General features: G+C 41.5%; 3 protein-coding genes and 1 pseudogene across 3 annotated transcripts in view; all 4 read right to left on the reverse strand.

Annotated features, from left to right (window-relative positions):
* LOC116334534 (NACHT, LRR and PYD domains-containing protein 3-like) overlaps window positions 1–3,876 on the reverse strand; it is a 4,891-nt gene extending 1,015 nt beyond the window's left edge. Inside the window, exons 1-3 of the mRNA XM_039604136.1 lie at window positions 3,853–3,876; window positions 3,024–3,084; window positions 2,507–2,888 (exon numbers count right to left, since the gene is read on the reverse strand). Of these exons, the coding sequence (XP_039460070.1) occupies window positions 2,507–2,888; window positions 3,024–3,084; window positions 3,853–3,876 (467 nt within the window). The remainder of the gene's footprint in view (window positions 1–2,506; window positions 2,889–3,023; window positions 3,085–3,852) is intronic.
* Window positions 3,877–36,301: 32,425 nt separating this feature from the next.
* Window positions 36,302–52,984, reverse strand: LOC120435144. The gene is made up of 4 exons (XM_039604144.1): window positions 52,547–52,984; window positions 44,473–44,685; window positions 39,311–39,658; window positions 36,302–37,141 (listed from the first exon to the last, which is right to left on the reverse strand). The coding sequence occupies exons 1-4, from the start codon at window positions 52,680–52,682 to the stop codon at window positions 37,071–37,073; spliced, it is 768 nt and encodes a 255-aa protein (XP_039460078.1). The 5' UTR covers window positions 52,683–52,984; the 3' UTR covers window positions 36,302–37,070.
* LOC120435147 (butyrophilin-like protein 1) lies at window positions 52,783–59,137 on the reverse strand. The gene is made up of 6 exons (XM_039604148.1): window positions 59,107–59,137; window positions 54,614–54,964; window positions 53,740–54,072; window positions 53,562–53,657; window positions 52,834–52,864; window positions 52,783–52,789 (listed from the first exon to the last, which is right to left on the reverse strand). Exons 1-6 carry the CDS (start codon window positions 59,135–59,137, stop codon window positions 52,783–52,785), a joined length of 849 nt encoding a protein of 282 aa, XP_039460082.1.
* A 5,186-nt stretch (window positions 59,138–64,323) lies between these two features.
* Window positions 64,324–65,144, reverse strand: LOC120437947 (annotated as a pseudogene).
* Window positions 65,145–69,434: the final 4,290 nt, after the last annotated feature.

The following is a 69,434-nucleotide window of genomic DNA, read 5'->3' on the forward strand; positions in this document are numbered from 1 at the left end:
GACTCATACTCATAATATAAGTCAGACCTGTATTAAAAAGAAAAAAAAAAAGTTCTGTTTGCAAAATTGGAGTTCAAGGTATTTTTACTTCCAGTAGTGTTAACATACTACACAGGTCATGAACAAGATTTTTTTTTACATTTTCATTGTAAGTGGGCTAAAGCAGTTAACTAAAAGTAGTCTAACATAAATGTAAATGCTGTAATTTGATTCTTTTAATAAACATGTAACTTGGATGGATTTGATGCTGGCGTGACCACAGTGCACAAGTCTGCTGTTGCTCACAGTGGTCCAAGGGATCACTCAGGGAGTTTGTGCGTTCACTCAAACACATGAAAAATTAGAGGGAACATTGGTCACCAGCCTCATTTCTGGCAAGGATGGGGTCAGAAGATAGGGAGTCGGTAACCGCAGCTACCCAGGCTTAACCTGTTTTCCCTGCCCACTTGGTTACCATTCCCAAGGGAAAGCAATGGTGATGCTAGACACTTGGTGCCTCAAGCGGAGTCACAGACATCACCTAATTGAGATTGTTTACTAGTACCACCTTTGATTCTAGATCTGAACTCTATGAGGAAACGTTGTGTTACGCAGTCTGACTATGATATATTTAGTGGTTCCAAGTCTGTTAGCTTCAGTGTTAAAGTTTCCATTTCTGACTCAAATGAAGAATCTGTCCAGCATGTCTGGAGAGCCTGCCCAGCAGCTCCTTGTGTCAGCTGGAGCCTCAGGAGAGCCCATCCAACATCCTGCTTTGCCAGCTGTAGGCTTTGCAAAAACTAAAATTTGTCTATTGGAATAACAATTATTACTAATTAATAATCATCCGTATTATTATTGTTATTGTTGTTGTTGTTGTTGTCATTACAGTAATAATCAGAGTGAGATTACAGTTTTTTAGATTTTGACCTTCTCTAACTTTGTATTTCTATGCATTTACATTGCTTATTTTACTACTTATATTTTGTATTTTTCTGCTTTAAAACCTTACAACAGCAACTTGTCTTTGTAAATCATCTTATTTACATGAAAAAGTAATTTGCTTATGCAAAAAAGAAATAAAAAGCATGACAACATATTTACTTACATGACTTTGTTGGAGGCTTTGACCACTGGCAGCAGCCTCAGAAGAGCCTCCTCTGAAGCAGAGTATTTCTGCAGGTCAAACTCATCCAGATCTTTTTCTGATGACAGTAAGATGAAGACCAGAGCGGACCACTGAGCAGGAGACAGTTTATCTGTGGAGAGACTTCCTGATCTCAGGGACTGTTGGATCTCCTCCACTAGAGAACGATCATTCAGTTCATTCAGACAGTGGAACAGATTGATGTTTTTCTCTGCAGACAGATTCTCACTGAGCTTCTCCTTGATGTACTGGACTGTTTTCTGATTGGTCTGTGAGCTACTTCCTGTCTGTGTGTGCAGACCTCGTAGGAGAGTCTGATTGGTCTGCAGTGAAAGACCCAGGAAGAAGCGGAGGAACAAGTCCAGGTGTCCATTTGGACTCTGTAAGGCCTTGTTCACAGCACTTTGTTGGAGAGATTGTAGTTTTGGTTTGTTAAATAGTTTAGACCATGTGGAGGTGGTTTGTTGTTCTTCCAGCAGATTGAGTCCAGAGTTGATGAAGGTCAGATGGACATGAAGAGCAGCCAGAAACTCCTGAACACTCAGATGGATGAAGCAGAACACCTTGTCCTGGTACAGTCCTCTCTCCTCTTTAAAGATCTGTGTGAACACTCCCGAGTACACTGAGGCTGCTCTGATATCGATGCCACACTCTGTCAGGTCTGATTCATAGAAGATCAGGTTTCCTTTCTGCAGCTGATCAAAAGCCAGTTTTCCCAGAGACTCCATCATCTTCCTGCTCTCTGGACTCCAGTGTGGATCTGTCTCAGCTCCTCCATCATACTTGACCTTCTTCACTTTGGCCTGAACCACCAGGAAGTGGATGTACATCTCAGTCAGGGTCTTGGGCAGCTGTCCTCCCTCTCTGGTTTCCAGCACATCCTCCAGAACTGTAGCAGTGATCCAGCAGAAGACTGGGATGTGGCACATGATGTGGAGGCTTCGTGATGTCTTGATGTGGGAGATGATCCTGCTGGCCTGCTCCTCATCTCTGAATCTCTTCCTGAAGTACTCCTCCTTCTGTCGGTCAGTGAACCCTCTGAGCTCTATCACCATGCCAACACAGTTAGGAGGGATCTGATTGGCTGCTGCAGGTCGTGTGGTTATCCAGAGGCGAGCAGAGGGAAGCAGTTTCCCCCTGATGAGGTTTATCAGCAGCACATCCACTGAGGTGGACTTTCTAGGGTCAGTTAGGATTGTAGTTTTGTGGAAGTCCAGAGGAAGTCGACACTCATCCAGACCATCAAAGATGAACACAACCTGGAAGTCTTCAAAGCTGCAGATTCCTGCTTCTTTGGTTTCAGTAAAGAAGTGATGAACAAGTTCCACCAAGCTGAACTTTTCCTCTTTCAGCACATTCAGCTCTCTGAAAGTGAATGGAAATATGAACTGGATGTCCTGGTTGGCTTTGTCTTCAGCCCAGTCCAGGGTGTATTTCTGTGTTAAGACTGTTTTCCCAATGCCAGCCACTCCCTTTGTCAGCACTGTTCTGATTGGTTCATCTCTTCTAGGTGAGCCTTTAAAGATGTTTTCTTGTCTGATGGTTGTTTCTGGTCTGTCTGGTTTCCTGGATGCTGTTTCAATCTGTCTGACCTCATGTTCATCATTGACCTCTGCAGTCCCTCCCTCTGTGATGTAGAGCTCTGTGTAGATCTGATTCAGAAGGGTTGGGTTTCCTGCTTTAGCGATGCCCTCAAACACACACTCGAACTTCTTCTTCAGAGCAGATTTAAGTTTAGGCTGACACACAGCAGCAAAAAGTTCTGGAAAAGAATGGAAAACATTACGACTCATCTCCGTAAGGGATGGATATTTGGCTACAGGTTTTTCCACCTTTTAAGGAATTAGTAAGTGTCTAATTTATCCAGCAGCCTAAATCTTTATAGAAATCCTCTTACTGCTCTGCAGACGGTCAGCCAGCTCCTCATGCTTCATCCTCCTCAGGAAGTCCACTGCGATCTTAACAAATGCCTCTCTGCTGTGTCTCCTCTGCTCATCATCCTCCCTCTGACTCTCTAAGCATTGTGGGTAATCTGGACTCAGAGCCTTCTGGATCTTCTTCAGCTCGTTCTTCACAAAAGTGATGATGTTGTCCTCCAGCAGCTGGAACAGAAAACTTTACAAATGAGCCAATCAGACTGAAATCATGGAGCCACACATCAGATCCATGTTGGACACACTGACAATCCACTGGTCTACAAAGAGCAGCATGGAGATGACTGTGAACAGAATAGATGTAAAAGTAGTTGTTGTACATGTACAGACCATAAATATGGAGTCCAGCTGTGTTTGATGCTGCTGGGCAGACTGACCACTGGGAACCTCTGAGCTCTGCTGGTCCACTCTGTGGAGGAACCATGAGGAATTAGATGAAGCACAGGATAAAGATCCAATAGTTTCCAGATTCATAATAATTTCATCAGATTCAAGTCTGTCAAACTTTAAACCTTAAATCAGATTCTGAAAACTTTGGGCATTCTCGGTCTGTTGTTTTTGAACTGTCTGTCATTGGTGATGGAAATTTGAGACTTCATTAGTCTGGAAAAAAAATCACTCAACTATATGAATAATTATCCTGAGTGTGTGCGTTAGTGTTGGACTTTGAGCTGTGTGCTGTTCCTGCTCTTCACTCTTTCTCTCAGCTTCTGTCCTGTAAAGGTTTGTCAGCTGCAGTGAATCTACGATGACAGCAGATGTTTTTGGAGTTTAAACACTCCCAGATCCGACTTTGGGACTGACGTCAAATAACATGTTGTCATAGTGATAGTCTACACATTCATTGGCTCACAGTGAGTGTAATTATGTGTGTGCAGAGTAAGAAGATGCTTCAGACAGATGTTCCTACACACACAGCAGTAAAACATCAGCCTGTGTGGACAGATGGATGTTTGAGGCTTCCAAACATTTACGTGGAAAAGCTTCAAATGTCTGTTTGTGTCAACAGTTCAGTGAGCAGAAGATGAACTGATCTCCAGAAGGCACAAAGTGTTTTCCATCTATAAGATACTAATGTGAAACTTTTCCTACAAAATCTGGAGCAACTATGAACATGTGTGTAACTGCTGATCAATCCTACATCACTGAGTGAATCTGAGATCAGTCCTTCACACAGAGCAGCTTCAGCTCTGGGTGTTGGTGGATTTTCATTTCAGGCACTTCAACCATGTTTCTGCTGGATTAGGATCCAGAGTTTGAGTTCGTTTGGTGCTTCTAAAACATATTATTATTATTATTATTATTATTCGACTGTCCTTTGGAAGAACGACTTGTTTGCTTTGTGTCACAGTGTGACTTTCTCCTGAGACTCAGTGATGCTACAAGAGGAGCAGCAAGAGGAGGATTTAGAGCTGAGTTAATAATGCTAAATAAAATATGAGGTCTGTGACAGTGACAGTGTTGCGCCCTTAACTGACTGAACAAGATTAAAAGAGTCTATAAGATTTACAAAGTCATTAGTCAGTGGTGTATTTGTCATGGTCCCAGGTCAGTGACCCAGTGTTTAGTAGCTGTTTCATTTGTGTATCTTGATTATTTGTTATTTATTTATTTATTCACTGATAATATTTTTGGTTCTGTTCTAGTAATTCTTGTTCTCGGGTTTTGTATTTTGAGCTCCTTCTGTTCTGTGTGACTGATCCCACCTCTCTGTGTTTTCTCTCTGTTCCCATGTCTGATGTCTTGTGTTAAGCTCGTGTCTGTGCATACCTGTTGTATTATGTCATGTATTTAATATATATTCTTAGTGCTTATTTGCTGATTATATTGTCTTATGTATGTTAATAAGACCGGCCTTTATAAACGAGACAAGAACTAGGTTGAAGGTGACAAGTTGCCCTGGCAACAGACCTTAGAAAGGGGAAGTAAGGAAAAGGGGAAGTTTAGGACAGAGCTGCACCGGAAATCTGACACAAAGAAAAAGGAACTGAGTGAACTGAGGGTGTGTGTGTGACGTAGCCAAACAAGACACATACAGAGTCACCTTGTGATTGTTTTTCAGAGTTGAGGGTGCTTGAGAGCGCCTCACAGCTCCCTATTCCCGGGAATGTAAAATAAAGATCATTTTTTGACTTAGACCACTTTGAGCCGGGAGTCTTTCTTATTGAGGTGAAAAGGAACACAGTTTGTCCTGGAATTCAGCTACAATGAAAAAGACACAAAGCTGGAGTTATTCTGTGTCTTTGCACTGCAGCTGCATCTTCTCTCATTCTCCCCTCTCTCTCTCCTGTTCCTACTTCAATCATGAAACTGATCAATGATCAGCTGATCGGCTTTTCTCTCTTGTTTGTTTATCGCCCACTTTGCGCCAGAAAGAGGAAACCAGCGGATGTCGCGTTAAACAACAGCAGCACGTTTAAGCTTGATCAGCTGTTGTTAGAATTTATCTAATATTAATTTCTAGATATCAGTTTGGTTATCTGGTGAGAGGGAAACATGCAGATGAAACCAGGAGATGTCCTGACTGAACCATCAGAGCTGAACAGGTGATGGAGAAACAGGTTTACCTTTTAGGTCACATGAATGAGTTGAAGTTATGAACTGTTTCTTTTTTCTTTTCTTTTTTTTTGCCTGTCCTGTTTGGTTCTTTTGCCATCAGAATTATTGTCTAAAGGCGAAGAAAGATGCCCAACGGATTTACTTTACCAAATGGACCATCCCAGCCTTGCCGTAATGGTCTATTTGATTCACCTTTTATTGTTTATTTTATTTTCACTTGCTGAATACGGGACAGACTTGACTGGTGGAAAGAAAGGGGAGAAAGAAAGAGGGAAAGAAAAACAGCTGAGAAGAGGGACGGGGAAAAAGGGCCAAAAAAACAACAACAACAACAAAATAAGCAGACAAAAAATACATATATCGATCACCTGGATCACCTGTTGAGAGAGAAAAAGAGAAAACAAGCAGAAAAAAAAGAGCAACATAATAAACAACATCACGATGATCTATGCGAATGTAACAGTAAAAACTAAATATTAAAAATTATTGTGCAGCACGTAAGATCGACAGCACACAGTGTGCTTTGAGGTAGGAGCCAAAAAGGGTGTAGTTTGTGTGTGTGAGCACCCGTGTGTACACCTGTGAGCATGAGCGCACTTGTTTTTAAAAGGTTCCTTCATGTAATGATCTGCTAGAGCAGGGGTGGGCAATCTCAGTCCACGAGGGCCAGTGTCCCTGCAGGTTTTAGATCGCACCTTGGGTCAACACACCTGAATCACATGATTAGTTTGTTACCAAGCCTCTGGAGAACTTCAGGACATGTTGAGGAGCTAATTTAGCCATTTAAATCAGCTGTGTTGGTTCGAGGACACATCTAAAACCCGCAGGGAAACCGGCCCTCGTGGACTGAAATTGCCCACCCCTGTGCTAGAGGGTGTGGGGGAGCCACAGCCCCATCCACCGGGGCATGAAGCAGGTATGGAGGAGATCAAGACTCCAGACATCCAGAGGCCCTCAGAGCAAAAGAGACCAAGGAAGACCAACAGAGGGGCAGCTGCGTCACTATCCCAGAAAGAGCTGAGGAGAGCCCCAGATGAGGGGTCACTCAGCAGCCGCAGAGCAGAAGCCAGGGGGGGTTGCAGTGACATGCCAGTGAGCTCCGCTGGCAGCCAGCTGTGCCTGGTGACCGAGCCCCGGCCGCCGAGGCCGAGGCACCCGCCTCCGAAGTGGCCCGAGCGAGCCCCAGGCTCCTGGCCCCGATAAGCAGCCACCAAGGAGTGAGCCGGTGTGTACCTGGGCGCCCATCCCCAGACACAGAGAACCACCAACGCACCGATGTCTGAGGGCGTCCACCACCGGCAGGGGAAGTGGTGGGGGGAGATGGGCCTCCAAACCTTGGAGGGCCTGAGATGTCCCCAGAGAGGTGGCGTCTGATACCCAACCTGACATATAGACACAGACATACAGGCACACACAGATACAAACATCCATTCCCACCCTCATGCTCTCATAAGCAATTACTCAACACTCACCCAACGTGGAGACAGACATAAAGAGGCACTGTACACACAATCACACTCCCCAAGCGTACTCTAAGAACCGGGTCTAGATACCTTTGCCCCTGGAGGGGGAAACTGCGCCCAGACCCAGGTGGTGTTACCCTTTTCCCTGCGGTGGGGAGAAGCAGACCGCCCCGACTCCGCAGCAGCAGGGAGGCCCCACATTCCAGACCCCAGTCGGACGGGCAACTCCTCCTCCCAGCCCCCCCGCTCCAGCAGGCCGCAGAGAACGGGGGGGTGTGAAGACTCCAAACCTCCCTCCACCCGCTCATATGTAGTGTTGGTGTATGTGTGTTCTAAGGTGCATTTAAAACCCAGGAGGGCATGGAGCTACCTGCCATAGCAGCAGGTAAGCGCATAGCCCCTCCTGCTAGCCCTCAATGTCTACGTGTATTTAAAATTGAGAGGTGGGCAGCGACGCCAGGGGTGAGGTGTACACCCTGATGGTAATTTGGATTCCGTGTGGCGTGCCCACCCCCAAGATCCTATATGTATGTGTAATGAGAGTGTGAGTAATGTGAATGTCTAAGTTGTGAGATAAAATTGAGGCAGAGGCAGCCAGAAGGGGACAGAGGGGGGGGGGGATGCCTCCCCTGCACCCTGGTGACACACCTTTACCCCAAGGCCCTGCATGTGTGGGTGATTGTGGTGGAGCGGGAAGAGGGAGGCAGCTGGAGATGGGGAGGGAAGGTTATGAACTGTTTCTGAGAGACAAATAACACCAGGATCCTTTTCTGTGTAGCTGACAGCTGGTAACTGTGCAGGGGCGGGTCTAGGAAAGATTTTACCAGGGGGCCAGGTAGGGCATTAACAGGGAAAGGGGGACACAAAGAAATACTTTTCTTTCTTATTCTCATTTAAAATATCTAGCTTTTAAAAAATAATTATCTGAATTTCACAACAAACGATTGCACATCAAAACAGTGTACATCACTGTCACAACAGCGTTTGTTTACATTCAAAGGCCTTACGATTTTTCCTATAATGGCGGGCCGGTCTCTAGTCAAAACGCCCAGTCCAGCCCTGTATGCAGCTCCTCTGCAGTCTGGTGTTACCTACATCTTCCTATTTGGAAGGCAGAATTTCCAAGTTCTGAGTACAATCGAAAGCACCACGACTGCAGTTTTTCTGTTGGATGTAAAAAGCGCACATGACGCTGTGACGTAGGCTAGAATCATGGCAGCGGTCAACGATGGTCCAGGCGTGGGATTTCTCTCGTGGAAATATGCACATTATCTTTTCCTTTCTATTGGTAGGGGGCACAGTGCACTTGTGGCAAGTAAGCAAGATAGAAGACTGGCAATCTTGCTGGGTATCCAGTTACGGAAGCAACACATTAACAAGAGAATTCTGAGTAAAACCAAAGTTACTTTCCCTAGTAACTAGTTACCTTGAAAGTAATGAGTAACTTGAAGTAACTGAGTTAGAAGTAACTAGTAATTTAACTAAGTTACTAATTTAAAGTAACTTACCGAACACTGCCTGTCAGTAACAGTCCTCTTAGGCTACGTTCACTCTGCAGGTCTTAATGCTCAATTCCGATTTTTTGATCAAATCCGATTTTTTTGTCTGCTTGTTCACACTACAAATAAAATGACGACAGCAACGCGCTCTAGTGTGAGCGCTCAAAGCGGCCCACATGCGCAAAAGAAGATGTCACACACAACGCGCTCTGTTTAGACCCAGAGCAAATTGTTTGACTGATGGCCCTTAATATAAAGACTTCGGACTTTACGTTTCACAATTTTTGCTTTAAGTTATTTTGTTATTTACATAATAATGTACATAACCTAATAATTATCCTTATTGCTGTTTTAGAGGAGCGGTGCTTCAAAGGATAGTCGCAGATTTCTGTCAGAATCTGCAGAAAATACAGTAAAAATAAAATGTTCACGTTGTCTTCCCAACAGTTTCACTGACATCTACACTGGCCAGGAAGCGTTCGCGATGTCTTCTCCGGCGCTGATAATTGGTGTCTGTCTCGTGTCAGTGACGTAAAAGACGGATTTAATGCGACATGACCGTTCACACAGCAGTCGCTTTCTAAAACATCGGATATGTATCGGATTCAGGACCACATACGAAAGTGACCAGATCGGATTTGAAAATATCGGATCTGTGCCGTTCACACTGTCATACCATGATCGGATACGGGTCGCATAGGGTCAAAAAAAAAATCGGATTTGATGCGCTTTCGCCTGCAGTGTGAACGTAGCCATAGATTAGAGTTCAGCTTTTTACAGGAAAACTGGACAAAACTGATTTTTGTTACAAATTCATTTTCATGTCCTCTCAGCTCACAAACACAGTCAGAAAATCAACCAGAATCAACACTGATTATAATGTCAGTGCAGAATTATTTCTGTAACTCAGTGAGTTCAGCTCTCTGACCTCGTTGGTCCAGGTTCACCACTGAAGTATGGAGGGTGATCTTTGGACCGGTCACTGATCACAGACGGACAGCTGGATCCTGCAGACTCTGCTCTGTCCTCCTCTTCCTCCATCATCATCTTCTTGTGGACTTCAGTCAGTCTGAGAGTTAAACCACAAACACTCACTGAGTTCACATTAACAGGAGTGACTGAGTTACAGTCACTGACCTTTGACCTGTCATGTAACCTAGAAACCAGGTCACATGATCCACATCAGGGATAAGAGAAACCTGATCTCACCTGCTGACTCTGAAATTTAAGACCTTCCAATAGCAAAACAAAAAAACAGAAAGAAATTGACAGAACATTAGGAACAGCTCTGAGTATGATGCATTCAGTTCACTGTAAACTCCGACCTCAGTATGAAACTATGTTAAAGCTCTTTTATGACACTTTAGGATCACATAACGTTCACACATGATATCTGTGACTATCCTAGTTTAACATGTAATATTCATGTTGATGCAGATCTCAGCTCCACATCAGCTCAGCAGAATAATCTGAAGTTTCTCTGACATCAGGAATCAGACGCTGTTGTGGCCATTTTTGTTGAATGTTTATAAAACGCAATTTGTATTCATTTTTGTTTTTTCTTTAAAGTTGTAAGAATATGCTGACCTTGTTTTGTTATGTAAATTCGTAATTAATTTTATTTTTGGAAAAGTTTTTGGAAAGTGATTGATTTATTAGCTTATGGACCCTCCCATTAATCAATGGATTAAGAGCACCCTGGAAGGGTGTGGTAGAGATGTTTTTTGTTTACCAAATGTCAGATGGGACAATGGGAGGGTTTAAAAATGATTTTTTTGACCACTTTTGAAGTTGTGCAAGCAAATTAAGTTAACTTTCGTTTAATTTTAAGTTGTAAGAAGTTATTTGATTGATTTTTGTTTATAATTTTCCACGAAATAAACGGCATATGATTTTTAAACAATGGAGTCAGAAGTGCGTTCTAAAACAAACCTCCCGTTGCCACCCACGGCCTTTTCTTGGACTTTTTTGGTTTTGGAACATAAAAGGCCGTGACAGAGACGCTGTCATGAACACACCTCCATTTTTCTGTTTCTCTGACACACTGAATTCAAAGAGTCTGAGGAAACAATGATGAACTTAAAGCTCCTCCAGGCTTTGAGTTTATTCCTGGAGATGCATGAATGCATGAATAACATGTTTAATGCACATTTTTGTCTCATCAGTTTGAACTGAAGTAATTTAATCATGAGTGAAACTAAAACATCAGCTCATAGCTGTCATTCACAGTCTGCAGCTCAAACTCTTCTTTGTTGAATTAGAGAACTTTGTTTCTTTGACTGTGTGAAACTCTGATCCACAGCACGAGTTCACTTGCACTGATGTCCACATGAAGTGGATCCACAGTGAAACTTCTAAGTGTAGAAAGACTTTGGAGACCTCATCATTGTTTCCTTGCTGTCCTGACTAAGATAATTTTCTTGTTGCATAGTTTTAGACATTTGTGGACACAGGAAGGTTTTTGATAGAGAAAATTGAGAGCAACTTAAACTCTCAAAAGTTACACATAAATCACTGTGTAACCTATTTCTGCTTCACCCTGCTGTAACAGGCCGGCCCAAATAAACTCTCCACTCTGCGTTGTGTTGTATTTTTTTAAGAAGACAAAGAGTCTCTTGTTGAGATTGCAGATTTATGCAGATTTATTTCCTAAATGGAAACGTAACAGTGTCGGGTCAGTGCAAATGGCTCACCACACACCACTCTGCACAGCATCCTACAGCAGAACACCAGGTTAATACAGTGTTTTACACAATATTCATAAACGAAAGTGCATAAAACTGGTGTCAGGCACTCTGTGTCCTTCAGTTGAGCGAACAAGTTTTATGCATCTCTACTTAACTATATTATGTGCAGAACAACACAACTCACCTCTCGTATGACTTCAGCAGACTGGCAGTGATTACTGCAGCCAGCCTCACCTAATCGGACAGGGGCGCTGTTTCCCCATCGCACTGACATTTGTGGCAAGTGGAATGATGATGATGACTTAAACACTGTTACAACTGCCACATGTTTAAATCTTGGTTTGTAACAGCACATGCAGTCATCACACTTTTGAGGCAAATTTCTCTCCATAAAAAAATCACACAAAATGCTATCAAATGTTCATTTAAATTTTTCTTTTTAAACCAAGCTCGATTTTTCCAATCTGACCAATCAGATCCCTGCATTTGGCAACACACGCACTCATAGCTCAAATTAAACACCTGTATTAGATATACAATGGCATGGTAATAGTAAAAAATGCTGTTTTACCTCAGACACACAGCTAGAGCTGCTCTAATTGTGGTCATAAATATTTCGTACTTGTAAATCAGGATTTTTATGTGTAAAAAGAATTTGTGTGTGTGTGTAAAAAAGAAACACACAATGCATCTCTGTTGTCCTGTCATCTTGGTGAGCTATGGGTTGATTATATCATTCTTTTTAAAAACACGCAAATTCTTTTTATACATACAAATCCTGATTTACAAGTACAAAATATTTATGATCACAATTTGAGCCCATATTGCTCCAGCTCACTCAGGAGTCTGAAAGGATACCTCTGCCTCCTCAGATGTGATCGAACCGAACAAACATCTGGGACAAAGCCTCAAACACTGAGCTTAACAGACAACTTTTTTTCTCTTTTAAAATCAAAGCGACAGCAGATCAGATGAAGAAACATCTTTACTAGTGATGTGCAAAGCAATCAGTATTTGTATCTCTATTTGTATTCAGGTAAAAATCCAGTTTTTTACATTACACTTCTAATTAATGTTATAGTGTAAGTATTCTTTAATTATATCCATTATAATAATTATGGATAAGCAATATTAGTTTACCTTTTTCCAAAAAAGCCCAGCAATGAACATGTAACAAGGAACGTCTCTGAAAACGAAATAACATGACAGATGTTTGATATCTCTGTCTCTGCTGATCTGACTTTTGCACACATAACATATCACTTTGGTTTCATCTGCAGCACTGACTGTAAAATGCTTCCTCACAGAACTTGAACAAGTTTTTTTGGTGATGGAGGACCAAGAGATTGATCAGCAGCAGCAACACTCTTTTCTTTGACCAAATCCATGTGGCGAGTTTCAGCTAAGTTAATGAGTGACGGGACGCGGGGCAACAGGGGATTCTCTGGCTGGCTGAAACAGCATCTAATAACCAGCTGGCAAAATAAAACAAAAAATCCCAACAAACAGAAAAAACTGAAGACATTGTTATGGAAAAATTCTAGTTAACCCTCACATTTATATTTAGGTGGTGTGATGGCATGCCACACATGGTAAGCTCCACACCTCACCACCAGTTGATTCACTTTAGTTTAATTTACAGTCACTACTTTAAAATATTCTATTTATTCTTCAATATTGTTTCTTTATTAAATGTATTTATTTTACCATCACACCTTCCAATGTTTATATGGCGTGCACACATATTAACCTTGCAAGGTCAAAGTTCTGTTTTATGTTATATTAATACATCTTTCTTTGAGTTACCTGGGGTTTGGCTTCTCCTTCTGTCTGGCAAAGGGCTGGGAGAGCTGAAATACCACTGACAGCCTAATTGGACAGAACCACATGCTTCATTGCCTGGGGGGAGTTTCATGTTTGTTTAATTGTTTTGTATTAGTTGGTTATATGGCAGCCATTTTGTTTTCCCCCGTGTGTGTCATTTGGTTTAGCTAAACCAGTATTTAAGTTCCCCCCGTGTGTCATTTCAACAGGTCAGTTTATCTTATGTTTGTTTGAGGTTTTGTTAACTATTATCTTGAGTTTAGTCTATTGAGTTGACCTCTTTTATTGGTCTGCCTGTTTAAGTTTTGGCTTTGTTAAATATATTTTCATATTTTTGGGTCAATAAAACCCCCTTTTTGAATTAAAACACCTGTGTCCTTTATGCTTTACTGCTTGGTCCCTGACAGGTGGTTAGAACTTCACTGTATGATTTTGTATAACCTTTGCATGCTTAGATGAAGTATATGTATGTGTCAGTATGACCTCGTAGTCATACAGTTTGCACCGATGTCTTTTCTAAATTCTATCACACACATATACGTAAAAAGTGAGCGCAAGGGCCCTCTGTGTGCCTGCTACTGCTGTGCTGAAGCTTCACACACACAATCTGTGAAAAGGGGAGGGGGTGGGCTGCTTAAAATACATTTCATTCATAATGTTGTCAATTCAAGCTCATTATGTATTAATTATTTTTCCCAAGTTGTGTGAAATCCCAGAAAAAAACCCTAAACAAACCAAATCTGAGCACTAAGGTGTTGGTCTTTTAGTTTATGTTGTGGGGATGGGTGTTGATACTGGAGTGCAAATTAACACCAATGGAAGATGGACAAGAAAAGGTCAAAGGTCATCAGGTGCTCAGTTTAGAAAAAAAAGAGAAAAGAAGAGGAGCAAAAGATAAATGTAAGCAGATGAGTCATTGGATAATGGGAGGTATTATGTACATGTATCCTCAAACAGGATAACATTCATTAGTAGGGATTAGGAAAACTTCGGTTTACCTTTGTTAGCCCCTTGGCTATGAAATTAGCCATTAATTGGAAGAAGAGATGTATTGTTGATTTGTCTGCTATTCTACTTAAAAGGTCAAACTAATATATGAAATCGACTTATTACATGTAAAGTATTTCAAGCCTTTATTTGTTATAACTTTGATGATTATGGCTTACAGCTTGTGAAAACCCCAGTTTCAACATCTCTAATAGCTAAAGTATATATGGGGGGTTTGCCCAGGGCACCGAACAGGCTAAGACCGCCCCTGCCTGTGTACATGTCCCGTGTTTAGTCAGTCTTGTCTTCAAGTGTGTTTAACTATTGTCTCTGTGTCCCTCACTGTCTCCTGCATCATGTCAGTCTGTGTCTGTGTGTGTGTGTTTCCTGTTTTATTCTGACAGTCTTGTGTCTGGAGTGTCCTGCAGGAACCAACTCGAAGGAATTAATAAAGTTCTCTCTCTGTTTCCCCTCGTTAGCGTCGTTACAAACACTAAAACTATCAAGTGGATTTTCCTGTTTTAGCTCAGCCAGCAAACAAAGCAGAACCACTTCCTGCTGAAGAGACAGAGAGTGGAAGTTTTTAAATAAACTCATTGCTGCAGCAAAGAGCAGCACAACAGTGAGACAGATTTTTAGCTTCAGTGTTTTTATTCCCCACTAAGTCATTGCTTCTGTCACTAATTAGCTAACATGAACTAATCTATGTCTATTAGCAATATAACCAACTCAAAGAGTTCATGTTACTAACAGCTCACCTCTCTGCAGCAGACACAGGCTGGACTTTAAAATTAATGGGGCGATCTGCAGACCGGTCACTCTGTAAGGACACACAGCTGGGTGGAGGTCCAGGTGGGTTCCTGTGAACAATGATGGAGCAGTGATGTGAGTGCTGAGCTGTGACATGGAGAAGAGTCATGGACAGTTAGAGATGGTCATCTCACCTCTGAGCTTTGGTCTGGCTCTCATGTTCCCCACACAGAGTGCTTTTAGAGGGAGGGACTCCCTCCTCTCTGTCCTCACACTGATCCATGCTGCTCAATTCAGCTCACACACACTTTCTACCTGCAGAGGAAACACAAATCATTCATGTGCACATCAACTGAGAGCTGCAGAGGTCGTGTCTGATGTGTTGGACTAACATCCATCTGAGACACAGCTTTCATCAGTTCACTACAAAAAGAGTTCAGCCTCCAAATCCTCCATTACTGTAGTCCTACAAAGGTCAAACATGGCTACAGAGAGCAGCTTTATGTCAGTAACAATGTCCAGGACCAAGCTGACTGCTTACAGAGTTCATGCTCTGACTGCTAGCTGCTCTGCTAGCTAAGCTAACTCATGTTAATGCTGCTCAGAAAATGGATATAATAAGAAAATGTATACAAAATGTTAAAGAGTGAAAAGTAAAGCTTGGAGTCACAGGATGATGCTGATATAAGCAAACAGAGTTCATTGACTTCTTCATCGTTGTTACAGTTCTTTTTTTTTAAAGCAAAAGTATAAAAAACCTTAAGGAAAATAAATCTATTTATTTGTAAGACAAAATGTAGCTTAGTTTGTGGATGATGGATGATGGAGTGAAATGTTTTAGATATTTGTGCGCACAGGAGGGTTTTTGATTTGTTAAGCTGAATTTAGCAAAATGAGTATAAATGATGAGTATTCATTCAGGTTGGGATGTGTGGATTGAAGCACATGCTTGTAAGTCCTCAGATGAAACACACAAATCACTGCACACGTTTGTAAATCTTGTGGATCATATGGTACTCAGTCGAGTAACTCTAGAGACACGTTTCTCTGTTAGTGAGCGGAGATCTTTTATTGGGACTCATGAGAGCTTCTCACTGAGAGAAGACCTCCCTGTCACCATGGTTACTGAATGTCACCTTGATTACGGACTGTCACCTGTATGCACTGAGAGCAGAGATCTGCAGTGCTGACATCAGTGTGCGCTGCTGCATGTGGGAGTTTCTCGCCTTTCTCCCGAATAACTCAGTGACGTAATGACGCTGCGGAGGAATGCGTGTTTCTGATGTGACCTCGTCCCAGATGCACGATGACAAACAGCTTTAGTTTACAGTTTTTTCTGAATGCTTAAACCCTAACTGTGATTCTTATAGCACAATTTCTAAAACTATTAATACTTATAGCAAAACCACTCACTGCGTTTGCAAAACTAAAAGCACAAACACTGCTTTGCACTCAGTTTGCCATTTTGTAACACACACTTTGACAACCTGTAGCTACAATCCACTGCACAGCACTCTTTTTGCAGAACTGTAAACACAACTCACTGCTTTACACTCAATTTGCAAAGGATCAACACACTCCTAGCAAAACTATACACATGTATGGCCATTATTTACACTATTTTGCCAACTGTCTGGCACACTGTCACATGTGAAAACTGTTTTAGATAATTAGTTCACTTTGCAATCAGCCTAAGCACTATAATACAGTTAAGCTGTGTGTGTGGAGTACAGTGGAGGGAGCAGGAAGAGTGAGAAGTAGAGGAGGCCGAGGAAGAGGACGTGGAGGTGAAGAAGTAGGATGAAGAGGACGACAAGGTCAAGGAGGAGCAAGAGGAGGACGAGGAGGGGGGAGAGGAGGATGAGGAGGGGGGAGAGGAAGGGTAAGAAGAGTAAGAAATAGAATTGCTGATGACATCAGAGCTACAATAGTGGACCATGTAATCAACCATGGAGTGACCCTGAGGGCAGCTGGCCAACGGGTTCAGCCTAACTTGAGCCGCTACACTGTAGCAAGCATCATAAGGACATTTTGAAATGAGAATCCGTTAGTACAGTCACTTTGCAGTAAGATCTGTAGCACTGCCATGCTAATGAGAAACACAACAATACCATAGATGTAAAATTCCAGAAGATATTTTCCCCGGTGCCTTGGACTAGAGGACATTGCATGTGATGTAACTGGACTGGACTCATAACTCAGACGCCCTCTACAGGAAAGGGCAGAGCAGGCTGTACCTGCTGCGGAGACTCAGGTCGTTTGGAGTGGAGGGCCCACTCCTGAAGACCTTCTATGACTCTGTGGTGGCCTCAGCCATCTTTTATGGTGTGGTCTGCTGGGGCGGCAACATCTCTGCCGGGGACAGGAAGAGACTGAACAGGCTGATCCGCAGGGCCAGCTCTGTTCTAGGATGCCCTCTGGACCCAGTGGAGGTGGTGAGTGACAGGAGAATGGCGGCTAAGCTGTCATCCCTGTTGGACAACATCTCCCACCCCATGCATGAGACTGTGACAGCACTGAGCAGCTCCTTCAGTGGGAGACTGCGGCACCCACGGTGTGGGACGGAGAGATTTCGCAGGTCTTTCCTCCCCACTGCTGTCAGATTCCACAACAAAGACTTTAACTGATCAACACACACATCCACACATGTGCAATAAGACTGCTATATGTGGTATTCTTTTTCTGATGAAGTTGTATTTTTGTATTTTCCTACTCAGTTGTATATAGTATTTGTATTTCCATTTTATTCTATTGTATATAGTATTTTATTTTATTTTATTGCATTCCAGTGTTTTCTAATTTCTGCTACATAACTTTGCACTTTGCTGTAACAAAACAAATTTCCCACCTGTGGGACTAATAAAGGTCATCTTATCTTATCTTATGTAGACGAAATTTTGTGGCCAGATCCAGAGAGACGACACGATGTAGACTGATTTCTTTTTTTTCCTCAGTGAAATTACTATTTTGTTTTAAACACTTGTGTTTCTTTTGATGTGTGTGAATAAACACCAGTACTTGAAGTTTGGATCCCTCTATGCTTATGGATCTATGACAAAAGTATGAGCTCAAACTGACATAGCCTACCTTGTGCACAGAGAAAGCAAAAGCCAGATGTGTTTTTCATTCATACCATCAGTGTGTAGTTGGTGCATTGTGTGCTTATTAATATGATGGCTTGTGTTAACTGTTGGATACCAAAATACCATTTTTACAAAGGTGTGGAGAGTTAAGCAAGGGTTATTCACTTTTACAAGAAAACTACAATGTTTTGCTGATTGGGTGAAGAGTTTTCTTATTTGTGTGTAGAGTTTTGCAAAAATAGCCAATAGTTACAGAAATGTGCTCAAGCCATCAGAAAAAACTGTAACTTTACATTTTTATGAGATTTCTTTCAGGAGATTCCAGATTCCTACACAAACACTCAGAGCCTGAAACACAGAGACTAACGGAAAACTTTGTTTTCTCTTAAAATCAAAGCGACAGCAGAGCGAGCAGAGAAAGAAACGACAGACCAAATATTCACTGCATGTTTCCTTTTTTCGGCAGAAACATCTGTTTCCACGTCACGTACAGCGGCCTCACTCAGAGCTCCGAGCGGGTCCGCCTCTTAGTCCAGCTGTGACTCCGTTACCGTGAACTATGGAGCGGCAGGTTTGTGCTGAACTAAGCTGCTCACAGCTGATGTTAGCCGGGAAAACATTACACACTGCTAACGTTACCTTAACACGGAGCTTCACACGGAGACGATCAGCGTCAAAGTTCAGGAGAGAAAAACTTTGGGGAAAAAAACAAGGAGGCCTGTGGGCCTGAGGGTACACAGCCACAAACATTCTGACCAATCACAGCACTCCATTATATCCCCCCCCCCCCCTTCCACAGCAGTAAACTGCGGTCAGCCTGTGGCTGTGCTGAGTGTCAATAACAGTCAGAGAGGATGGAGTCAGTGAACGCAGCACATAAGATTTTCTGTTGAACGTAGAAAAACACAGAATAGATTAGTTTGAGTGACTCGACATCACATGACATACTGTAATAATAATGAGAGGCAGCTGTTTGTTCAGAGATCAGAGATTTGTTCAGATATTGTTTACCTGTAAATGCACAAAGAGAATTTAGAAATGTAATTATTGTCAAGAGTGAACAAGCACTGATAGTGTAATCTACAGCTGTGGCCAAACGTTTAGAGAATGAGAAGTGTTGTTTGTTTATTTACAAAGTTTGCTGTTTCAGTGATAGTTGTATATCATATTATATCACTTCAAACAGAGGTGATCCAGTAATGCTGCACTAATGAATTAGACGAACTATTCACTTTAGCTAAAGTTATTAAGTTAGCTAAAGAGTTGGGATGCTGTGTAAGACATAAATAAAGCTAAAATACAAAGGTTTGGACACCGTTTTGCATGTTTCCCTACTGTAGGGGTCTCTGCAAGCATACAGGGCTCTGACAGGGTACAAGATGACAACTTTGGATTTCTACTAGAAACAGTCGATCATATTTGTTTGTCAAAGCTGAATTCAGGGCAAACTAGGCTAAATTAGCGTTTTTAGCTAGCAGCTACAATAAGCATAAAAGTTACTGTACGGCTATCAGTTGTTAACATGACGCTTGTTCTTATACATGTAATACATTTATTGTAGAGAGTTTATCCGCTGGTCATTCGACATGACGAATGACTTCTGAAGTCTTAATTCAGCTCAAGATGCTGTAGATTCCCGTCAGTAACACTTTCAGTCCGCTAGCAAAACGTAGTTCTATTAATCTACGCTTGAACTGGATGTAAGTTCCAAAAAACTGAATTGTAGAACTGAAACTGAATGGTGAGAAGTGAAACTGAAATTATTCGAGAGCTGAATTTTTAAAGGATAAAATGCAGTTTCAAAGCAAATCAATTCATTTTCAATATATAAAATTCAATTTCAATTTACCGATGATCATTTTCAAACCATAAATTCAATTTCAAATTAGACTAATTCAAATTCAGTTTTCAAAGGCATTTATTCAAGTTACAATTCAGATTCAATCTGAGCAATTCAAATTCAAATTTAACTTATTCAAATTCAGTTTCTGATGGCACAGATTTCTGCCCATAATTTTATTTCTATTAGATCTGAAAATGTGTAATACTACAACCTGAAATCACAAATAGATTGCGTTGGCCTGTACAGGAGATAAAGAAAAAAAATGTAACAACAGCTGTGAAATGGAATAGTCCAAATCACCAAAGTAAACTGGACCTGGGCTTGTTGCAGGGATCTCAAGTTACTAAACATTTTGTGAGTGTATGCACTCATACTTAGGACCATATAATAATAAATATGTGCGTTATAAAAGTTGGGCAGCACGCTAACGTCCTTACTCCACTCTATATGCTCGTATGGGTCTAATCCTTTTACTCCTTTGATTTTTTTCCTCGTACTTTTTGTTTTGCCTTTTTGTGAAGTCTGTCTTTGTACGGACCTGCCGTGTTCTCCGTCATTTTTTACATAACTGTTTCTGGGGCAAATAAAATGCAAGTAGGGATTAAAACAGCAGAATTAATGATTACCGGTGCTGGAAATGCTAGCGCTTGATGCAGTGTTTTGATTTTGTTGCCACTCGTACCCACAATGCAATGCGCGAGAGTCACGTGGTCTGTCAATCTCTATGAACTGCTCTGCCTTTTCTAAGTTAAACTGGATATTACTGTTGTAAACTGCCCTAGAGCTCCCTCTAGTGGCTGCTTTCTAATATGGTTCTGATTATTTGGGGAAAAGAAAAAATCGAGAAAGCGGAAAATTTAAGATGGCTGAACATAATGGCAAAGTGTTATTGTTCTAAGCTAAACCTTAAAATGTTGTTGCCTTCGACAAGTTTCATCTGTAAGTAGGAGTGACAATAAAATAATTATTATCTATTGTTTTGGTATGATAATTTGTACATTTGAAAGTTTTATCTTGTTGGGTTGCAATAAGAGTGTAACAAGGTAGTTTAGGATGTTAGTTAGCTAATGCAATATTTTGTACTTTCAGTTTTACAATGGTCAAAGAGAAGGCAATGGTCAGAGTCCATTCTTCAATAAATCAGTGCATAAAGGAAAATAACTCTCGTTACTGGAGCATTGTTATCTCACTGTCTAGCTGGTGAAAACTAAAAAACTCAGGTTGAGGACAGCATATGAACCAAACCTTTCACTGCTCTATTTTACCCTGATATTCTCCCTGCTGCTGCTGCTCTGAGAACCAGAATCTCTGTTTCTTTCTTTTCTCGCTCAGAAACATAAGGACCATCATCACTTCATGTCATTTATTTTTTTAATTTCTGAGGAGAAAGTTTCCATAAAAATGTGCTGTGTTTCTAAGTTGCATGGTCAGTTCGGACCAATAAAATTCGGAATTTCAAGTCATTTTTATGCAACATGTTGAGTGTGCAACTTTAACATTTAATGTGGTTTCATTCGACCCGAGGCCACCTAACAAACATCCGGGGACAGAGCCTCAAACACCGAGACTAACGGAAAGCTTTTTTTCTCTTTTAAAATCAAAGCGACAGCAGAGCGATCAAATAAAGGAACGTCCCTACAAACCAAATATTAACAGCATATTTCTGTTTGTTGCAGAAACATCTGTTTCCACATCAAATACAGCGGCCACACTCAGGGCGCGGTCGGCCTTGTTGGTCCAGCTGTGAGTCCGTTACCGTGAACTATTGAGCGGTAGTTTTTTGCTGGAACTAAGCTGCACACAGCTGCTTCAGTTATCTTTACACAGAGACGATCAGCATCCGTCACCAAAAAGCAAAAGTACACACACGCTGTACTTAAGCAGAATTACAAATACTACTGTTAAAAATTACTCCAGTAAAAGTTGAAGTACTAATTCATTTTCTTTACTCAACTAAAAGTAAAAAGTAACAGGTTCTGAAATGTACTCAAAGTAAGAATGTAAAAGTAACTTGTTTTTACCACCTGTTTTTGTTCAGAGCTCACTTGCTGTGCTATATCAGTAGATGGGAATACAAACTTTTTAATTCTGATTGTGCTCAGCTAGAACCAAAACACAGTTAGTCTGCCTCAGTTTTTTGCAGCATGTTTCACAATAAGAAAAAAACATAATGTCACATGTACAGACCCGATATCTGATTTAAGAACATATGTGAGATTTACATTTCTACTTTATCCAACACTACTAAGCGGTCTTTACCTTTAAATGTAAGCTCTCTTATTGCTGTCCCTTATTATCTTCATCCATCTCTGATGTAAGGCAAGTCAAGTTTATTTATATAGCACAATTCAACAACAAGGTGATTCAAAGTGCTCTGATGTAGGTCAGCTCTCTTTCTTTGTGTGTGTTACTTTGTCAGCTGGTGTTTTTTGAGCTGATAGAAATGCTACATTTGAAATGACCTGGCACTTTAAAAATGTTTTTCCCTTTATTCTCTGCTTCAGTAGAGTTAGGTAGATGCTGAAGTACCACGACTGCAACTTATGGACACCTGAAGTCATTCCAGTGTTGTGGCAAAAAAAACCCCCAAACAAACAAACAAACAAAAAAACAGAACAGAACTAAATAAATAAATAAATAAATCACTGTTCCACTTTTAACCTGCGGCTTTGACATACGTCATCTCTTTAAATGTGACATCTCCTGCTGATAAATAAAGGAATAAAAGCCTTTCATGTGTTTCTATTTAGGCTTAGATGTTTGAAGGCTCGTAGTGATATGAAATAAGAACACCCCAAAAATGTGTTAAACAGAAAGTAACTGTTAAGGTCCTGATCTCTGACATAGTAGATAGTAGACACTGATGTGAATCTTGAATCTTTTGGACTGTGTTCAGCACAATATTAATTAGCCATTAATTGGAAGAAGAGCTGTATGGTTGATTCGTCTCCTATTCTATTGTACTTAAAAGATCAAACTAATATTTGATATCGACTCATTACATGTAAAGTAAGACATTTCAAGCCTTTATTTGTTATAATTTTGATGATGAATTTTTATGGCTTACAGCTTTTGAAAATCCCAGTTTAAAAATCTCCAGTGTAGCTAATGTATAAATGGGGGGTTTGCCCAGGGCACCAAACGGGCTAGGACCACACCAGCCTGTGTACATGCCCCATGTTTAGTCAGTCTTGTTTTCATTCATGTGTGACCCCATAAATGACTTCCCTAAACCTGCTGGTCTGGAAGTCCAGCAGTTCATCTAAACAAAGGGCACTTAGACTTAAACAGATATACCTGTCTTTTCTATACCATATATCAGTAAGAGCAGATATATACCTTCACCTGCAGAGGAAACACAAATCATTCATGTGCACATCAACTGAGAGCTGCAGAGGTCGTGTCTGATGTGTTGGACTAACATCCATCTGAGACACAGCTTTCATCAGTTCACTACAAAAAGTGTCACAGAGTCGAGTTCAGCCTCCAAATCCTCCATTACTGTAGTCCTACAAAGGTCACACATGGCTGCAGAGAGCAGCTTTATGTCAGTAACAATGTCCAGGACCGAGGTGACTGCTTAAGTTGGGCACACACTGTGTGATTTTTGGACCATTTTGAGACCATTTTTCACTCGTGTGACTGTTTTGGGGATCGGCCCGAGTTTCTCCGTAATCATGTGTTGATTAGCACACACGGGGTAACGAGAAGCGAATAACACCTCACGACCAGCTCTTGATCAGCTATCACAAGAAAATCAAATGTGTTTGAAATCCTGGTCGCCCCTCGTGAAGGTATCGCACTGTTGAAGCAGCGCCAAGAGACAATTTAACGCGACTTTTCACACTGCGCACAAGTAAACACAGAAATGGAAGTGAAACAGACGGAGTAGCATCACAAGCGATGGAGGCACCACTTGTAGAACTTTGGCTCATCGAGCCTTTTGTGTGACCTCAGAAATTATCACAAAGACAACATCCGTGAAAAGAGTTGGATGGACATCACTGCTCAGTTGCAGCTGCCTGGTAAGTCCATGTTCCTCATTAGCAATTTAGCAGTTGATGGTGGTTGTGTGAGTGAAAGACAGAGAGACAGATTCTGTGTTATAAGCTTCATGTTATGGACGCACAGTGTGAGCACTCAGGTCGCAGCAGAGCATCGGGCTGTATAATGTGAGACCTGCATCGTGACCTATGAACTTCTAACCCCTAAGATTCGGTTATTTGAGCACGAGCTGAATAACGCGACTGAAAAACTCCCACAGCGTGTGCCCAGCTTTACTCTAACTGCTAGCAGCATTTAGTTATTCAGCAGTTCTGCGGCAGGTATAGCTCAGTAGCGGTCCCATGATTGGAAGATCGGGAGGTTCAAATCCACTGAATGGCTACTCGAAGGTACCCCTGAGCAAGGTACCGTCCCTACACACGAGAAGGGTCTGGCTGCAGCCACTGGCGAGCGCCATATTGGGACCTCCACACTAACCAGAGACACGTGACCTGCACACTAACCGGAAACACGTGACCTCCACAGTAGGCGGAAATACGTTCTTGCATGGATCTTTTTTGTTTTTTGTAATAAGAATCAGAGATCCAACATGTCCTCTGATCTGGACCCACAGCACTGATCACTGATCACAGAGTCTGTTACACAGACTGACCGTTCTGTGGTCAAACATGAATGCATCAACTTGACCTCTGGCCTTTATCTATAGTGTTTCAGTCTATTTGAACTTTTTACATTGAGCCTCATGATCACTGTGATAACATGTGATCATTCAGCCCCACGAGTTCATGGATATACTGGAGGAAATGCATCTTTATTAGAAGGACCAGACCACAGACCTCACACTTCCTTTCTTCTATTTGTCTGAAAACGAGACGTTAACAGCATCACAAACATTAATGTTTAAAGCTTCCACGTGGTTTACATTTCCTCCATGGAAACAGGAAGTGCTGCTTTTAATTTGAAAACACATTTAAGGAAAAGTACAAATCTGGCAGCTTTTGTTGGACATGAAGTGGGTAATGTGTCTGTGTGACAGCTGTGGAAGCACAGGAGCAACGTCTGTGGGAAAATCCACAGACTCTGTACCACTCGGACATGGTTGAAGGAGGTTTTTCACAATAAAAGCCAAGAATCAGTTTAAATGAAACTTCCTTCGCCTTGTAAGGAAACATTTTGTGGACACGATGGTTTTCCAGCTGACAAAGTTAGTCTAGTGAGAGACGGCAGGAGGAGCAGAGGTCAGCTTATTGTGACAGAGGTCAAACAGATGTGAACAGGACACACTGGTGTGTTTCATCTCCATGCACAGACAAACCACAGCAACACTGACTCCACACTCAGCCTCCCAGTGACCGTGAGCTTACACGTGCCACCCTCTGTGGACCCCCCTGTGTCATGTGATGGTGATACAGGACGTTTTCCACACCCAGCTCCACACTGAGTCCTGGCTTCAGTGGGTGAGTCCATCCAGCAGAGATGTGGAGACACAAAGAGCTGCTGGACAGTTTCAGGTGTTAGTTCAGGTTCATGGTTGTCCACTAGAACCTGATGTAGAAGCTGCAGCATGGAAGCACACGATGATGGGGCCGAGGAGCAGCTCTTTACTCACATCTAATGCTTTTATGTCCTTTTGCTGCTTAATAAAGTTCAGCTTTCTTCTCCTGCAGATGCTTTGACAAGTCGTTTGCTGTCCCCATGACTCAGGACCAACAACGTCGGTGCGGCACTGCAGCCGTCTGTCTGAAGGCCTGAAACTCCTCCCACGCTGATCACAGGTGAGCATGGTGACCTTCAGTCAGGGAAACCTGTGATTGTTTCTGTCCAGCTCAGCTGTTGGACAGTAAAGAACTCCAGCCAACCTCCAGCAGGGAGAAAGAAAAGTGTCTGTATTATGATTGGTTTTCTCTGAGAGTGATCACAGATCCCTGCAGGGTGACTGAACACTCGCACACACTTCCAGCTGTGGAGGCGCAGTGATGGCGCCCTGCAAACATGAATGAACCCTGTGCACTTTGTTTACATGCTGCTTTATGGTCTTTGCTGTGACTGAACTTCATGTCTCCTGAGCACGACCCCGGCGCTCTCCTCCTGTTACAGGATGTGATGTGTCAGATGGGAGCGTGCCCGTGGGGATCTGTGATGTTCAAGGTCAGGACGTGTTTCAGCCTCTGCTGGCGTTGATGTCACAGAAGAGTTCAATCCTTCCTGTTTCATCGTCCTCGTCTTCTGACAGCGAGCAGAGACGTGTCTGTGATGGCGTTTGGTCGTGTCGGCGTCTCGTTACGACCGCGGCGTTTCATTTGATGAACAGTCCTGATGGATTGTGATTGGTGAAACTGGAGACTTGCTCCGCCTCCCACCTCGTCCATCATCTTCCTGTGTGTTGTCCCAGTGTGTGTTTGCTTTGATGTGGATGTCAAAGAGTCCTTCACTGATGCAGACGCCTCCTGTCTGTGTGGCTGCTGCTGCTCTGTCTCTAGTTTCTCTGCTTCAGCTTTGTTTTCTCAGTCTGGAGGAAATGGCTGTAATGCCTCCCTCATGCCTACTTTAGGCCCCTCCCACAGGGTAGACAGCGAGCCTGTGACATCATCATGTGGCACACAGTTAAATCTTTCTGTACTTCCTGTTTAGTGACCTCATCATTTAGCACAGCCTCTTTAAATCTGCAGTATTTAGATAGTTTACTGGGTCCTGTCCTCACCATCAAACATACTGGTTTGTGTCCTCACACAGTGATGGTTCTGTACTACAGTCACTGGTCCTATAGAGTTCTTTACCAGGTGGTGTTGAAGAGCTCTCATGGACCCGGGACATGAAGGTGATGTAAGTGGCCCAGAGATGTGAGCCCAGTTCTGCTGGGTCCACAGTCGGTCTGAGAGCACAGCTGAAGTTAAATATACAGGATATAAAGTTTAAGACGTGTTTGTTTCAGCTGCTGTGGGAACATCTTGTTCCCTCGTTGGCCTCTGGGACGCGCTATCTTCTCACATGTTCTTCACATCCAGCTGTTGGCTCGGTGTCTCGGTGCAGCAGATATCTGATCGTGCTCTCGTCTTTGTCGCTGACGCCTTGGTTCTGCTCGCGCCCCTCTCGGGTTTCTGTCCTCAGCTTTTCTAGTTTCTGGATTCTGTGTGTGGAGTGTCGTCCTCTTCCTGTAGAGCGCAGCGTCAGTGGACGAGTGAAGCTCCTCTTTGTGTCAGTGCAAAGATGTTTAAGTCACTGTTGATTCCTGAGACATGTTAATATAAAGGAGCAGCTTCAGCAGCACGTCTCAGTGTTTCTACAGGACAGGACGGCCTCTCCCAGTCACCACGGGGGGAGAGGTGGGCTTCCCCTGGACTTCAGTCTGTCACAGGGCGCTGTGAGACTTATTTCATATATTTAAAGTTACAGAAACTGATGCCCTGCTTCATATTTTCCACAGCTGTCCAATGGGCTGAAGTCTTTGGCCGATTCTGGTCCCCGGGCCTTATGTTTGACAGCTCTGCTCTAGAGGAGGCTGACACTTTAAAAACATTTAGTGTTGCAGAGTTTTCATTGGACCTATAGGATCGTGGCCGCGTCCTGTAATGTAGCCGAGTTAAGGCAGCAGCACAGTTACACTAACAACAGTCTGAAACTACAGGCTCAACAAACACAGTCACCACAGCAGAGGTGGGTAGTAACGAGTTACATTTACTCCGTTACATTTACTTGAGTAAGTTTTTGAAAAAAATTTTTAAGTACCTTTTTTTCACGATACCTTTTACTTTTACTTGAGTACATTTGTGAAGAAGAAACGGTACTTTTACTCCGCTACATTTGCAAAATTCGACTAGAAAAAAATTAGTTCAACACATTAGATAACATGCCGCCAAAAAAACAAAACAAAACATGCCACCAGTGGAGTTTTTACCAATCAGATGTGGCCATACAGTCACATGACCAGTTTGAAACCGTGGTGGGCAGAGCAGCCCAAGCGTTTCAAAGTAGCGACACACGGAAAGAAGAAACATGAAAACATGGCAGAGTCTACACTAGAGCTGAAGAGGATGAACACCCTTGGACTCGCATACAAAGAAGGTTTCGCTTAAAAGCAGCACAAAAGAACAGCTATGTCTGCAGTGTCAGTGTCTTCACAAACACACACATCTACATACACTGACTCAGAATGAAGAGAAACACACACATGAACACGTGCACTCGTTGATTTAGTGAGAAATGACACATACACAAATCGAAATGCTGATTCACTGAGAAGTGATCCACACACATACGCTGATGCAATGAAGAATGCTTTGCTAACAAATGCTTATGCTGATACACAAAATGCTGCATACAAACATCTAAATACATAATTTTTATAAGACGCCATTGATTGTTTATGGTTTAAATGCGTTTCATGTCACCCAGAGGGCATTTGTGTAGATTTAGGGGACAAGGTCTAAAGCAGTTTGGTTATGAAAACAATGTCTGTGCGTGATGTCTGTTTATGGCTCAAGGCCTCGACTGAATTGTTTACTGTGCTTGACACAGCCTGATGAGGAGCAGTGGTACAGAGTAAAGTTTTATTTCGGAGCACTGCATTTTCTGTGATTGAGATTTGATTGAAGGAGGAACAAAAGTTGCTACAGCACCTGAGGTTCTCATTCCCACACCATGTTGTTCCGGGAGGAAGAAAAACTTTTTGGTTGATTTTTGGGTTTTGCTTAACACTAGGTTGATTTTATCAGTGATGTTTGGGGTGTTTTCTTTCTCTAAGAGAGAAAGATGGTTTTATGCTTGAACATGTTGGCAATGGGCCCCAGTATTTGGTATTTTATTAGTATTTTGTTGGTTACGTTTGTTTTTGCTTTTGTTACAGTGCACGGAGATAAGAAAATTTGAGAGGTGTGATCCACCGGTGGTGATATTTTGATATTTTGTGAGTTCATGATTTAACAATCAGCTCTTTAAACCAGGCCTAACAGATTGAAATTTAAAGCGCTATGAAATATTCTTACTGGAAACAGTTGCAAAGTGTGCTTCTCCATGATTATAATGGGCTCTGGAGAAATTCACTTATATGGGACACTGATCACATCATATAGTCCTGAGTCTAAAAGGATTGCAGCGAGTCAATCCAGTCCAAAAAACAAGGAATTGTTTCCTTTAAAATGATGACGTCATCTTGCTGGTGATGGATACTCGAATAGGTTGCGCGTGAGACTCCATTATCAGCAACATCTGGTATGGATGTGTGTGAAGGTATGCATGTGACTGGACTGTGATGGACTGACGACTAAAAGCTTTGACTGACTCGATACTGAGACAAAACGACACAGACTTTAGGATTAGTAAATGTGGAGCAACAATTCACCCAGCCTGCAACAGATGGGTGGATACTTTGTTTTGTTTTGTTTTTGCAGGAGCAGGAGGATAAGACAGAGCAGAGGGGGAGACTGTAGTTTCACATTAGAGTGTGGAGCTGCAGACTTAACCCTTTGGTGGCTAATTTTGAGTTACGGATGTTTGCATTAAGAAAATTGTGTTATATTAGCTGTGTTTCGATTAAAGGCATTACATTATATCCACCTTAAAAATGTTGGGGAATGTCAAAGGCTACAGTGAAGGAAAGGTTTGATTTTACTAATGACTGAACATGTTATTATTAACCATAGCAGGCCACTGTAAAAAGTCAATTAACTTTTATAGAGAAAAAGCCAAAACTTTAATAATATGTATGAATAAGAGGGAAATGGAAAACTTCACATTCAGAATAGAGATATGTAATAACAAACACTGGTTCATGTGATTTGGGTTCACCCATGAAATAGTCAGAAATTTAAAAAGTAGAATATAACCGACGGGGGCATGTGATAGGATGTGGTGCTGCATAAGAACAAGAGCAAGCTAGAGACAGAGAAAACTATTGTGTTTAGTTTTGATAAATTCGAATTAAAATGTACCATTACACTCAGAGGATCAATATGAAATCAAAATATATGCAAATTCTGTATGAAGTACATGACTGGTGACTGTTCTGTCCTGAGCTTTTGTTTCCTATAGCGCCCACTTGACCACACCAACAGCTTTTCGCCACCAAAGGAGGGAAATTGCGAATGTTTGAGGGAGAAATATTATGAAAGGTGAGAAAGGTAAGCCCCGATGGGGGTGATAAAACCATAGATTTGAATTGAATTCTTATAATTTGACACCAAACATAAAATTTCTCAAAAACTGTGTTGTTGTTGTAAATTTAGTTTGTGTTGCATCTGATATGTGCTGACATAGAAGTCATTATACATGGGGTCCACTCGTTAAAGGGGGACAGAGGGCCTTAGGACTAGGAAGAAGCAATGGACCTCGCTAAACTGGATTATGAGGTGTAGGTGATCTCTTTTTTTTTTAAATAAAAAGAGATCAAAGGGGGAATTGTAAGATTATTATATCGTTTTATGTCACGTTATACCCCTAATTAAAGATTGTGAAACTATTATGTAGTTTTAGTTTGCATTATTCTTATGAATTAGAAGAAGGTGATAACTATTACATTTGTATTACATTGGACTGCTGATTTATTGTGAATGAATGATATTGTTTTATGATGCATTATACGGCTGAGTTATAAGAAATACTGTTTTCAGAGAGTTATGAACTTATTTGTTTGATTAGAAGAGAGCAGAATATACCAGAGAGGTTTTCTGCCTCATCTCATCAGGAGGAGATAAGACGGGAGCCAGGGCCGCTAATTAGGCGCCGTGTGAGAGAAAGAATGTGCATGTCTCAAGATTCTTCAAATCTTGACAACAAGCATAAAATTCTCCAAAATTTAGAGACAGAGTGGAATTCTAGATAAACATAATTTAGCGAACCACAGAAGGATGGCGTTGGACATCCTCAGGGTGGAGAGGGGTTGGTGTGACCAAGGTATGGTTTGGCTTGTTGTATGTATATTTCAAAATGATACAGCTCTGGATGGACCAGTTACCAGGGCATGGGAGGATGACAGACTTTATTAAATGAGGAGAAGGAATTTTCTGGGATTGAAGAACCCTCTGGGTAGGTGGTTGACTTAAACATGCATAAAATAAAAGCTATCATTTTGTTATTGACTGTTAATTGATTGATAATTGGCCACACTTACAGCTGTACTGACTTGTTATAAACACAGTCTACTTCATGTTCAAGAATTGTAATTAACAGATTGAAAATAGTGACACTAAGAGAAGAATATGCAGCGCCACACTATCAGATGCCAGTGACGGTGGGGCTCAGTGAGGAATCAGGTGAGCGGGATTCATGGCTGAATCAAGACATGGATTCTCCTGCTGTGGTCAGTGAGGGAAAACCAGGGAGAAAATAAAATTTAAAAAAAGATGTTTTTATATGTGAAGTTCATGTTAATACAGGTTTTGTTCCTAATTCAGATTGGCTGCGACATTTGCCCAAGGTGGTACAACAGGAGCTGTGCAAAGAAACCCCGCAAGAGCAAAGAAAACAAATTTGTCTCTGAAGCATGCTGGTCAGCCAGTTAGGGTTTCTGGCAATTGTTCTAGGGCTTTGAAATGTGTGTTTTGTATCGTTGTCTCCAATAGTATTTATTAGTTGTTTATTTATTTATTTATTCTTTCATTTATGTTTGTGTTGCTGTGTGTGCTTCTGTATTGTTAACAACATTAAAATTCAGCTTTGATGTTGTTTCATGGTTTACTGGTGTTCAGCTTCCGCTATACCCAATGTTTCTGGTATATTTGTTAGTTTATTTCAATTGGTGGTTTGTTCTTTAATTGGATATTATTGTTATTTTATTTTTTTGGTTTTAGTTTCAATTAATAAGTGCTGTATTGGAATTACAATTTTTTACCTTTTGTTTTCTCTTTAGTATTACTTATTGTTCCGAATTTGTTTATGCATATCTCCTCCCAGCTGTTTCCATTTGGCCATTATCCTTTTTTTGTGTTATATTTGAAATTTGACATTTTTTGCGCTGTCCAATAAAGGCTTGATTTAAATTTGCAGCAGAATGTGTCACATATGATCCTTCTGAATGATATCAGTCAAGTTTGAAGCAGAAATATTTTTTCAGTGACAAGTTATAGGCGGCAATCACTTTTTGGCAGGCTGAAAATGGCATGTTATCAATGTTTATGTTCCTTTAAAAGTTATTCAGCATTTTTTAGAGACTGTTTGGGATATGATGTGCCACATATGATCCTTTTAGATGATACCCAACAAGTTTGAAGCAGAAATATTGTTTCAGTGACAAGATATAGGCGGCAATCACTTTTTGGCAGGTTGGAAATGGCATATTATGAGATTTATTGTTCCCTTAATGGTTATTCAGCAGGTCTAATGGACTGTTTGAGATATAATATGTCACATAGGACCCTTCTGAATGACATCCACCAAGTTGGAAGCAGAAACATTGTTTCAGTGACAAGATATAGGCCACAATCACTTTTTGGCAGGTCGAAAATGGCATATTATGGGTATTAATGGTCCTTTAAAAGTTTTTCAGCAGTTCTAATGTACTGTTTGAGATATAATATGTCACATATGAGCCTTCAGAACGACATGCAGCAAGTTTGAAGCAGAAATAGTATTTCAGTGACAAGATATAGGCCACAATCACTTTTTGGCAGGCTAAAAATGGCATATTATGGGTATTAATGTTCCTTTAACAGTTATTCAGCATTTCTTAGAGACTGATTGGGATATAATGTGTCACATATGATCCTTCTGAATGATATCAGTCAAGTTTGAAGCAGAAATATTGTTTCAGTGACAAGATATAGGCCACAATCACTTTTTGGCAGGCTAAAAATGGCATATTATCAATGTTAATGTTCCTTTAAAAGTTATTCAGCATTTCTTAGAGACTGTGTGGGATATAATATATCACATTTAACACTTCTGAATGAAATCCTGCAAGTTTGAAATAGAAATATTGTTTCAGTGACAAGTTATAGGCCACAATCACTTTTTTGGTAGCGCTAAAATATCATGTTCTCAGTCGTTATTCTGAACAAACAAGAAAGAGTCATGGTGATACTGCCACAATAAGTCTTTATTGTTTTAACTACTATTCGACAGTCTTATAACAAATATGAACAACGAGAGTAGAGATACTGAACCTGTAGGCATTAATTATTCCATCGTGATGCGTGTAGTCATTCGTGACTGCGCTACACACTGAAAGCAACCTTCTGATAAGCGTCATAATTCGGTTACAAGAAACGTTAAAGTTCCATAAATGCATACCTTTGCCTAATAACAAAGGCATAAATGTGTTTGGGGTTTTTTTCCCCCCACGTTATATCAGTTGCACGGAAGTAGCTGCAAGTAATCCGGGCGCTGCAGCTTTAAGCAGCTGCGCGCGCTCCCGCGGACGGCAATCAGTTTCTGGCAGACAATCACTTTTGGGCACAACACCTGTACGCCTAAATTTTTAAAGTTAGGCGTACCGGTGCGCCCATGTCAAAAAGTTAGTCTAGAGCCCTGGCTGTGGCTCCAGCAAACATCAGCTGATACTAGAAAGTAATATTAAATGAATTCTAACAACAGCTGATCAAGTTTACAGGTGCTTCTGCTGCTCTTTCTGGCAAAGTGGGAGACAAACAAGCAAGACAGACGGGACTTGCGACAGAAACACCGATCAGCTGATCATTGATCAGTTTCGTGATTGAAGTAGCAACAGGAGAGGGAGAGAGAGAGAATGAGAGAAGAAGAAACAGCTGCAGCGTAACGACAGAATAACTCCAGCTTTGTGCCTTTTTTTTTCATTCTAGCTGAAGTCCGGGAAAAATCGCGTTTATTTTCAGCTCAATACGAAACGCCTAATATTAACTCTGAATACCAGAGGACTCCGTTTTTTACTGGACGGTTGGCAACTCTACTAACTAACCTTATGAATAAAATAAAGTTCACTATCAATAATATCACAGCACCCGCCCAGCAGTATATAAACTCCGTCATGCTAGCTTGCACGCAGTACGAGTTATTGTAACTGACTGTAAAAAGTCAGCACAACGAAAATAAACTCCACCTAAACTTGGTTTATATCTGACCCAGATAGACTGCAGGTCATTAACTTCTTACCTGAAGTTCAGTTCACCTGACGCTCCGACCGGCGGCCGCTTCGGGTCTCTCCTTCTCCGCCTCCCCTTTCCCTCATCCACCTGCTGGCCTCCACCACTTGCTATTTTTATTGAATCTGTGAAAGCTACGCCATAGCCACTACCAAACAAATGAGTTATTTTTACACATCTGCCAGCATCTGTCCAATCCGCCACCTTTCACTGTTTACACCGTTACAGAAAAAAAAAGACAACAACAAAAGAATATCGGCCCATAAAAATGAAAAATCACCATCGGCCCACCGGGCAAATGCCGGTATGCCCGATGGCCAGTCCAGCTATGCACCGTAGAACTGGTGAATACAAATGTACAGTAAAATTAGATTTCAACATTAAAACATATTACAATGTAAAATTCACAACATATAAACAAACATACCACATTGGCCTGCAAGTGGTATTTGGAACTTAGGACTTCTTTTCTTCCTTACCTTGACTTTCAGACAGCTAGACCGTCACCATGAGCAGCTTGTCTGACTTCTTTTCTTTCTAAACAGGAACCAATACGGTATGCAAATAGGAAAATGTTAACATGCTCAACATAAAAATAAAACATACAAAATAAAATGCATTAATGGCATTATCATTACAAGAGCTCCCCCTAGTTGTCAAATTATAACATTTCAACAGCTGTTACAGTGTGTCACTCCCAGTGTTTCGTTTTCTTAGTATTCACAGTTTAGGTTTTGGAATCATGTTTTTTTCCCCTTCCAGCCAATAAAGCTGTGTTTTCTTTTGAGTTCACGTTTCCGCCTCAGTAAGCTTGCATTTGGTGCTTTCCTGAATTGTCCTGAGTGTTATTTCAAAGTTTGGGCACAAAAAAAATTCATTCCAAAAATTCTGGCATTACCTGAAGTAATCAAATGTAAATTTTTCATCTATTTTGTTACAGTAGTACACTGTTAAATGTTAAATGTATTGGAATCTGGTCAAATTAAAATTGTAGTTTGTTAGTATACATGCAGGTTGTACTGAACATAGTTAACGTAATGGTTATCTGAATAAACAAACATTTCATTGTTGTATTTCTGCACAGTGTTCATTGTTCATGTCATTTTGATTGTGGTATTTGATTTATTTCCTGTTTTGGTTTTATTATTATGGTTTCTTAGTTTTAATTTTATTTTGATTTCCTGGGTTTCTGGTTTTCAAGCCCTCCTGTGCGCCCTCCTCTGTAAACTCTCTGTTACATTTGATTTTGGTACCTCCTGTCTGCTGTTTCTAGTGTTGCTTTCTCGTTACCTTATGTCTAGTAGTTTTCAGCTACTTAACACACAAACTGTGGTGGACTTGTGATTACAAAGTCTGCAGACATGGTTAGCTGTAATCAACGCCTTTATTGTCATGCATGGGAGAGGAAACAGACGGTTAATACAGTCATGCAAGCTCTGAGCTCTCAAGGCGTGGCAGCATCTATTTATCCTTTCACAACAACAGCTACTTCCTCTTTTCAGGCTCTGCGGTCTTTACCCCAGCATGATCAAAACAGATGTTGCAGTTTTAGTTGTTTTCAACATCAAAACAAATTCAGCTAGCCCTAAACTGTTCAGCGGAATTTCCCATTACCATGTCACAACTGAGCCTGCGCATGAGCACTTTAAATGAGAACAAAAGAAATCTTCCATTACAAAAACAACTTATAACTTTTATGTGATTTTCTGACTCTCTCATTAAAATGAAATGAGCATAAATATTAGAGACTAATAATTGGTTTATTTTAGTTTATTTCTTTCTAAGTAAGCAAGATTAAATTCAGGAGTAAATTGTGAAGCTTTATACAATTTTTATATGTTAAAAAAAAAAGAAATTTAGCTCTTTGCATCATCAGTGTTGAAGCTTATGTATTTTGAGCTGTTATTAAAAACATAAAAAGGTCTAACTTTGCTGAAGTTGCAGAAAACATGGTGTCATCAAACACATGAGGAGAAGCTGCTCAGTCACAAATACCACAGAAGAACAACAACACTGGATCAATTTTTTTAATTTTTATTATTATTATTTTATTTTGCCTGTCCCGTTTTGTTCTTTAGCCATCAGAATTGCTGATGATCCACTTTACCAAATGGATCATCATGGCCTTGCCGTATTGGTCCATTTGATTGACCTTTGTTATTATTATTTATATATTTAATTTTTATTTTATTTTCAGTTGTTACAGACAGGACATATGTGACTGGGGGACAGTAAAGGGAGAAAGAAAGAGGAGGTAAAGAAAAATAGAGGGGAAGAGGGACAATAAGAAAAGGCACTTAAAAACAAGAAAAAATTGAAAAAAAAATTCAACTGGATCACCTGTTGAGAGAAGAGAGAGAGAAAAAAAGAAAACAAGCAGAAAAGAGAGCAACATAAAAACACAACACCATCACAATAATCTAGCTAAGTCTAACAGTAAATACTAAATATTGAATATTATTGTGCAACACGCAGCGCACAATGTGCTTTGAGGTAGCAGCCAAGAAAAGTATAGTTTGTGTCTGTGTAAACGTGTGGGGATGAGCGTACTTGTATTCAAAAGGTTTCTCCATGTAACTATGTAACTGCTAGAACACTCGATCAGGTTAAAGGTCAGCCAACTGTTTTTGTTTTGTGTGTTAACAGATAATAATCAGTCTAAAAACAGCACATGGAAACCTGTCAGATTTGAGCTATGCTGCTTGTTTCTATAAGCTCCCACCACCCATCCTGTTTCCTCATCAGTCTGCATCATGTCAGAACACCTGTCCTGGACTTTGACTGATCAGCTGTCGTGCTTTCTGCTCCTGCTTCTGATTTTCCATATTCCTCGTCTCTGTCACACCATCGTTATCCCTTTCTGGGCTATAATTTTTAGCTTTAAACAAGGCGTCTGCTTTACTCATCTTTCTTCTCTGGGCTGTTGGACAGAGTCATGTGACCTGCGCATGGACTACACTACACCACATCTGAACACCAACACCAGGAAACTTGACTTAACCGTAGAATCTGTGTTTCTGTATTACAACGCCGACACAGGAAAACCACAAAATGCAGAAAAAGTTCAAAGGTCAGAGTGACGGAGGTTAAATTCATAGAATAATTATTATTATAATATTTTAGATCAAACCCAAATTCCCAATAGAAAAAGACAAATTAAGTGAGAACAAAAAGCATTAACATGTTCATGTGATCGTGATATTTACATACATCACTGATCAATAATCAAAGAACACACAGATCAAACTGATTGATCAGCCATCAGAGGAGTCGGATCAATGGAGCTGCTTCTGTTCCTGATGTCCTCTTTAATGTCCTGTTTAATCCTGGACCTGCAGAGGAGACACAAGACAATCAGACACAACACAATTAGGGGCGGGTTTTGATTATCGATTTATCGATTAAAATCGATTCTGGCTTGGATATCGATTCATTAAAATCCTCAATTGATTTTTTAATATAAATTTATTTTGCCCGAAACGCCAGAATCTCAGGTTAAACCTCACAAAATTTCAACAACCACCAAACAGCTAAAACAGTAAATGAGAGCAGGTATATGGATTCTGCACAAAGACGTAAACACAAAGCGCGGACCCGCCGACAGATCAGAATCAGTGATCTGTCGCTTCACCGACACGGTCGGGGCTGAAAGCCGACAGCTTGCTGATTCTGATGTTTCGGCAGGTCCGTGCTTTGTGTTTACGCTGCAGGTTTTATCTCTCTCCAAACAATATTGACTGAACCACCCACATAGCAAAGCAGGCCTGGCCCAGATCTGGTATCAAGCGGGCACTGCTGGCTGACCTCTGGCATGATAAGACGTATGTCAACCAGATATGGGCCATGCCTGGCATAGATGGCACCGTCTATGTAATCTTCCTATTTTAGTTAGAAGACACAAATGCCATGTTGCAACACTATACTGCTCTGGTAGCCAACGTTTCAAATGCAGGTTTGACAGGTTTGTGAGTGTACACATTATCCAAAACCTAGTGAGCGTTTACTCATCTGTGCCAGTGGGTGGCTGTAGCTCAGGTGTAGAGCAGGTCACATATTGATCGGAAGGTTAGTGGTTTGATCCCTGGCTTCTCCAGTCTGGATGTCATGAGTGTGAATGTGTATGAATGTAGTTAGGAAGCACTCAGTTAAGAGAAAGTGGGTGGTTGGGTGAATGTGGCATGTTGTATAGAGCACTTTGAGTAATCTGGGAGAGTTGAAAAATGCTATATAAGAACCAGGCAATTCACTGTCTGAACAGAGTTTTGTCATGTTACTTTTGCACTATTATGCACTATTGTTATTACATGGCTTAATTAAGGTACACATTAGGCTGAGATCTGGGGCGATAGCTGAAACTGTTCTGGGCCAGCACAGGGCCAGCAGTGTGTCTGCAACTGGCCCGTGGTTGCACACAACTTACACATGGCCCACATACCGCAAAGGATGACGGCCCTTTGGTGGCCCAGACCAGGTTTGCTAGAGGTAATCCACACATGGACCAGCAAAGGATCACCAGTGTGCCTGCAACTGGCCTTGTGCTGTCCCATGTGTGGGCCACCTTTGGAAAACCGTCATTCTTTGCGCTATGTGGGCCATGTGTAAGCACATTGTGTGGGCCAGATCCGGACCATACCAATTTTTTGCTATGTGGGCAGCAGCAAAAGAAGATCCAAACTACGCTTCACATAAACATCGTCTTGAATTCACTCTTAGTTTTGCTGTTTTGTTTCCACCACGATAAAATCCGACTTCATGCACAGCTCTCTCTCTCTCTCTCTGTACTTCAAGAACAGTTTCCCGTCTAAAAATCTGTTTTCTGCATTATTTGCTTTCTTGTTACGCACAAGTCTACCGTTGTTTACAGCGCTGTTGGCCACTGTTTTTTTTTTTCCTTTTACCTACTTCCAAAAAGAAAACCTAATTTCTGCTGTTCAATACTGAACAAATTTAAACTTTTTAAAATTATTCAAAATTGCAGAACGCTTAGCTGTGTCTCTAATAAAACCTCTGTAACTTTGCTCTGCTTCACTTCAGCACCATCAGGTAATGTTCAATGTTGATTAATGGTTTTCTTTTATTTTTGATGTACTGCTGAGTATTTTTTATACAACCCCAGACCAGGAAAATCACCTTAATGTTTTTCTGTGTTTTATCCTCAGTTACTTTGACACAAAGCCATCTGCTGTGATGCTTACACCTTTGATAAAGTCTTGCAAGTGTCAGCTTTCTTTTTATAGATATAAAAATTAGAAATGTTTACATGCTACTATAAGGTGACCTTGTGAAAGGCGCCTATAAATAAAATGTATTATTATTATTATTATTAAATGTACTGATGCATGATCTGAATTATAATATTTCTGACTGTCTGAGGCAAAATTTCCCCGATTCAAATCAAATCAAATCGAATTGAATTGAATCGTGGATTGAATCGATTCTAGAAATTAGTGACGATACCCAGCCCTAAACACAATCAGACACATACGCACACAGAAACTAACCGTTGACTCTGAGCTGCACTGTTTTGTATCTTATTAAGTTGTTGTCACCAATCGAGACTCCACAGCTGTATTCTCCACTGTCTGTCTGTATGGGGTTGTTCAGAGTCAGACTGAGGTCCCCAGTTTTCAGTGGGTTTTTATTCATCTTCGTTCGGTCGTAAACCTGGTCCTGTTGGTCAGGCTTGTCAGGGAACCCTTCATACACATGAATCCTCATGCGACTATCCTTCCACTCCACTTTAGCATCTCCAGGCAGGTTTTCTGTGGTTTTGAAGGGAAGCTTGACAGACTCCGCCCCCTCCTCCACCTCCACCTGAAAGACTGAGAGGACAACAAACACAACATGAGCTGTACAAAGTGTGATTGGGGCTCACAGAGCAGCATCATGTGACTCTTGTTCTGCACTAAATGAAGCGATGGAGTGGCGCCTCCTTCAGGCAGAGAAACAGCTCATGGAGAGAAATAATTATTAGAGCAAAAACAAGAGTGGAGCTGCAAATAAGGCTACGTTCACACTGCAGGTCTTAACGTTTAGTTCCGATTTTTTGATCAAATCCGATTTTTTTGTCTGCTTATTCACACTACAAATAAAATGTGACTGCAAACGCGCTCTAGTGTGAACCCTCAAAGCGTCCCGCATGCGCAAAAGAAGACGTCACACACAACGCGCTCTGTTTACACCCAGACCAAACAGTATTGTTTGACTGATGGCCCTTAATATAAAGCAGGGGTAGGCAACTCCAGGCCTCGAGTGCCAGTGTCCTGCAGGTTTTAGATGTGTCCTTGATCAAACACAGCTGATTCAAATTGCTAAATTACCTGCTCAACATGTCTTGAAGTTCTCCAGGGGGCTGGTAACGAACTAATCATTTGATTCAGGTGTGTTGACCCAGGGTGAGATCTAAAACCTGCAGGACACCGGCACTCGAGGCCTGACATTGCCTACCCCTGATATAAAGACTTGTTTCGGATTTTATGTTTCTCAATTTTGCGTCAATGAGCGTCTCCCAAAATGATCCTCTTGATCATTTGCTATTCATCGAGCCCACAACTCTCGGCAGCGCCACCTGCAGTATGCCCACGCCGGAGCTCCTCTTTGAAATCTCAAAGAGGTACAGGATTCTCCAATCCCGTGAGTTTGACACTTATTAAACCATAAACTGACCAATAACTCTTATATTCTTCTATTCTTAAAGATGCATTGGTCTCTTTTTCTCTTTTACCATGAAATACCATATAACCTTTTAACTCAGTACTGTCTGTTTCTCAAAGTTTCATTATCCTTGCTTCAAAGCTTCTCATTACTTCAAAGTTACTCATTCATTACTTCGATGTTTTACTTTATTCTCGAGAATTCAGTTTTACCCCTACTGCGCCAATTTAGTAGTTAAGATCGTCTACTCAGCGAACAGATAATTTAGAATTCAGCCAATTTGCACAAATTTGCTTATTGAACAGGTTTGTGCGTACCTTTTAATCTTTTTAGACCGGTCCTCTGTTCGCCTCATATCAGATCCAACCTTCGCCACATTAGTTCTCTCTGATCTAATCTAGAAACTTCACGGTCTGCCGTACACAGAATCTCTTTTCCCTTTTCTTTAACAAGAGATACTCAAAAATTCTGCAAATTCTCTCCACTCAGGAGGAGGCTCACAGCTTTATTTCTTACTCTGTTTCTGGTTGGATTAAAATAACTCTTATATTAGAATCACCCTGTCCAGTGATACTGTATTTCAAAATCACCAAAGGCACGCTCACAAAACAGGAAAATGCTTCAGCAGCCTTAATGGGATCCCCGTGGGCCTCTCACTGTCTATTTCCAAGCACCTATAATGAAACACCGGCACAATGAGCATGCCCTTTATCCACCCCTCATTTAATCAATGTGTCTATTCTTTGTTAAAATTAAAAGGGGAAGTGACCGCACCCAAATTTTGACTGCGCACTTTTCCCCAGCAAAAAAGAACGGAAAAAGAGACTTTTACAGCCCCTCTCACACACAGCCTGCAGCCGGCTGGCACTTAAATCATTTCAGACAGTTTCTTACGTCACGGTTTCCAGCTGTATGAGTGAGTCCCCACAACCCGGATATACAGACCACTGCTCGTCTTTAAGAAACGTCAACAGGTCTGCAAATTCTCCAGATATATCAACAAAAACACAGCTTTTCTCGGCCCACGGTGGTCCACAAATGCACAGGTAATACTTTTAATCGTCTCTCATAACTCACAGTACTCAACAACTCAGAAATTTAGTTTCAGTTTCACTGCTTGGCTCTGTTTGCTGCAAAACCTCAAGCTTACGGCTGGCTTGAGTTTCTCTTTTATCACAACTCCTCGGACCCTTCCGTCCGGTATTTTACTCTTTTTCTCACAATTAAGTGTCTCCCTAACAATGATCCTCTGCGATCACCAGGGCTATATCTGAGGCCACAAGTCTCAGCGGGGCCCTCCCCCTAGTATAATCCTAGGAAACGTCTTTCCCAGGGAGGGAGTTCTTCAACTCCTTGACTTTAGACACTTATTATCTCTTTTAATCTCTCTTATTTCCTTAAAACAACGTCTCTAGTTACTTTTCGCTCAGTACTGCTTTTTCTTAAGTTTCACTTTCGTTGCAAACAAAGATTTTCATTTCTTTAAACAACGTCTCTAGTTACTTTTAGCTCGGTACGGCTTTTTCCGAGCTAACCGTGAATGCAACACTACTCTTAAGTTTCACTTTTCGTTGCAAACAAAACTCAAAACAGAGATAAACGGATGACCACTCGACTACCTGTTTTAGAATTTATAATCCACTACAGCACAATTTCTGTTTAAGAGGTTTGTGCCTTACCTTTTTATTATGTGGGCCCAGTAGTCAAGCCGTCACCATGACCTCTGCCGTTCGATTACCTAATCTGGGCTCGACCTCCGCCGACAACAAACACCTGTACTTCTTTCTGCTGATCTTTAGTTGCCCGTATCCTCCACCAAATGAAGTGAGATCGATCAACTGCAGACCAGACAACAAACGACGGAGGCTCCAGACAAGTGCAATCAAACGATGAGTTTATTGACAACGGAGAACAATCATCAGCATATGGCCTGTTTGCTCTGACAAAAATACACTGGGTTCTGGTTTTATAGCATAGAGGATCACACCCCCACGTACACGTCAATACAGGTCAAAAATACATTGTGTACAGTCATTGTTTACAGACAAGGGTACATCTTGTACATCTCTAATAACTATAAACAGACATATAACTTCTCTTTTTGATAACACTTGCCTTTTAAGGTAATAAACTTCAAGCTTCAGGGTCTCTAAGGGTGTTGTAAGATTTTATGTTTTATGTGTTTTTAGTCGTTGTTTTTCATTAACAAGCATATCATGAAGTGTTCATATGTTTCACAAGGTTTGCTGAACTTTTCCACCGTTTTGCAAGTTGACATTTAACCATGCAACACAAGTAAGTTAAACAGGAAACAGATGCAGCACCCAAACCACAAGAGTTCAAAAGTGCACCACGTTTCCTAGAAGAAGCAGCCAGATACACATGTGACTCACACACACCCACACACACAACCATTGGTTTAGAGGAACTTGTAAAAGAGGAAATGTGATGTGCTTGCATACGCGATGTAACCTATAAATAAAGAACTGTTGCCTGCACTCAGGGTGTGGGTCTCGCCAGAGTCCTCACCCATGCACGGGGTCTCGCCAGAGTCCTCACCCGTGCACGTTGCTGTTATTATATTCTAACTGTCTGAGTGTCTTTATTCAACCTGAAGAATGTCTTATTAAAAATAAACTCTTGACAAAGGGCTAATAATTGACCCTCGTCCTCAATCTCTAAGTAGACAGAATTGGCGCAGGTCTCAAATAAGAAGCAGAAGACACTTGGGCCTTCGCTCAGGCCTGCTACTAGATTAATATGTGTATTGTAAGCATGCATGCAATTAACCTGCTATGTTCTCATCTTCCCTCAACATGTATCACCTGGACACTCTCACCAGTGAAGCTTAAAACCCTTTTGGACGGAACATCAACTCTAAACAAGCACAGTTATGCAATGTGTATAAACTGATCATAACTACACCTGTAAATAGAAAGGTCAATGTAATGACAAACATATTCAATGCAATATGAACCCTGTAAGAAATATTACTGATAAAATAATACTGTAGAACATGTTATTAATGCATTTATCATAAGACAGATTATATGGTAGCAATAAAAGAATCTCTAAATCCCAACAGTATCTATGTCTGTTTTAGGCTAAGTGCATTTTGTTTAGATGAACTGTTGGACTTCCAGACCAGCAGGTTTAGGGAAGTCATTTATGGGGACACACACACACACACACACACACACACACACACACACACACACACACACACACCTAAACATCCACATTCCAATGTAAAGAACAAACACCCACTGATGTATAAATAAAGACCATGGCAGTCTCAGAGTGCGTGTCACAGAGCCCTGCTCTGTGCCGCCCTTGTATACAAGTAAAACTGTGTTTCTCCTCTCTGATTCTTAACTGAAGAAGTGCTTTAGAATACATCTCTTGACATTCTCTTTACAAGGAGAGCTACAAACCTTTTCATCCAGCCACAAAGACCCCATGGGCTCCTCTGGATCATCACACTCATCACTTTCACTTCACAATAAAAGCCTCATATTTATGGCTGCTCCACGCTGACATTTGACAACATCCAAATGACTGGATCAAAGTGTTTGAATGATCTCAGCAGCTTTAAAACTATTGATATTTATACATTTACATTGATTTGGACTAAACTAACAAAACTATTGATTTGATCCAAACTCAAATCATGCCAGAGGCTTTTATTTTGAAGATGGAATCATTTCAACTCATTATTTTTTTCTTTGTCTGTTCATTTAAACACACAGTTGCTCCGCCTGACATTTCTGGCATTTAGACCAAAACATCAAACAATCTATATTATTTGAATCAACTGAAAATGGATTCAAACTAAAAGCTTTTAGAGAATAAACTCCTACACGACCTCTGACCTTTGACCTGTATCTACAGCACTGACCTCTGACTTTCAACTCCACTTGTTTCTTCAGCAGGATGTTTCCCTCCTTGCCGTAGACGGTGCAGGTGTAGGTGTAGTTGTCTCCATCTGTGGGGTACTTCAGGGTCAGACTGAGGTCTCCAGTTTGCAGGAGGTCATTCATCTTCGTTCGGTTTGTATAAGCCTGGTGCTGTTCTTCAGGCTGGTCAGAGCCGTTCTTATACACGTGAACTGTATCCCAGGCATTGTCCTTCCACTCCACTTTAGATTCTTCAGGCAGGTCAAGTGTGGTTTTGAAGGGCAGCTCGACAGACTCCACCCTTGAATCCACCTCCACCTGGGGAACTGAGAGGACAACAAAGCAGATCATGGATGAAGAGTGTGAAAGAACTTCTTCCACTACAGTATTTATTACATCACTATGCCACTCCACAAACCCTCACACTGTCTCAATCCCCGTTTCCAGTTTCACTGAGAGAAGGCCTGAAGCTCAGCCTGATAGAAAATATGATCAAAAGTTGTGAATCTATGAGGAAACCCAATTGTCTCCCCTTTTCTTAGATGTTATCTTTGGCACTCTGTCACGCGGTTTGGCTGCACACACTAAAACTACAAATTGTCATGATCAAAAACCAGTGATCAAAGCACATTCTTGAAGTCATTACCCTACTCTCTGTGAATGGTACTCATGGCCATTGATCAGTGGTCTTTGATCAGTGGACTGTGATCTGCGGTTGTTGTTCAATGGTCATGAGAATTTAATAATAATAATAATTTGAAATTAATTAATTATTAATTAATAATTAATTATCAAGGAACTGACCCCCAGCCCATTGTTTATTCATTGGGCTGGTTTCAGTTACTGTCCAAATGTACTGTTTATAAGGTTTGGGGAAACCTGCAGTCAGTTGAGACTGAATAAGTCACTTGGATGAGTGACGAAACATTTTTCCCACTGATCGATTCCATCCAGATTAACAGAATTGACCTTTTGGGATTTACTTACATGGATGATTGAGCATGCATCAAGACGTTTTAACCCACTTTTACGTCAGTATGAGCAAACAGCAGGTGAGATGGCTGATTACATTAACCACTTGAGATTCAGCCTCAGATGCAGACAAAACAGGATTACTCCTAAAAGTCTGCAAATGACCTCTTCAATTAAGGGCCTCCAGGCAACTAAAATCCTCCAAAAGGCACCAGCTGCTCAATGAATGGGTGAGACGAGCAAAGTTTACCATCAACGTACTAAAATCTAAATAGGAGTGGATCCAACAGAGACTTACAATGCAGAGTAGGTGCAGAGTTTTGCTAAACCAGAAAGATGATTATGAGAAAATTTTATCACTGCTCAGCAATGTTCCCTCTAATTTTTCATATGTCTGAGCGAACACACAAACTCCCTGAGCGTCCCTTGGACCACTGTGTGCGACATCAGACGTGTGCACTGTGGTCACGCCGGCATCGAATCCATCCAAGTTACATGGTTTATTAAAATAATCACATTACAGCATTTACATTTATGTTAGACTACTTTTAATTAACTACTTTAGCCCATTTACAATGAAAATGTAAAAAAAATCTAGTCATTGACCTGTGTAGTATGTTAACACTATTGGAAGTAAAAATAACTTGAACTCCGAAAACACAACTTTCTTTCTTTCTTTTTTTCCCCCTTTTTTTTTTATAAAGCTCTGACTTGTATTATGAGTATGAGTCTGTGGGAGAGTCCTGTAACTCTCTGTCTGCAAAATACAGTATATAATGACCAATGCTGGCAATTAATTATATAGTTACTTCGTCAAAAAAGTAACTCAGTTTAGCAAACAACAAAGTTTTTTGCAGCTATTTTTTTTTAATGCAGCCAAGACGTTTTTAAATAAACATTTCAAACTATTTACAGAACAATCAGCTGTTCTGCATCAAATCTGATGCCACACAAATTATTTGTGCCACTCCAAAAAATAATTTCTGTCCACTATGAGATAAAGGAGAACAACAGCCTGATACCTGCAGGCCTGACAACAGGAGATGTATCACTCCTGTAACACCTGTAACATTCAGCAGCCGCCTCATTGTTCTGACACACACAACAAAACTATTGACTACACTACACACTAACTACACACTAACTACACACTAACTACCAGTGATGGGAATAACGGCGTTACTAACGGCGTTACTTTTTTCAGTAACGAGTAATGTAACTAATTACTATTCCTATCGTTACAACGCCGTTACAGTTACTAACAAGGAAACGTGGTCCGTTACTATTTTTCAACAAACAGACGGTTGAAGCTGTGTTCAGCTTACTGCATCTTATATCAGCTGCAGGAAGTAGCTGTAAGTAATCCGGACGCTACAGCTTTAAGCAGCTGCGCGCTCCCGCGGACGGTAATCACGATCACTGTCTGCACAACACCTGGAGCTCAGGGGGCAAAACAATCGCATGAGTGCTGCTGTTTGACTGAGGAAGAATAAAGTAGTCGTGGTAAGCCAATCACATGACCACTTAAAGACAAAGCAACAAGGTGATATATACCAGTTTTTAAACTGTGTCGATAGGCCACGTAAAACCAGAGTCATTATAAACAAGATATCTGTGCGTTTTTTTCCTCAATAGTTTCGCCACGTTAGCGCTAGCAAGCACTCTCTGCTTATGGGCAAAAAAACAAAACAAAACAGGGGAAGTTTTAGGAGTGACGGAGAGAGAGAGAGAGGGAGAGAGAGAAAGAGAGAGAGAGGGAGAGAGAGAAAGAGAGAGAGAGAGGGAGAGAGAGAAAGAGAGAGAGAGGGAGAGAGAGGGAGAGAGAGCGAGTTTTGAGATGTGAGATTGGTGACGTTTAGCGTGTTTGGAGTGTGTTGTGGATAGTTTTGTGTTGTGTGTCAGAACAATGAGGCGACTGCTGTCTCCAGGTAGAAACAGGAGTGATACACTTGCTGCTGTCAGACCTGCAGGTATCAGGCTGTGATGTTCTCCTTTATAGTGGACACAAAATATGTTTTTGGAGTGGCACAAATAATTTGTGTGGCATCTTATTGAAGAACAGCTGATTGTTCTATAAATAGTTTGAAATGGTTATTTTAAAAAATCAAGGTAAAAGGTAAATGGATGCAAATAACTTTGTTTGCAAAACTTGTGCATAGGATTTTAAAATTGACAATTTATATTTGCATTTGAAGTTATGAAATATGATTCATTAAACATGTTTATGGTTGTTACAGTAAAAATATAACTTTTCTACTGTGATTTTATGTTTTTGTCTGATTTTAGATCAATTCTGGTTATACAGTATGACAAAATGAGAACATAACTGTAAATTCAGGCACGCGAGGTTGTGCTAAAAAGAATGATACCAAACAAGGCAAAGCAAATACAGGGAGTGCAGAATTATTAGGCAAGTTGTATTTTTGAGGAATAATTTTATTATTGAACAACAACCATGTTCTCAATGAACCCAAAAAACTCATTAATATCAAAGCTGAATGTTTTTGGAAGTATTTTTAGTTTGTTTTTAGTTTTAGCTATTTTAGGGGGATATCTGTGTGTGCAGGTGACTATTACTGTGCATAATTATTAGGCAACTTAACAAATGTATACCCATTTCAATTATTTATTTTTACCAGTGAAACCAATATAACATCTCCACAGTCACAAATATACATTTCTGACATTCAAAAACAAAACAAAAACAAATCAGCGACCAATATAGCCACCTTTCTTTGCAAGGACACTCAAAAGCCTGCCATCCATGGATTCTGTCAGTGTTTTGATCTGTTCACCATCAACATTGCGTGCAGCAGCAACCACAGCCTCCCAGACACTGTTCAGAGAGGTGTACTGTTTTCCCTCCTTGTAAATCTCACATTTGATGATGGACCACAGGTTCTCAATGGGGTTCAGATCAGGTGAACAAGGAGGCCATGTCATTAGTTTTTCTTCTTTTATACCCTTTCTTGCCAGCCACGCTGTGGAGTACTTGGACGCGTGTGATGGAGCATTGTCCTGCATGAAAATCATGTTTTTCTTGAAGGATGCAGACTTCTTCCTGTACCACTGCTTGAAGAAGGTGTCTTCCAGAAACTGGCAGTAGGACTGGGAGTTGAGCTTGACTCCATCCTCAACCCGAAAAGGCCCCACAAGCTCATCTTTGATGATACCAGCCCAAACCAGTACTCCACCTCCACCTTGCTGGCGTCTGAGTCGGACTGGAGCTCTCTGCCCTTTACCAATCCAGCCACGGGCCCATCCATCTGGCCCATCAAGACTCACTCTCATTTCATCAGTCCATAAAACCTTAGAAAAATCAGTCTTGAGATATTTCTTGGCCCAGTCTTGACGTTTCAGCTTGTGTGTCTTGTTCAGTGGTGGTCGTCTTTCAGCCTTTCTTACCTTGGCCATGTCTCTGAGTATTGCACACCTTGTGCTTTTGGGCACTCCAGTGATGTTGCAGCTCTGAAATATGGCCAAACTGGTGGCAAGTGGCATCTTGGCAGCTGCACGCTTGACTTTTCTCAGTTCATGGGCAGTTATTTTGCGCCTTGGTTTTTCCACACGCTTCTTGCGACCCTGTTGACTATTTTGAATGAAACGCTTGATTGTTCGATGATCACGATTCAGAAGCTTTTGCAATTTTAAGACTGCTGCATCCCCCTGCAAGATATCTCACTATTTTTGACTTTTCTGAGCCTGTCAAGTCCTTCTTTTGACCCATTTTGCCAAAGGAAAGGAAGTTGCCTAATAATTATGCACACCTGATATAGGGTGTTGATGTCATTAGACCACACCCCTTCTCATTACAGAGATGCACATCACCTAATATGCTTAATTGGTAGTAGGCTTTCGAGCCTATACAGCTTGGAGTGAGACAACATGCATGAAGAGGATGATGTGGACAAAATACTCATTTGCCTAATAATTCTGCACTCCCTGTATGTATGATTCACTGCAGAGAGAGTCGTGGTCTCCGAGCTGAGACTGTCTCTGGTTTGTCTCCTCTGCTCAAAGCTGCAAACTCCTCAGAGCAGCTCTAAAGCTTCAGAGAGAAGAAGCACTCTAAGAACCCCTAAGGTGGTGTGAAACATTCACAGCTGGATGTTTTTAAGTGACTCTTTCACTGACATCAACACATGTGAGGTTAACTATATATCTCAGGAGATGTGATCTCACTCCTGAGATGTGTTTACTCCTGTTCACAGCTGTCGCTGACTCTGAGCCTCTGTAATAAACCTCAAAGGTCTCCATGTGTAAAGAAGTCTTTGTGCTGCAGTGAATCTGACCCTTAAAGTTCTTCTTTAAACGTCAAACATGTATAATAAAGAAAGCTTGTTTATATGACCTCCATAAAAACATCTGGGTCACAGCAGGTTGAGGTGCCGTCCATCTCTGAACACTGTAGTTTGAACATTCATTATCAATGAAAGCTGTTCCTTTGTAATCCTCCAAACCACCTTTCTATGACCTCGATGAGATCATCAAGGTCATGGAAAGGTGGGATAGGCTGTTGTAGTTTTATAACTGTTATGTGTGTGTGGTTGTAATTATGCATACAGGTCTATGCTGTAGATTAAACTGGTCCTTATACCTGAATTTGCTGTGTACCCCTCACTAAGCTAATTAATTATGTAGGGCTGTGTCAGGAGAATTATTCTAAAACACTTCTTCAGTTGAGAATCAGAGAGGAGAAACACAGTTTTACTTGTATACAAGGGCGGCACAGAGCAGGGCTCTGTGACACGCACTCTGAGACTGCCATGGTCTTTATTTATACATCAGTGGGTGTTTGTTCTTTACATTGGAATGTGGATGTTTAATGTTTAGGTGTGTGTGTGTGTGTGTGTGTGTCCATAAATGACTTCCCTAAACCTGCTGGTCTGGAAGTCCAGCAGTTCATCTAAACAAAATGCACTTCGCCTAAAACAGACATAGATACGTTTATCCTATCATAAAACAATAAAACAAGGTATGACCTCTCCCATGCTCCCAGGATGTGGGTTTGAATACCAGAACACCCTGGAATGCACACAAAGCCTACTAAAGATCACACATCCTATCACTACACAATCGATTGTACACCTCTAAGCATATATGGAAACTTATATCATTAAAAGATTATACTGACTACTAAGTACAATTTTCCATTGACATTCCCTCCTGTTGTCAGTATAACTTTTAAGTGAGATATCAGTATGTAACATCTTGTTATACATTTTCTGTCACATCGTCATTAATCACAGGTCGGAGTCATCATCATCATTTTTCACGGCTATGTATACAGCAACAGTGGAAAATATTATGCGGTTAATCATGAGTTTTAGACATGGCAGGATACATGTTACAAAGACACAAAATAAAAGTAAAAATACTCCAACTCCAATGAGTAGTCTTTTCTTTTCTTTTAGATCTGGGCTTTCAACGATCTTTAAAAATGACTGAGCCGATTATTAGCACCTCCCTCGTGCTTTACTCTCGCGCTGCTCCGTGTGGCAAATCGAGCGCACTTCTCTGTGTTTCGAACACGAGTGTGCAAATACTGATTACAGTGCAAATGTTTGCAATATAAAAAATAAATGAAAAATGTAAACATCTATGTTTAGTGAACTTCAAAATACTGCACAATATTTGATCCACGTCTGACTCCGCGAACCCGTAATGTTTCCACACCACTGAAGTCGTTTTATCTCTCTTTTCAACCAGTGGCATTCTTTCTTCAGCAGCCATTATCCTCTCCTCTACAAATAACTTCTGCTTAGCTTTCAGAGCTTCCCTCGGGTCCTCTTAATTGTTGTGACTATTTTATATTATTTTTTGACAATCTTTAAAGCCATTATTCAATACATTGTTATTGTTAAATAAATATCGTCAAATAATCGAGATCTCAATTTCAGTGAAAATAATCGTGATTATCATTTTTGCCATAATCGAGCAGCCCTAGTTGCTATAGATATAATCCAGCTGATGTGGGAGAACTACAGGGTGGGCCAGTAACATGGGAATGGTTGGTGATATTAAAGTCCTGTTTGTGGCACATTAGTAAATGTGAGGAGGCAAACTCCTCAAGATGGGTGGTGACCATGGTGGCCATTTAGAAGTCGGCCATCTTGGATACAACTTTTGTTTTTTCAATAGGAAGAGGGCCATGTGACACATCAAACTTATTGGTAATGTGACAAGAAAAACAATGGTGTGCTTGGTTTCAGCGTAACTTTATTCTTTAATATCACCAGCCACTCCCATGTTGTTACCGTGTATCCATATAAATGGCCCACCCTGTACACGTGACACTTTGATGCAGCCATGAATCTGACTGATTTCTTTCCAGTTTCAAAGGTTGATGCATCAGTTAAAGTCCTTAAAAAGCTCAGAAATTAACAGAAAGGTTGGTTAAAGCAAAGAGAGGCACTGGCAGCATTTAAGACACTAAACAAGAGAAACAGATCAGAGAACATCAGACTGAATAAGTGGAATAAAGTGAAACAGAGAACTAACGCTCCCTAAGAATGGAGCTGTCAGAGGAAGAGAGCAGCAAACTGAAAGTCTCTATTAGCTGCAGAGCTCTGAAACTTCACACAGGTTTGGATGATAACATGGAGAAAGGATGTGGAGATTTTCACAGTTCTGCTAGAAATCATCTTCTAGTTATTGTGACTCAGATATGACTGATTATAGATGAGGACCAAAGAAGGTTTTTACTGAGATTTGAACTGACTTAGCTTAGCCTGTGTTTTAGCCACATGCTAAACAAAGACATGTTCAGAAACTAGAAGATGTTACCTTTCAGATGAAGTCTCACACATGAACTTTGCTCCTACAGTTCATCATTTACATTTGGGTGGTGTGTCGGGGGTGTGCCTGGGTAGGTGATTAACATGGGGTTGTTTTTTATGTTGTCAGTGAGGAGTAGAGAGAAAGAAGGCAGCAGTGAGCCACCAGGGGAGTGTCTGTGTCCTAGGCTGAATGAGCAAAAACCACAGTGTATTTTTGTGTGTGGCAAATAAAAGGGCTGCTGCCAAAATTGACCATCCTGTGCGGCATATGCTTTGGGGAAGAGTTACATGTGACAGATGGAAATCAAATAAAAACCAAAACAGCCACAAACATCAGACATGCTAACACTGTAACATTATTGGATGGAGTCCACTGAGACTGAACCACCATCATGAATCTGACCTCTGACTTTTGACCTGTATCTACACCACTGACCTCTGAGAGTGAGTAGTACTTTTTTCTCTATAAGGATGTGTTGCCAGTAGTAAACGGTGCAGGTGTAGGTGTTGCTGTCTATGGGGTATTTCAGGGTCAGACTGATGTCTCCAGGTTTCAGTAAGTTTCTCTTCATCTTCGTTCGGTCTCTGTAAACCTGGTCCTGTTCTTCATTCTGGTCAGAGCCGTTCTCATACACGTGGACTTTCCTGTCGTCTTTGTCCTTCCACTCCACTTTAGCATCTTTAGGCAGACAAACTATGGTTTTGAAGGGCAGCAGGACAGACTCCACCCCTGAATCCACCTCCACCTTGTAACCTGAGAGGACATCAAAGCACAATATGATGACATCAGCAGCAGCTGTGATGGTCACATGACCTCCCTGTCCCCTCCTTGTCTTCTAGTCTCAGTCAGCTTGTGTCTCAGTTTGTTCCTGATGTGTTCCTGACTCGTTCTTTGATAACTAGTCTGCAGCGTCCTGTAAAGTGCTGCAGACATGTTGGATGAAGAGCAGAAGAACAGACAGACTGAGCCTCCACAGTCGGCCATGTCTCACACACATCAGCACAGAAACCATGAAGATCTCATGTGTCTGCTCTGAACATCTGAAGCTTTCCACCACATGACTGAGCACAACTCAAGGAGGAACATTTACTGAAGCTGCTGCAACATTTACTGTCAGCACATGTTTCCATGTCAGCCTGCTGTTTACCACCACAGAAGAAGAACAACTTGTCCACATGGAGCCTCTGTGTCAGATCAATGCAGTGAAGCACACACACTGTTTGGTAAAGTCATGTTGTGGAGCTGTTTCACTGATCAGTGACTGAGTCTGAAGGAGGTTTTCTGACTTCTGGAACAAACCTGGAAGTTTCTCTTCAGCTCTCTGTATCAGCTGTTTGTAACTCAACTCTTTCAGCTTCTGGAACAAGTTTGTGTGAGCCACAGTCAAGGAGCCACCAGAGGACACCTGCTAACCATCGGCATTATGGGTAGTATAGTAGGAGACACTCACCTGACATGAAATAGTGCCGGAAATAATATATGAGACCTCCAGAAATGAGGAGGCCCAAGAGAACCAGGAGAACTGTGGCCCAGGCTGAAAATGGTTCTGTGAAGAAATATAAACTATAACGACATGAATGCTGATCTCTGACATAAATCTACCTCTGACCTGTGTCTACATCTCTGACCTTTGACCTGCAGCACTACTTTCTGTCTCAGGATGTCTTTGTCCCTGTAGATGGTGCAGATGTATCCTCCACTGTCTCTCTCTGTGGGGTAATTCAGGGTCAGACTGAGGTCTCCAGTTCTCAGCAGGTCTTTGTTCATCTTTGTGCGACCATAGTAACGGTCATCCTGGTTCTTAACGTGGTCACTTCTGTTTGAAAACACATGGACCATCATGAGTTCTCGGTCAGAGCGAGTCCACTCCACTTTGGTGTCCTCAGGCAGGTCAGGTTTTGTTTTGCAGGGCAGGATGACAGACTCTGACCCGTCCTCCACCTCCACCTCCACCTGCTGGTCTGAGAGGACAATAAAACGTATAATAATACTGTAGGAGCAGCAGTAAAATGATGGAAATCATAGTGATAACTTGCATATCTGTTTCTTACTTTTGATTTTGTCCTACGAGCAGAGTATAAAGTATAACAATATTTGTTGGCTCTTTTGTTGGCTCTTTTTAACTAAACTGGGGGGTTAATTATAAACATACAGTACAGTAGTTTGCCATGATGATGTAGCCAGGTATAAAGAACTATGGGGATCAGCAGCTTTCTACTCACCATTTAAATTATTCTGCTGTTGTTTCATGTGAGCCCCCAAAATGTTTAGTGAGCTTCATGTTTACACAGTATACAGTATGCAAAATGTGTGAATCTAAGACTCAACATTTAGTAAATACCACACAAGGTGTAGCAGTGATATCCCATTTTCTTTTGCTTGTGTTGCTCATGTTTGCCTTTTTGTTTCCTGGAGGTTATTATTCTTCCAGTCAGTTTGGCCTCTGACCTTTATATGTCACATAATGATCATTTTGCAGTTACAGAGGGGCTTGTTGCTGACCTTTGACTTGCAGCTGGACAGCTCTCAGTCTCAGTTCCTCTCTCCCATCACTGATGGAGCAGGTGTAGTTGCCATTGTCAGTCAGTTGAGGTTTTCTCAGAGTGAGGCTGAAGTCTGAAGAGTCCAGAGCATCAGACCTCATTGATGTGCGTCCGCTGTAAAGCTGGTTTTGTCCTCTAAGATCATCTCCTCCTTCTCGTCGTATGTGGACAGATTTTGGATCCAGATCATTACGAGTCCACAGCACTGTGGGATTGTCCTCTGGTATAAAACTTGAGTACTGACAGGGCAATCGGACAGACCCTTCCCCCTCATTCACCTCCACTACCAAAGCCAAGGCACACTGGGAAACTGATGACACACAATAAAAGAAAAACAAACACCAGCAATTTTATCTGCAGGAATAAAATGGACCAGTTTTACAGCCAGCAACAAAGCTAAATTTATCGTGAGACAAGAAATGTTAAGACTGAGTCTGTGTGTCTTTAAACTCAGTCTAAAACCTGGATTCTCGGACAACCTAAAGAGTGGTCTGCAGGTGTGTCCATGTAGGTTCTCAGTCATTCAAGTCATACTAGTATTGAGAACTTGAAACAAACAAAGTGGACTTCTTTAGGTCTCTCGGCTCCTTCAGAGGGACAACACCTAACCACTGGTTCAAGTATATAGATGACACCTGGGTCAAAATCAGAACTCAAGAAGTGGAGGCCTTCACCGAACATATCAACTCAGTGAATAAAAACAACAAATCCACTGGGGAGGATGCCAGGGGAAATAAGTTACCATAGACTGTGCTGTGCTCACTGAGGAGGAAGAAACCTCATCAATGATGAAGTTTATCGAAGCACCCCCCCCCCACACACACACACACACACACACAGGCCTCCCTGTTTGGGAGCTGACACAGTCTCTATGGAGATGGGGTTTGGGGGGGTTAACAGGAGGAGAGAAGCTGCAGAGAGGCGTGTAAAAGTGCAACTCTGCTTAGTTGGGATTGAAAATGTTTGATATCTCTCACTACAATTTACTGCAAATGTGCTGATAATGAGTTGGCACTCAGTAAGTGAACAAAGCTGATGTTTGTATTTGTTTTGTTAACATTCAGCTGTTCTCTAAAATATTTCAGTCATTTTCAGCCCACAGAGACTTTATTTGACTGCCTGAGACAGTAAATCAGGTCCCATCAGAAAACCAGGGTTACTGTACACGACCAAGGCGAACAAAACTGATTTCATATAATCATACGTAGCCTAAAGCAGATAACTCGTAAGCTGGAGAGGAAATGGCGTGTCACAAATTTAGAGGATCATCATTTAGCCTGGAGAAATAGTTTGCTGCTTTATAAGAAAGCCCTCCGCAAAGCCAGAACATCTTACTATTCGTCACTGATTGAAGAAAATAAGAACAACCCCAGGTTTCTCTTCAGCACTGTAGCCAGGCTGACAAAAAGTCAGAGCTCTACTGAGCCAACAATCCCTTTAACGTTAACTAGTAATGACTTCATGAACTTCTTCACAAATAAAATTTTTATCATTAGAGAAAAATTACCAATAATCATCCCACAGATGTAATATTATCTACAGCTACTTTTAGTACCATTGATGTTAAGTTAGACTCTTTTTCTCCATTTGATCTTTCTGAGTTAACTTCAATAATTAATTCCTCCAAACCATCAACGTGTCTTTTAGACCCCATTCCTACAAAACTGCTCAAAGAAGTCCTGCCATTAATTAATGCTTCAATCTTAAATATGATCAACCTATCTCTAATAATCGGCTATGTACCACAGGCCTTCAAGGTGGCTGTAGTTAAACCTTTACTTAAAAAGCCATCTCTAGACCCAGCTGTCTTAGCTAATTATAGGCCAATCTCCAACCTTCCTTTCATATCAAAAATCCTTGAAAGAGTAGTTGTCAAACAGCTAACAGATCATCTGCAGAGGAATGGCTTATTTGAAGAGTTTCAGTCAGGTTTCAGAGCTCATCACAGCACAGAAACAGCTTTAGTGAAGGTTACAAATGATCTTCTTATGGCCTCTGACAGTGGACTCATCTCTGTGCTTGTCCTGCTAGACCTCAGTGCTGCGTTTGATACTGTTGACCATAATATCCTATTAGAGCGATTAGAACATGCTGTAGGTATTACAGGTACTGCACTGCAGTGGTTTGTATCATATCTATCTAATAGACTACAATTTGTACATGTAAATGGAGAGTCCTCTTCACACACTAAGGTCAATTATGGTGTTCCACAGAGTTCAGTGCTAGGACCAATTCTATTTACATTATACATGCTTCCCTAGGCAGCATCATTAGAAGACATAGCATAAATTTTCACTGCTATGCAGATGACACGCAGCTCTATCTATCCATGAAGCCAGGTAACACACACCAATTAGTTAAACTGCAGGAATGTCTTAAAGACATAAAGACCTGGATGGCCGCCAACTTTCTGCTTCTTAATTCAGATAAAACTGAGGTTATTGTACTCGGCCCTGAAAATCTTAGAAATATGGTATCTAAGCAGATTCTTACTCTGGATGGCATTACCTCGGCCTCCAGTAACACTGTGAGGAACCTTGAGTCATTTTTGACCAGGACATGTCCTTCAATGCACATATTAAACAAATATGTAAGACTGCTTTCTTCCATTTGCGCAACATCTCTAAAATTAGAAATATCCTGTCTCAGAGTGATGCTGAAAAACTAGTTCATGCATTTATTACTTCCAGGCTGGACTACTGTAATTCACTATTATCAGGAAGTCCTAAAAACTCGCTGAGAAGCCTTCAGCTAATCCAAAATGCTGCAGCAAGAGTCCTGACAGGGACTAGAAAGAGAGACATATTTCTCCTGTTTTGGCTTCCTTCATTGGCTTCCTGTTAAATCCAGAATTGAATTCAAAATCCTGCTCCTCACATACAAAGTCTTAAATAATCAGGCCCCATCTTATCTTAATGACCTTGTAGTACCATATCACCCCATTAGAGCACTTCGCTCTCGCTCTGCAGGCTTACTTGCTGTTCCTAGAGTATTTAAAAGTAGAATGGGAGGCAGAGCCTTCAGTTCTCAGGCCCCTCTTCTGTGGAACCAGCTTCCAGTTTGGATTCGGGAGACAGACACTATCTCTACTTTCAAGATTAGGCTTAAAACTTTCCCTTTTTGCTAAAGCATATAGTTAGGGCTGGACCAGGTGACCCTGAATCCTCCCTTAGTTATGCTGCTATAGACGTAGGCTGCCGGGGATTCCCATGATGCATTGAGTTTTCCTTCCAGTCACCTTTCTCACTCACTATGTGTTAATAGACCTCTCTGCATCGAATCATATCTGTTATTAATCTCTGTCTCTCTTCCACAGCATGTCTTTATCCTGTTTTTCTTCTTTCACCCCAACCGGTCGCAGCAGATGGCCCCGCCCTCCCTGAGCCTGGTTCTGCCGGAGGTTTCTTCCTGTTAAAGGAGTTTTTCCTTCCCACTGTCGCCAAAGTGCTTGCTCATAGGGGGTCATATGATTGTTGGGTTTTCTCTGTATTTATTATTGTGCTATCTACTGTACAATATAAAGCGCCTTGAGGCGACTTTTGTTGTGATTTGGCGCTATATAAATAAAATTGAATTGAATTGAATTGAATATAATAAACAGTGATTTTACTATCAGGGGTATTTGATAGATTTTTATATGATGTAATAGGGATGGAAGATGAGCATGTGTCAGTTTTGTGATGAAACTGTGCACATGTGCTGTGTGGGTGACCAACAGGAGGAATCCACTGAGAACATTAAATATCAGGGACTGATTTAAATGAACCTTTGATTTCACGCTGATATCAGAATTCTACACTGAGTCAGAATCAAAGTATTTCAGGTCACATGGTCGATTTAATGATCCTTTAAAATAAAAGTGAGTCATGACTGAAGGAAAAACTGAATGATGAGCAAAATTCTTCTTTATTGTCACAAAGAAAAATAACAGAACATGTTCTGATGCACTAATGTTCTTCCATTTGTGAAAAGCACAGGAAGTGTGTTTGCCTCCCTCTCACACCTGAGCTCTGTCTGATAATGCACAGTGTAACAAATCAAACTGTGACACGTCACAGTGCTTCCATATAAAAATACTTTGATTACAGAGAAGTGTTTTTGTGTCGTGATGAGCAATAATCAGCTGACAGCACTACCATAAAACTCAGAGCGCAGGAGGATTTGGACCACAGTCTGCAAACATCAGCTTTACAAGTTAGCAGCTCATGACATCATCACTAATACAGATGTGGCCAGCGGTGCAGCAGTGAGGCTACAACTTGAGCTAGCTGTCTCTGCTGATATTCACTGTTTCCTCCTCTGCTGATGCAAACATGAACTAATGATGTAAATGTGGAGTCGAGGACAAATGAAGGAGCTGATGGAGGAGGGCAGACAGCAGTGTGTGTGTGTGTGTGTGTGTGTGTGTGTGTGTGTGTGTGTGCATGCAGAGCATCAGAGCATCTTTCTTACCCAGTAAGAGGAGCATCAGCATCAGCAGCATCTTGATCCTGCAGTCAAAGTCTGAAATGTAAAACCTGTCAAACCCGTTTATGGTGTGAACAAAGTGGACATTTTATGACGCAGTATTTTAAAGCAGAGTCAGACATGAGAATCTATAAACTAACTTCTGACTTTTTTAGCTTGTGCTGATTCCATGAATACAAAGACAAACTGTTAAAGGAGGAAACAAAGCAAACTTACAGTTTCTTCACACACCAACAACAAGCTCCACTCCACACCTGGACACTAAACACGGACACACAGGTGAGCTGCTTCCTGGAAGGAGGCGGGAGTCCATCTGAAACTCAGCACAGGTGGGAGGGGCTCAGCTGTGTGTGTTTTGATATGCTTGTTTAAAAATATGCCATCTGACTGCTCAGACTGAGTCAGAGTAAAGTTCACATGCTGACGTGTGGAGACATGAAACCTTGTTGTAGCTGCAGGTGTGAACACACTGATCCCAGATCAGCTCTGCTGTATTTGTAACATGAACATTTCTGCTGCAAAGCTTCAAATGTTCAGCATGTTTCTCTGTTTCCAGTCTATAGATCCAGACACACTTTCTACCTTCGCCTGTGCAGTAAAGACTGAGAGCAGAGCTGAAACCAACCGTCCAATCAGGGAGCAGCATCAGTACCTGAGCTTCATTCAGACTCTGTTATTGAACATGTTGTTGGTACAAAGTTCATCTGCTGCTCACATGAATCCTGTGATGAAAGATTTATTTCACTGAATGTTTCTTCAAAGCTCATTTCAACCTGTTGAAGTCATGAATGAAAGTGCAGACTGAGAGTGGATCACATGATGTTTAAGGTGGGTCATGTGACATGTTCAGTATTGTCACACATGTCTAGATTGTCCCTGATATCATAACTGCTCAAACACTGATGATTATATTTGAAGAATTATTACTGATGGCAGCAAAGTTTGAATGGAGCTCTCTGTCTGTGCTGATTTGTCGCCCTCTGGAGGTCAAAACACAAACTGCATGATGTCACTGTAACCACCACAGTGACAGGAAGTGTTTTTCAATGATGAAACACTAAAATGAGGCTAACGGCTGTCATTAGGCTCACTGATAGCAGTGCTGATGTGTTCATGTCAAACACTGGCTCAGGTCAGACTCCTTCATCCTTCTCCAGCGTGAGGCCACCCTCAGACCCACTGGAGCTCTGACCTTTGACCTCCTGACCCTAACCATTTCAGTCTCGTTGCATCTTTAAATGCAAACCCATCCAAACTGTAGCAAAAGAAGCTGGAAGCTGTTCTATAAATGATGTTCATACCAGAGTTTCTGTTTCCAGCTCAGACGTGTTAAATGCTGCTGCTCTGCTACATTTGTCATTTCCTGCTTTCACTACCATCCATGTCAAAGCGCTGAAGTCATCTATTCAATTCAATTCAATTCAATTTTATTTGTATAGCGCCAAATCACAACAAAAGTCGCCTCAAGGCGCTTTATATTGTACAGTAGATAGCACAATAATAAATACAGAGAAAAACCCAACAATCATATGACCCCCTATGAGCAAGCACTTTGGCGACAGTGGGAAGGAAAAACTCCCTTTTAACAGGAAGAAACCTCCGGCAGAACCAGGCTCAGGGAGGGGCGGGGCCATCTGCTGCGACCGGTTGGGGTGAAGAAGGAAAACAGGATAAAGACATGCTGTGGAAGAGAGACAGAGATTAATAACAGATATGATTCAGTGCAGAGAGGTCTATTAACACATAGTGAGTGAGAAAGGTGACTGGAAAGGAAAAACTCAATGCATCATGGGAATCCCCGGCAGCCTACGTCTATTGCAGCATAACTAAGGGAGGATTCAGGGTCACCTGGTCCAGCCCTAACTATATGCTTTAGCAAAAAGGAAAGTTTGAAGCCTAATCTTGAAAGTAGAGATAGTGTCTGTCTCCTGAATCCAAACTGGAAGCTGGTTCCACAGAAGAGGGGCCTGAAAACTGAAGGCTCTGCCTCCCATTCTACTTTTAAATACTCTAGGAACAACAAGTAGGGCTGCAGTGCGAGAGCAAAGTGCTCTAATAGGGTGATATGGTACTACAAGGTCATTAAGATCAGATGGGGCCTGATTATTTAAGACCTTGTATGTGAGGAGCAGGATTTTGAATTCAATTCTAGATTTAACAGGAAGCCAATGAAGGGAAGCCAAAACAGGAGGAATCTGCTCTCTCTTTCTAGTCCCTGTCAGGACTCTTGCTGCAGCATTTTGGATCAGCTGAAGGCTTTTCAGTGAGTTTTTAGGACATCCTGATAATAATGAATTACAGTAGTCCAGCCTGGAAGTAATAAATGCATGAACTAGTTTTTCAGTGTCACTCTGAGACAGGATATTTCTAATTTTAGAGATGTTGCACAAATGGAAGAAAGCAGTCTTACATATTTGTTTAATATGTGCTCTGAAGGATATATCCTGGTCAAAAATGACTCCAAGGTTCCTCACAGCATTACTGGAGGCCAAGGTAATGCCATCCAGAGTAAGAATCTGCTTAGATACCATATTTCTGATATTTTCAGGGCCGAGTACAATAACCTCAGTTTGATCTGAATTAAGAAGCAGGAAGTTAGCGACCATCCAGGTCTTTATGTCTTTAAGACATTCCTGCAGTTTAACTAATTGGTGTGTGTTACCTGGCTTCATGGATAGATAGAGCTGCGTGTCATCTGCATAGCAGTGAAAATTTATGCTATGTCTTCTAATGATGCTGCCTAGGGGAAGCATGTATAATGTAAATAGAATTGGTCCTAGCACTGAACCCTGTGGAACACCATAATTGACCTTAGTGTGTGAAGAGGACTCTCCATTTACATGTACAAACTGGAGTCTATTAGATAGATATGATACAAACCACTGCAGTGCAGTACCTGTAATACCTACAGCAGGGGTCCCCAATCCCAGTCCATGAGGGCCGGTGTCCCTGCAGGTTTAAGATGTGTCCTTGATCCATCACAGCTGATTTAAATGGATAAATGACCTTCTCGACATCCCTGAAGTTCTCCAGAGGCCTGATAATGAACTAATCATGTGATTCAGGTGTGCTGACCCAGGGTGAGATCTAAAACCTGCAGGGACACCGGCCCTCGTGGACTGGGATTGGGGACCCCTGACCTACAGCATGTTCTAATCGCTCTAATAGGATATTATGGTCAACAGTATCAAACGCAGCACTGAGGTCTAGCAGGACAAGCACAGAGATGAGTCCACTGTCAGAGGCCATAAGAAGATCATTTGTAACCTTCACTAAAGCTGTTTCTGTGCTGTGATGAGCTCTGAAACCTGACTGAAACGCTTCAAATAAGCCATTCCTCTGCAGATGATCTGTTAGCTGTTTGACAACTACTCTTTCAAGGATGTTTGATATGAAAGGAAGGTTGGAGATTGGCCTATAATTAGCTAAGACAGCTGGGTCTAGAGATGGCTTTGTAAGTAACGGTTTAACTACAGCCACCTTGAAGGCCTGTGGTACATAGCCGATTATTAGAGATAGGTTGATCATATTTAAGATTGAAGCATTAATTAATGGCAGGACTTCTTTGAGCAGTTTTGTAGGAATGGGGTCTAAAAGACACGTTGATGGTTTGGAGGAAGTAATTATTGAAGTTAACTCAGAAAGATCAATTGGAGAAAAGAGTTTAACTTAACATCGATGGTACTAAAAGTAGCTGTAGATAATATTACATCTGTGGGATGATTATTGGTAATTTTTTCTCTAATGATAAAAATTTTATTTGTGAAGAAGTTCATGAAGTCATTACTAGTTAACGTTAAAGGGATTGTTGGCTCAGTAGAGCTCTGACTTTTGTCAGCCTGGCTACAGTGCTGAAGAGAAACCTGGGGTTGTTCTTATTTTCTTCAATCAGTGACGAATAGTAAGATGTTCTGGCTTTGCGGAGGGCTTTCTTATAAAGCAGCAAACTATTTCTCCAGGCTAAATGATGATCCTCTAAATTTGTGACACGCCATTTCCTCTCCAGCTTACGAGTCATCTGCTTTAGGCTACATGTTTGAGAATTATACCACGGAGTCAGGTACTTCTGATTTGAGACCTTAGTTTTCACTGGAGCTACAGTATCCAGAGTAAATGCGTAGTGAGGAGGTAAAATTATTAACAAGATAATCGACCTCTGTTGGAGTAGCGTTCAGATAGCTGCTCTGCTCTATGTTGGTACAGGGCATTGAAGATGATAACAGTGGGTGGATTATATTCTTAAACTTAGTTACAGCACTTTCAGAAAGACATCTACTTTGATAAAGTCTACTCTCCACTGCTGTGTAATCAGTTATTGTAAATGTAAATGTTATCAGGAAATGATCAGACAGCAGAGGGTTTTCAGGAAACACTGTTAAATGTTCAGTTTCTATGCCATATGTTAAAACAAGATCTAGAGTGTGATTAAAGTGGTGGGTGGGTTCTTTTACATTTTGAGAGAAGCCAATTGAGTCTAATAACAGATTAAATGCGATGTTGAGGCTGTCATTTTTAGCATCTACATGGATGTTAAAATCACCCACAATAATTATTTTATCTGAGCTGAGCACTAAATCAGATAAAAGTCTGAGAAATCAGAGAGAAACTCTGTGTAAGGCCCAGGTGGACGATAGATGATAACAAGTAAGACTGGTTTCTGAGTTGTACAGCTGGGGTGGACAAGGCTAAGCATCAGGCTTTCAAATGAATTAAAAGTCTGTCTTGGTCTTTCGTTAATTAATAGGCTGGTGTGAAAAATTGCTGCCACACCGCCCCTCGGCCTGTGCTTCGAGGTTTCTGGTAGTTAGAATGACTCGGGGTGTTGATTCATTTAAACTAACATAATCATCCTGCTGCAACCAGGTTTCTGTAAGGCAGAGTAAATTGATTTGTTGATCAATTATTAAGTCATGTACTAACAGAGACTTGGAGGAGTGAGACCTAATATTTAATAATCCACATTTCACTGTTTTACTCTTTGGTTCAGATGTGGATACTGTATTGTTCTTTCTTTGTGATTTTTATGTTTAAGTTGTTTATTGCTGGTTTTAGTTTGTTTTTTGTCTGTTTGGGAGCTGACACAGTCTCAATGGAGATGGGTTTTTGGGGGTAGCAGGAGGATAGACGCTGCAGAGAGGCGTGTAAGACTGCAACTCTGCTTCCTGGTCCCAACTCTGGATAGTCATATTTTGGGGGTTTAATAAATTGGTCCATATTTCTAGAAATGAGAGCTGCTCCATCCAAAGTGGGATGGATGCCGTCTCTCCTAACAAGACCAGGTTTCCTCCAGAAGGTTTGCCAATTATCTATGAAGCCCACATCGTTTCTGGGACACCACTCAGACAGCCAGCAATTTAAGGAGAACATGCGGCTAAACATGTCACTCCTGGTCTGATTGGGAGGGACCAGAGAAAACTACAGAGTCCGACATTGTTTTGGCAAAGTTACACACCGATTCAATATTGATTTTAGTGACCTCCGATTGGCGAAACGGGGTCATTACTGCCGACGTGAATTATGATCTTACTGTATTTACGTTTACCCTTAGCCAGCAGTTTTAAATTTCCTTCAATGTCGCCTGCTCTGGCCCCTGGAAGACAATTGACTATGGTTGCCGGTGTCTCTAGCTTCACGTGTCTGAGAACAGAATCACCAATTACCAGAGTTTGACTGCCGGCGGGTGTGTCGCCGAGTGGGGAAAAACGGTTAGACACATGAACAGGTTGGTGGTGTACCTGGGGCTTCTGTTTAAGACTATGCTTCCTCCTCACCGTCACCCAGCCGCCCTCTTTCCCCAGCTGCTTGGGGTCTGCCGGGGAACAGCTAGCGGGGCCTACGCTATCTTCGGCTGCACCAGCTACAGGGGCCTGGCTAGCTACGGGTGAATGAAGGGTGCGAAGCCGAGTCTCCAATTCAGTAATCCTGGCCTCCAGAGCTGCAAATATGCTACATTTGTTACAGGTATCATTACTGCTAAAGGAGGCCGAGGAGTAACTAAACATCTGACACAATGAGCAGGAAAGTGCAGGAGGGACAGGTGAAGTAGCCATGGTGCTAACGAGTCGGCTACGAGCTAAGCTAAGCTAGCAAAACAGTACAGAGACAGTGAGTGAATACTTTGACTATAAATTAGGTAGTGAGTACACAGAAAGTGTGCTTCGGATGAAGCACGTTAAGATTATACTATGAAAAAGGGATGTATCAAAAGATTTAAATTAAATTGCTAAGCAGAAAAGCTACTCAGAAACACCACTGTGTTTGAGCAGGAACAGGAAGTGATACTCTACCACAAAGCGAGCGAACACCAAGTGACAGCGCCACCAAGAGTCAATACCGACCAAAATTACTGAGGCATGTTTCCAGCAACATTTGGACTCTGGTCCTATGGACAGTGATGGAAACAACTGGAAGAGACATTTATGACGCCCCGCAGAACTTAAACCACTCTGCAGAGAGACGTGCGATTTACATGTCTTGTAGAGGAGCACCACCAAGCTGGAGTGATCTTGAAAATGTTAATTTCTCTTTTGACCATTAACAATTCATTTGTTTGCTTGTAGGATGCAGTTTACAATTGAATGAGATCAATGAGAACTTGGATAGCTGCTAATACATTTGTCAAACTGTGTACGTTTACATATGCTGAGCATGAAAATGGTTGCATTGATACTGTCAGACATGAGGTATTCATAACTGGGTACTTTTCTAGCATAACTGCCAAAAAGGGGGGAATGTTAGGTTTTGTATTGTTGATTGTCATTTATGCTTAAAATATTTAACCAGATATGCTTAGAGGTGTATAATCGATTGTGTAGTGATAGGATGTGTGATCTTTAGCAGGCTGCAAAGGCTTGGGGTGCATTCCAGAGCACTCAGGGAGCATGGGAGAGGCCGTGCCTTGTCTTATTGTTTTATGGTATAGCAAACACACGTATATCTGTTTTAGTCTAAGTGCTTTTTGTTTAGATAGACTGCTAGACTCCGGTTTTCTCCTTGGACTCCTCCATGGATTCTCTTTCTTATTGTTCAATGATGACCTTAACTGAGGCCTGCAGGTCTTTCATGTTGTTCTGGGCTCTTTGTGAGCTCCTGGATGTCGATGTGCTCTTGGAGTCATGTTGGTGCCACTGGCTCCTGGGAAGGTTCCCACTGTTCCCCACTTTCAGCATTTGTGTCTAATGGCTCTCACCGTGGTTCAACAGAGTCCCAAAGCCTTAGAAATGGCTGTGAACCCTGTGCAGACTGACAGCTGTGACTCTGTCAGCTGATTGTGTAGATGGTGGCATTATGTGTTGCTGTTTGACATCTTTCAGCCTCTTTCTCACACGGGTTCTGTAGAAGTTGATGAGTCTGTTGATCCAACAGGTCTTCTAGTAATCAGGCTGAGTGTGTTTGTCAAACTGAACTAAGCTTCATAAACAAATGTGCTTCATCACAGTTCATTCATGACTGAAGCAGAGGGGCAGTTATTTTTGCACACAGCTCAGGTAGGTTGGGATCACCTTTGTGCCTTAATCAATGACATCATCATGTATTTACTTGTGTTATCTTTGTCTAACATGAACATTTGTGTGATAAAACAGTCAGAAATGACTGAGTGAAAAGACTTTTTCACACCACTGTGTGTGATCGTTGCCCTGGGAGAGTTCACTTATCTGCAATGAGAGGTGTGATCAACACGAGTGCACGAGTGTCACATGACTCACAGCTGTGCATGCAGTGGCAAAAGGCTGAGTGTGTGCCATCAGTCTGTACTCAGTCCTCACTCTGAGCCTCACATCTTCCTGCTGCTTCATGAGAGCAGAGCTGAACTTCCTGCTGTGGAGAGACGAGGAGGATCCTGGTGCAAGAAGCACAAATGATGCAGTTTGTTTCCTGTTTACACTCAAAGTGACTAAAACCAGATTTATGAAAGTGTCATTTCTCTGTGTCACTGATTGAAACATCAGCTTGTATGAACTGTTCAGTCTGATGGATCCTCTGAAGTGTGTCAGTGAGCTGTTGGAGTAAAGCTTAGTCAGACTTGGACCTGGTTGGTAGTCGTCATAGATCTGGACCACGGCTGGCTTCAGGTCGTCCACTGGGAGCTCCTGGATGATCTCTGTGGTTGATGGTGTGTCCTTTGATAACTGGATGAGACAGAAACAATCGCAGACACAGTTTGTACCAAAGATCATCATCTGGTGTCCCCACTGTGGACGTCTCTGACCTCCTCTAAGGACACCAGAACAGGATCTTCCTTTGGTTCAACACGACTCACCAGGAGGCCATGTTTGAGCTGTGAGGAGATGACATCATCACAGTGATCACATGACGTGTTGGTAGAGTCTGTCTAATTCAGGGGTCCCCAATCCCAGTCCACGAGGGCCAGTGTCCCTGCAGGTTTTAGATCTCACCCTGGGTCAACACACCTGAATCACATGATTAGTTCATCACCAGGAGAACTTCAAGACATGTTGAGAAGGTAATTTATCAATTTAAATCAGCTGTGATGGATCAAGGACACATCTAAAACCTGCAGGGACACCGGCCCTCGTGGACTGGGATTGGGGACCCCTGGTCTAATTCCTCACACTCTGGGGAACATCCAGGACCACCATGTTTGTAGTTTTCTCCTTCCCACTGTAGCTGTGTTTGAACAGTGTGTGCACACATGCTCTTCATCCACCCACAGTGACTCCACGCTGGTACAGACTCTCCTCTAACCTGTCACATACGTACAGGGATGTGTTTCCACAGTCAGTCTGGCTCTGGCAGATCCACCTGTGGGCTCCACCTCTGTGTGAACTTTCACACTGAGAGTGGGGACATCAGCAGGTGTTGGGATGTTGTAGGTGCACAAATCTGGGAAACAACCAATCACAGCTCAGTGCAGCCTGCTGTCACTTTTCTACACCGTGACACTTTTATATTTATATCTCTATATTTATCTCTTTATCTTAATATTTATCATCAATATCTGTGTTTCTCATTTCCTATCAGTGCTTGATGTTTGTTGTGTGTTTGCTGCTCCGACAGCTCAGTTTCCCTCTGGGATGAAGAAAGTTTCTCTGATTCTCATGTAGACACAAAGTGACTTTATTGATTTTTAATTTAGTGTCAAACAGAATTGTGCTGTGTGCAGTTCTTACTGTCAGCTCTAATGTTGTCTATGAAAACACATTGATTACATGTGAAAATGCTTCTTTAGCGTTTTATAAGTACAAAGAAACAAAGAAAGCCTGTTTGACTCCAACCAGGACCTGGTCACATGATGCTGTGACTGCACTGAAGCACATGCAGCTTCACCTCCAGCCTGGATTTTCCTGACACGTCCTGCAGCGCCTCCTCCTGGTGGAGCAGCTTATTGGCCTGATTTCCATCAAATGTCAGCTGACTGCTGGAGCCTGAACTGTCCCTGTGCTCCAACCTTCAGGACTGAACACCAGGGTGGAGCAGAGAGCCTGAAGAGCCTCCACTGTGTCCTACAGGATGGATTCATGTTGACATGAAGTTCAAACTGCCTGTGTCACTTCAACACACTCTCACAAAGAGTTTCTAAGCTTCACTTCCTGGTTAAATAAAGGTTAAACAGGTTAAATATGTTTCACAGAGATGATCTCAGAGAAACAAAGTAGAGAAATCACAGGTAGAAACTTACAGACTGCAGGTGAGCTGTTATTTACAGGCTGTTACGTGTAGTTGGTGCACAGAAGGCTGTTCTGTTAAAACAACACATTTTTAGATTTTATATATGATAATAACTCTGTAGGCCCCACACTGAGAGTCAGTGTGGAAAGGATGGAGGAGTCACTAATCTAACATTAACATGTAAATAAAATAAATTATACTGAATATATTTGTTTCTGGGAAGAAAGTTTTCCTCTGTATTTGAATCAAAAAGACATTATGTGGATGTTGATGTGAAAATGAGCTGATGGTGAATCTAACTGAAGATGAACAGCATGGGTTGATGCTTCATAAAGTGAAGTATATTCATATGCAGCCAAATGTTCATATGTAATGGAGATTTCTATGTTAAGAAGAAAAGAAGAAAAAAACTGATACTGGTCCCACCATGACCTCTGACCTCTGACCTGCATCTACAGCACTGAGCCCTGACAGTGAGCAGCACTTGTTTCTTCAGCAGGATGTTTCCCTCCCTGCTGCAGACGGTGCAGGTGGAGGTGTTTGTGTCTCCATCTGTGGGGTATTTCAGGGTCAGACTGAGGTCTCCAGGTTACAGCAGCTTTCTCTTCATCTTCGTTGGGTCTCTGTAAAACTTGTGTGTCTCAGTTTGTTCCTGATGTGTTCCTGACTCGTTCTTTGGTAAC

Source organism: Oreochromis aureus, linkage group 3, assembly GCF_013358895.1.
Source record: "Oreochromis aureus strain Israel breed Guangdong linkage group 3, ZZ_aureus, whole genome shotgun sequence".
NCBI classification, from domain to species: Eukaryota; Metazoa; Chordata; class Actinopteri; order Cichliformes; family Cichlidae; genus Oreochromis; species Oreochromis aureus.

Excerpts from the sequence above, each read along its gene's own strand:
- LOC120435147 (XM_039604148.1), bottom strand. The coding sequence starts at position 59,137 with ATGCTGCTGATGCTGATGCTCCTCTTACTGG. Across the intron at positions 54,965-59,106 it reads GCTGATGCTCCTCTTACTGG|TTTCCCAGTGTGCCTTGGCT; the intron begins GTAAGAAAGATG and ends GTGTGTCATCAG. Across the intron at positions 53,658-53,739 it reads AGTAGTGCTGCAGGTCAAAG|AACCATTTTCAGCCTGGGCC; the intron begins GTCAGAGATGTA and ends ATTTCTTCACAG.
- LOC120435144 (XM_039604144.1), bottom strand. The coding sequence starts at position 52,682 with ATGAAGAGAAACTTACTGAAACCTGGAGACATCAGTCTGACCCTGAAA. Across the intron at positions 39,659-44,472 it reads CCTGCAAACTGGAGACCTCA|CTCATGTTGTGTTTGTTGTC; the intron begins GTCTGACCCTGA and ends CACTTTGTACAG. Across the intron at positions 37,142-39,310 it reads AGTGCAGCTCAGAGTCAACG|GTCCAGGATTAAACAGGACA; the intron begins GTTAGTTTCTGT and ends TCTCCTCTGCAG.